General features: G+C 40.6%; 5 protein-coding genes across 5 annotated transcripts; 1 reads left to right on the plus strand and 4 right to left on the minus strand.

Annotated features, from left to right (window-relative positions):
* Window positions 1-17195: 17195 nt before the first annotated feature.
* On the plus strand, window positions 17196-19752 carry LOC121400082 (trophoblast glycoprotein-like). Its single transcript, XM_041582782.1, has one exon. It carries the CDS (start codon window positions 17481-17483, stop codon window positions 18543-18545), a length of 1065 nt encoding a protein of 354 aa, XP_041438716.1. The 5' UTR covers window positions 17196-17480; the 3' UTR covers window positions 18546-19752.
* A 12497-nt stretch (window positions 19753-32249) lies between these two features.
* LOC121399681 (olfactory receptor 52E8-like) lies at window positions 32250-33455 on the minus strand. Its single transcript, XM_041581213.1, has one exon. It carries the CDS (start codon window positions 33427-33429, stop codon window positions 32461-32463), a length of 969 nt encoding a protein of 322 aa, XP_041437147.1. The 5' UTR covers window positions 33430-33455; the 3' UTR covers window positions 32250-32460.
* A 9321-nt stretch (window positions 33456-42776) lies between these two features.
* LOC108705150 (olfactory receptor 10G3-like) lies at window positions 42777-43298 on the minus strand. Its single transcript, XM_041581214.1, has one exon. The coding sequence runs from the start codon at window positions 43296-43298 to the stop codon at window positions 42777-42779; it is 522 nt and encodes a 173-aa protein (XP_041437148.1).
* Window positions 43299-50535: 7237 nt separating this feature from the next.
* LOC121399774 (olfactory receptor 2M3-like) lies at window positions 50536-51704 on the minus strand. Its single transcript, XM_041581341.1, has one exon. The coding sequence runs from the start codon at window positions 51502-51504 to the stop codon at window positions 50536-50538; it is 969 nt and encodes a 322-aa protein (XP_041437275.1). The 5' UTR covers window positions 51505-51704.
* An 11451-nt stretch (window positions 51705-63155) lies between these two features.
* LOC121399775 (olfactory receptor 688-like) lies at window positions 63156-64133 on the minus strand. Its single transcript, XM_041581342.1, has one exon. The coding sequence runs from the start codon at window positions 64122-64124 to the stop codon at window positions 63156-63158; it is 969 nt and encodes a 322-aa protein (XP_041437276.1). The 5' UTR covers window positions 64125-64133.
* Window positions 64134-72089: the final 7956 nt, after the last annotated feature.

A 72089-nucleotide genomic window follows, 5' to 3' on the forward strand; every position in this document is an offset into this window, starting at 1 on the left:
TGTTGAAGGGCCAGTGCATTGTGGGACATGACTTGTGATATTTATATTAGGGAATATTTTCAGTGATTTAGTAAATGTCTCCCCGTTGGGAGTCTGTTTATCCTCCCGGGGGAGCTGTGCCTTCCAGTAATCCTCGTGTATCTCCTGTTTAAATATTTCCCCTGTCCCTGCAATAGGCTGAGAGATGACCCCACTGACTCCTTCTATTTGGTTTCGTATTGGAACAGCCTGTGAGTCACGTGATATGGAAAGAGCCAATATATTCAACATATTTCATGGTGATAAAGTCCAGCCATTCTCCCAACTGTGTTCATCTGCCATTAGATTGAGACAAAGATCAGTGGGGGTGTCAGTTGGTAAGGTGCCCCCACTCTTCTATAAATAATGCACCAGCCTGGGGTGCCCCCGGGAATATGAAGGTACAATATCCAGACCTCCCAAAATTTTAGAAATAAAAAGAGGGATGAAAAACGTTTTGGCCACACCCATTTTGTGGCCGCACCCCCTAATGACCATGTTCATTTTACAAATTTGGCAGGTTATGAAAGTTTGAACATATTTCTGTGTTACATTTTTGCTAATGAAAGTGAATTGCCCTTTAAGCTGTGAGTCTAACTTTTCCCAAGAGACCTGTTATCTTATATTGTTACAATTACTTATTTGCTTATCTCAAAATTGTTACAAAAGTATCTTAAACTGGCCATAGACGCAAAGATCCGATCGTACAAATCGTACAAAAATCGTACAAATCCTCGATTCGTACGATCGGATCTTTGCGTCTATGGCCAGTTTAAGTTGCGCCTGGTGGCTATTCTGGGCTCTCTGCCAAAAGCCAATTAAGTTAGACACTGTTTCTTTTTCTGGCTGCTCATTGCAGAGAAAGTTGGGACTTTTAAGTTCAAACGCAGGACTGCGGGTTGAGCTGTCAAAATCTGGACTGTATTGCTGAAAACGGGACAGTTGGGAGGTAGGCAATATCATTCTGCACTAAGATTATAAGTGTATCACCCAGTAATATTTCATTATTCCTTTTATTGCAAAAGGAAAAACTATTTCCTATTAATTGTTCCCTAGGAGAGGGCCGAGATCTCATCTATTAATCCTAATGAGCTGAGAAATAAATACATATTAGTATGATGTGAAAATTACATTTTTCTGACCCTGCATTTAATACTAGTCCTGCCCCCCACTCTGATCTGAATGTATAACACACTCATTGCAATAAAGTCCTTGAATAATGACTTCCCCTTTATTAGAATTTCATAGAATATCTTCCATATTGGTCCATAGCAGAGCAGGTTTTGGATTTAAAGGGGAAAGAAAGGCTAAAACTAAGTAAGCTTTATCAGAAAGGTCTATATAAATACACCAGTAAACCCTCAAAGTAATGCTGCTCTGAGTCCTCTGTGAAAGGAAACAATGTATTTCTTTCCTTCTATTGTGTACTCATGGGCTTCTGTATCAGACTTCCTGTTTTCAGCTTAAACCTCCAGGGCTAGGGCTTGAGCATGCTCAGTTTGCTCCTCTCTCCCTCCCTCTTCCCTGCTGTAATCTGAGCCCAGAGCTATGAGTGAGCAGGGAGAGAATCAGGCAGGAAGTGATGTCACACCAAACTAATATGGCAGCTGCTATCCTAAACAAACAGAGAGCTTCTAGAGCTGTTACTCAGATATGGTAAAGCTTTCTGCAGAATAAATATAGTGTTATAGCTTGTACTATAGTGGCTAATCTATTGCAATAAACTCCTTCTCCTTTAAGCATTTTATATGTTCAGTGGTTTTATTTCCTCTGCCTCTTCTTATCTCTCCCATCTCAAGGCAGCAATGCTGTAAATATCATGCCCGCCCCCTAAAGGTGAACCACCCCTTTAAATATGCAGCTTATGCCCCTTTTAATATGTTATAGAATGGCTAATTCTAAGCAACTTTTCAGTTGACCATCATTTTTTATTTTGTATAGTTTTGAATCATTTGCCTTCTCCTTCTAAATCTTTCCAGCTTTCAAATGGGGGTCACTGACCCTATCTAAAAAAAACAAATGCTCTGTAAGGCTACAAATATATTGTTATTGCTACTTTTTATTCCTCATCTTTCTATTCAGGCCTCTCCTATTCATATTCCAGTCTCTTATTCAAATCAATGCATGGTTGCTAGGGGAATTTGGACCCTAGCAACCAGATGGCTGAAATTACAAACTGGAGAGCTGCTGAATAAAAAGCTAAATAAGTCAAAAACCACAAATAATAAAAAATTAAAACCAAATGCAAATTGTCTCAGAATATCACTCTCTACATCATACTAACAGTTAATTTAAAGGGGAACAACCTCTTTAACCACAGCATATGGACAGTGGGGCAGCATAATGTCCCTTTGTATCTCCAACAGCCTAAATGAAATGAGACTTGTGTGGATCCCAGTGGCCCAGGCCTATAAATAACTTGGGCCCATAATATAGTGTATCTGCTGCTGTGTAATTATCCCTGTGATCTCATTCCCCTTCTCTTTCTCAATTATCTCCTGACCATTAAATGTGCAAAGGAAAATATATCAGCGCGGGGCTCACTTTCCCTTCAGCTCCATCTCCTCCTCCACCCAAATGGCTTGATATCGGCAGCATTTACCTTTATTACCCAATTACACGCCATTATGGCTGCTTTTATAATGCGCGGTCACTGGACCTCAGACAAGAGGCGGCTGAGTCGAACTGGCAGTTGGAAATGTTAAAAATATCTCATCATATCATGTGGCCTTTATATTGTGATCTACACGACCTCGGGGGGTCCTCTGTTTCAGGCGTTCTAGGGCCCTAAAGTCAGCCCTTTCCTCATTTTGCATATTAATGCTGAAAAGCTAAGAAAATGTTTTTTTGAGCTTTAAGCCTTGAGCTTTAAGAACTACAGCTCCCAGCATGCTTTAAACTGTCATCATCATCATTTATTTATATAGCGCCGACAAGATACGCAGTGCCTTTTCTTTCATTATATATCATGCTGGGATTTGTGGTTCATCAACAAGTGATGTATTTTTGGCACCTGCAGCTGATTTTGCCCAATCAGACAAAACATACGGCCTTGCCCAGGTGCCAATCAAACTCTCCAGTTGGGGCAGGCATCAGGGCTTTAAGATCCACAATAAGGAATAGGCTGGTCCCTACTGTAAGGTGGTTGTCAATATCAACCCCACGTTATTCCTCTTGGTGGAGCACAGAGGTCTTGTGGGCCAACTCCTGCCTAAATCTGGGGCATCGGAGGCCTGAAAGACTGATTGCTATTCGTTTAGCGACTGACCCGAAAGTGCCTGTGTGACAGTATTGTACAGGGGACATTTATAACTTCTGTTGTCCCCAATAAGAAAACCACAATACATACCTCCCAAAATTTTTATAACGTAAAGAGGAAAAAAAAACCTGTGCCGATTTTTTTTTGACCATGCCCAATTTATGGCCAAACCCCCGAATTACCATGCCCATTTTACTAAATTTGGCAGGTTATGAAAGTTTGAAGATGTTTATGGGAGTTTTAGTGCCATGTTTTATGTGTTATTACAGTTTTGCTAATGAAGGGGATTTGCCCTTTAAGCTGCTTCTCCCAAGAGACCTGCTTATCTTAAAGGGGAACTCCACAAAAACATAACGTAAGCTTTTTGAAAAGTAAACATAATTTCAAGCAACTTTGCAATATACATCAATTGAAGAATATGCAGACTTTTCATGATTTTTAATGGTTTCTGACAGTTTCCTAAGCCCAGCCCCCTGCTCTCCTGCTGATCTGTCTGACTACTTTGCTGAGCTGACTGACTACTTTTACTTTGTATCAACAGCCATCTGTCCTCAGCCTGCATCCTCCAAACCCCACAATTCCCTGTACATGTGATTTCAATAAGGAAAGGAACATCACAGTGCAATGCATTGTGGGTTATGTAGTTCCTGCATGCTGTCTGTAAGCTGTGGAGAAGTTGTTAACATTGTGTAACATCAGTGTTTAGTCCCTCCTTCCCTGCCAGGAGTTCAAATGATGCAGAAAGAGAAGAACTGTTAAACAGCTGGATTTCAGAATAGAAAAAGGCATTTATTCATAATGTTTAAAGGGATACTGTCATGGGAAAAAAAATTCAAAATGAATCAGTTAATAGTGCTGCTCCATCAGAATTCTGCACTGAAATCCATTTCTCAAAAGAGGAAACAGATTTTTTTATATATTCAATTTTGAAATCTGACATGGGGCTAGACATATTATCAGTTTCCCAGCTGCCCCATGTCATGTGACTTGTGCTCTGATAAACTTCAATCACTCTTTACTGCTGTACTGATAGTTGGAGTAATAACATCCCCTCCCTTTCCCCCCAGCAGCCAAACAAAAGAACAATGGGAAGGTAACCAGATAGCAGCTCCCTAACACAAGATAACAGCTGCCTGGTAGATCTAAGAACAACACTCAATAGTAAAAACCCATGTCCCACTGAGACACATTCAGTTACATTGAGAAGGAAAAACAGCAGCCTGCCAGAAAGCATTTCTCTCCTAAAGTGCAGGCACAAGTCACATGACCGGGGGCAGCTGGGAAACTGACAAAATGTCTAGCCCCATGTCAGATTTCAAAATTGAATATAAAAAAATCTGTTTGCTCTTTTGAGAAATGGATTTCAGTGCAGAATTCTGCTGGAGTATCACTATTAACTGATGCGTTTTGAAAAAAACATGTTTTCCGATGACAGTATCCCTTTAAGAAACAGGTAACTGTGATGGGGATATTAGGGGTTTCTGTGTTATGTGGGGCATCTTTATTAAATTTTGGTTTGGAAGCCGAGTTCCCCTTATCACAGTTACAATTGTTTCTTTGCTTATCCTAAATTTTAACAAAAGTATCTAAGTGAAGGTGCTGAGTGTTCTGGGCTCTCTGCCAAAAAGCTTCTTATTTTAGTTAAGTTTCAGAAACTGTGAGATTGGAAAAAAAACAGTTCGAAAAATCGGGACTGTCCCCCAGAAAACGTGACACTTGGGAGGTAAGACGTTGCTGGGCCATGACACAGTAGGTAAAGGAGAACTAACCATCTAGTATACCAATATGTCTCTATATATTAGACACCTATCTGAGCAGAGCAGACATTATCTTATTGCTGGAGAGATGGGTAGAATACGGGGGTCTTTACTAAATGTTTTGCCCCACTGCTCAGCCCCTTGCTTATTTTGCTTCTGTAGAGGGACTCAGAGGCACCTTCAAGACCAGAGATTTATTTATCCCAGAGGGTAGAAACACCATTCAGACCTGACAGAGTAATTCGGGTTTGGCTTAAAAGGAGAAGGAAAGGCTAAAATTAAGTAGGTTTTATATAAATATACCAGTAACCCTCAAAGTCCTCTGTCAAAAGAAACATCACATTTCTTTCCTTCTATTGTGTACTCATGGGCTTCTGTAGCAGACTTCCTGTTTTCATCTTAAACCTCCAGGGCTTGGGCTTGAGCATGCTCAGTTTGTTCCTCTCTCCTCCCCTCCCTGCTGTAATCTGAGCCCAGAGCTATGAGTGAGCAGGGAGAGACTCAGACAGGAAGTGATGTCACACCAAGCTAATATGGCAGCTGCTATCCTAAACAAACAGAGAGCTTCTAGAGCTAAAGCATTCTGCAGAATAAATATAGTGTTATAGCTTGTACTATTGTGGTTAATCTTCCAGCAATAAACTGATTCGGTAGCTTTCCTTCTCCTTTAACCCTCATTGCAAGAGGCATTATTGATCCATTTTCCCAGAGAGACTGTGAATGAGATCTGGGGGTTCGGGGTGCACATCAGGGCTTTAATCATTTCAGTTTTTTAATAACAGAAACACTATGAATGATGGGATTAAACATAACATAATGTTCCCTTTAGTGCAGCAGCGACTGGGGGAGATCCAAAGTCAATGAGAGGTGTCAGCCCAGTTCTGTATTACAGAGGAATATATTCATGTATCTGTAGCTGGCAGTCAGTTCCAGTCGCTAGAATGAAGGATGGAAACGAAAAATCTCATCTGTATGCAAATTGTGGGCTGTACAGAGTTGGATTAAAGGAGAAATAAACCTTTTAGCCATGGCTAAGAGCTGCAATACATTTGGTCTCACAAAACACAGCCACCCGGGCCCTAATAATGCCCCAGGGGTGGCAAATGGGGCCCCTCTCCCTATTGTAGAACAGGCGGAGCTGATGCCCAGGCTCGAGATTTTATTGTTCTGATGGTGCCCAGTTCAGAGCTGGTAGTCTGGTACCACTTGATAATCTTTTAATTCAGCTCAAGCCCAATTTAAATCACTTTCCCAAGCCCAGGGCTGATATTAAGAGGCGTATTTTCTACTGATGAACCCGTTGGCTCGTTTGCCAGGGAGAGGCGGTAATTAACGAGTCTCTTCTGCTCATTGGGATTCTTTGCCTCTCATGGACCGGTGAGATTTACCGTTCAGAACCTGCTCGTGTAACATAAATCTTCCCCCTGTGCCGACATTAATGTATTCCCCTCCACGGCTCTGCCTATAAATCCATGATGAGAACATTTGTTTTTCTTCCCGGTGCCGCTGATTAATTTCAATTGGTCCCCAACATATATTTCCTGCCTGAAAGATTTGTATTAGATATCGACCCCCAAAGTCCCTGTAGTTTAGGTAAGGGATCCATTATCCAGAAACCCCTTATCCAGAAAGCTACGAATAATGGAAAATCTGTCTCCTATAGACTTCATCAAATAATCCAAATGTTTAAGAACTTTTTTCTGTGTAATAATAAAACAGTAGCTTGTACTTGATCCCAATTAAGATATAATTAATCCTTATTGGAAGCAAAATCAGCGTATTGTTTTTTTTTAATGTTTATATGATTTTCTAATAGACTTATGGTATGAAGATCCAAATTACGGAAAGATCAATTATTCAGAAAACCCCAGGTCCCGACCATTCCGGATAACAGATCCCATACCTGTACTGCGTTTGGCACAAAGAGATGCAATAGGTATGGTGCCATGAGCGTTTTTTGTTTCCAGGTGTCCCCAGATGCCGCAAATTTATAATTGGCAAACAAACTTTAACCCCTAGCCATGCTTCCCAATCTCTGTCACTTTTGTGATGTCAGCAAGTGGATGACATCAGAAGAAGTAAACTAGGCAAGAAGCTATTCCGATCCTTTCCTGAACTAATTCATTATAGGGGTTGTTCTCCTTTAAATTAAAGGGGGTGTTCACCTTTAAATTAACTGTTAGTATGATGGCGAGAGAGATATTCTGTGACAATTTGCAACTGGTTTTAATTTTTTATTATTTGTGGTTTTTGACCTATTTGGCTTTTTATTCAACAGCTCTCGAGATTGCAATTTCAGCCATCTTGTTGCTCCAAATTCCCCTAGCAACCATGCACTGATTTGAATAAGAGACTGGAATATGAATTGGAGAGGCCTGAATAGAAAGTAAGAGTAATAAAAAGAAGCAATAACAATAAATGTGTAGCCTTACAGAGTATTTGTTTTTTTGTAGATGGGGTCAGTGACCCCCGTTTGAAAGATGGAAAGAGTCAAGGCAAATAACTCAAAAACACTAAAATATAACTCATGAAGACCAATAGCAAAGTTGCTAGGAATTGGACATTCTGTAACATACCTCAAAGGTGAAGCACCCCTTTAAATGGCAACACCAAAATACAAATGTGGTGAAATGTTATTTTTACCTGCAGTTCTTGGCTGGGCCCATTTACACCATTATCAGCAGCACCATGAGACGCCTGATGGGAAATTCCGAGGGCACAAAGTAGGTGGGTGAGCAGAGGTGGGTGAGATTCCTGGCCCTTCCCAAGCAGATGAATGTGGGTGGTGCCAGTATGAGGTCCTAGTGATGTTCCTCTGGTTCTTGCTGAACTAATACTATTGCATAATCATTCCCCGCTGTTTTTCAATATTGATCAAAGACAAGGCGAGTGCAATTCAATCTCATACATGTTATTAGTTAGGTTGTCAGGTCACTGAGTGCCACATTCACAAGTCACTTGCCTGTGGGGCTCCCAGAGAAAGGAGCGCAGCTGATTAATGACACAGGGACAGTTTGGCAGCAGCGGGGCAATACATCAGCAGAGAACACGAGTCATTAGATGTTATACAACTCTCTGTTTCTCTATTCAGCCAACACCCTGTACCAAGTACTCTGGAAGTACAACTCATAGCATGTTCTATTAGCCAAGCTGAGTTGGGGACTCCCTGTTCTTACACCATTTCTGCCTCTTTGTCTTACTATAGACTTACTATAGACTTTTATATACCTACCCCACATCTCTCTTTCTCTCTCTCTACCTCCTTCTCTTTTCCTCCTATTCTCTGTCTCTCAAACTCTCTCTTTCTTAGACAGACAGACAGATATGAATTATAATTATGGACAGACAGACAGATAGATAATGGATGGATGATAGATTGATATTTCAATAATAGATGGATAATAGATCGATAGATGATAGATAGATGATATATAGATAGGTAGATAGATAGAGATAGATAGATAGATAGAGAGAGAGAGAGAGAGAGAGAGAGAGAGAGAGAGAGAGAGAGAGAGAGAGAGAGAGAGAGAGAGAGAGATAGATAGATAGATAGATAGATAGATAGATAGATAGATAGATAGATAGATAGATTGATAGATAGAAGACTAATAGATAGAAGATTAATAGATAGATAGATAGATAGAGAGAGAGAGAGAGAGAGAGAGAGAGAGAGATAGATAGATAGATAGATAGATAGATAGATAGATAGATAGATAGATAGATGATAGATAGATAGATAGATAGATAGATAGATAGATAGATAGATAGATAGATAGATAGAAGACTAATAGATAGAAGATTAATAGATAGATAGATAGATAGATAGATAGATAGATAGATAGATAGATAGATAGATAGATAGATAGATAGATAGATAGATAAAGAGATAGATAGATAGATAGATAGATAGATAGATAGATAGATAGATAGATAGATAGATAGATAGATAGATAGATAGACAGACAGACAGACAGACAGACAGACAGACAGACAGACAGACAGACAGACAGACAGACAGACAGACAGACAGACAAGATAGATAGATAGATAGATAGATAGATAGAAGATTAATAGATAGAAGATTAATAGATAGATAGATAGATAGATAGATGATAGATAGATAGATAGATAGATAGATAGATAGATAGATAATAGATTATTGATACATAGATACATGTATGGAAAATACTGTAGATAGATAGACAGAGATATAGATCTATATAGTCTTTGTGTCCGTGTCAAGTCTTTGGTCTCTTAATTTGAACCCCGTGTGACACTGTAGATCACTATGTACATTCTAATTCAATAAAGACAATTTATTGCCGGATGAGAGGGACCATATGCACTGAAGTGATAAATCCTGGGTTTATATAGTAACAGCGATTCTATCTGACAGGGTAAGATCTTCTGCAATAAACACCCATTGATTTTATGTGCCATCCAATAAAACTATATTGAACAATTACTATAAAGCTAATCAGTCAGTGAATGGGACGTGGGTGGAATATATATAGCAGTGTGCTAAACTAATGCAAATAAATCTCCCTGATCTATGGTTCCATGCACAGCCTAGCTAATGGAACGGCCCAACTAATGGAACGGTCCAGTCTCACTTGTATTGTAATCACTGACTGTAATTTCCAAGATCAAAGCCCTTTCATGTGGTATAATAATGATGGGCAAGATGTACTTATTTGTTGCACACATTTAATTAATTGAATCTCTATTAATGGGACTTCAAGTCCCAGAATTCATTACCATGGAATAAGAAGTGGGAGGGGTCGGATTACTCTGTGAGCCTAAAGGGGCGTGGCATGGTAATGGTTCCAGAGAGCTATGCCAGACAACAATAACTTCCTTTCAAATGAGACCCCTAATTTATTATACGTTTCAATATTGGAAGTGAATTGACTCAAATCTGTAAATTGCGACATCGTAATGGTTGCAACATCAATCATATCCTAGAGCTGTCAGTCTGTCTGTTCAGCATTTCCTTTTCCAGTCCGGTGAATTCATCATTGTACTGAACTGTGTCCTGCGTCTGTCCAACTCGCTCCATTCTGCTGAGTGTCATTAGTCATAAATCTGTAAGTCTGGAGAAAACTGTCACATAACGACAGGGAAACTGCCTCTGATTGATGTTCTGCCTCCCTCACTGGAAACAGTTACACTAGTGAAATACTACAATATCTCAACTGTGCACCATATTGTATATATATATATATATATATATATATAAACCATAGAATTCTTAATGAATCAGATGAAAATTGAGCATAGGACTGGCCAGATATGGGATGACTGTGACGTAGTTGTTCAGCTTAAATATATTGCAATATATGGACAAACAATCCCTGTTTTGTTTAAAGGGTAAGGCATTTTTCAGTAGCAGTATGCACAAAATGTCTCTGTCTTAAATATATTGATAATGGGTTGAGTGCAGAGGAATCTTGTATTTGTCTATATGTATTTTGTGGTCACACCCTCATTGCACCCCCGCCTAATGTTTTTAAAACTAGTGGTGAGCACAACTTTCCCTTGTTTGTTATAGTTCTACAAGAGCAGTGACCAGCTCTATGTTGTAGCTCCCACCCCCTCCAACTATAGTCAGGTGATCCCACTGGTGTCTAATAAAAGGGCAGCCAAGTTTGGGAGTTTTACTTTGAAAGCAGCTAGTAAGTTGCAGGTAAAACGTATTCGTCCCTTTTATAAAATGTATAATTAAACCATAGAATTCTTAATGAATCAGATGAAAATTGAGCATAGGACTGGCCAGATATGGGATGACTTTGACGTAGTTGGCCAGCTTAAATATATTGCAATATATGGACAAACAATCCCTGTTTTGTTTTAAAGGGTAAGGCATTTTTCAGTAGCAGTATGCCACAAAATGTCTCTGTCTTAAATATATTGATAATGGGTTGAGTGCAGAGGAATCTTGTATTTGTCTATATATATATATATATATATACCCACCTCATTACCTCTGTTCTCTGTTATTTCCTTCCCTGTGTCCAGCTCTTGCTGAGCTGATCCCCATTGTAAGCAGCAGTCCTGTCCTGCTTTATGGCAGCTGAGATTCTAGCTATCTGTATAACAGAGCATTCTGTCCCAGTGGCTGCACAGATCCTATCTGATCCCCATTGTAAGCAGCAGTCCTGTCCTGCTTTATGGCAGCTGAGATTCTAGCTATCTGTATAACAGAGCATTCTGTCCCAGTGGCTGCACAGATCCTATCTGATCCCCATTGTAAGCAGCAGTCCTGTCCTGCTTTATGGCAGCTGAGATTCTAGCTATCTGTATAACAGAACATTCTGTCCCAGTGGCTGCACAGATCCTATCTGATCCCCATTACAAGCAGCAGTCCTGTCCTGCTTTATGGCAGCTGAGATTCTAGCTATCTGTATAACAGAACATTCTGTCCCAGTGGCTGCACAGATCTGATCTGATCCCCATTGTAAGCAGCAGTCCTGTCCTGCTTTATGGCAGCTAAGATTCTAGCAGCGGCGGAACTACCAGGGGAGCAGGGGGTGCCACTGGAATCCGCCATGTATGGAGGGGGCGGGGGCCCCGGCTGCGCGTCACGCACCAGGGCCCGCCCCCCTCTAGTTACGGCACTGGATTCTAGCTATCTGTATAACAGAGCATTCTGTCCCAGTGGCTGCACAGATCCTATCTGATCCCCAGTGTAAGCAGCAGTCCTGTCCTGCTTTATGGCAGCTGAGATTCTAGCTATCTGTATAACAGAACATTCTGTCCCAGTGGCTGCACAGATCCGATGTGATCCCCAGACCTTACAGAAAAAGAGTCAAAGTGATTTTTGAAGTAATGAAGCTTAGTAGGAAACAACTCCACCGCCTTCATATCTATATCATATTTACTACCATACTATATTTTTGTATCTGCAATTGTTGAATCTATATTGGTATACTGTATATAATATGTGAATGTATTTTCTCATTTATATTTGCAGAACTTTATGACTTGTGCCCGGATGCTGCTGGCCCCGCATACAGACTTCTGCACATTAATTATATCTTGTATAGGTTTTCAAATTCCTTTTATTTTCCTTTATATGACTTGGTCCCTTGACCTTTCCTGGAAACTGGCAGCCTGTTTATTCCCTTTAAAATCCCAGTCCGGGAAGTTTGAGCTTTGGATAGGAATGGAAAGGTCTATCCTGTCATACTGGGAATATTTACATTTGGTTTTATTTATGGGCCTCTAGCAGTATGCACTCAGTATAATAAACATTTAGATGGAGCCCACCCAGGTGCTTCAGTTTCATACACGCACAGTGGGAACCATTAGTTCCCTTTATTTATACTGGAATGGAACATAAGCAAATTCCTGGCTGCATTAAAATTAGCTCCTTGGAACACGCAAAGGACCTGTTGTGGTGGCAGGTTCCAGGGGTATTGGGGGTACCAGGCACTACTAGGCTTAATGCATGCATCTCTTTTTCAGCCTATTAGGGTGGAAATCAAAAACCTAAGGATGGGACCTAATGAGCACTCTGGCTAGAAATGATGCAGGAACTCCCACCCTTCCAAAGGGCCCCAGTGGGGGGTCATCAGTGGATGGCATCAGTGGGGACCATTATTTGAAAATATATGTGGTGGAAAACACCCTTATACCAAGTGTTAAGGCTTTCTATAGAGTTTTGGGTTCTTTTCACTTTTGAAGGAGATAAGGTGAGTTCAAGAACCTTAGGTCATGCAGTGATGGAATGGACCTCCTAGGACCCAACAAAGAACCTGACATCCAGGCCCCACTTTCACAGCAATGAGATGTAGACAGTGCTAACATATATATATATATATATAAATATGTTATCTAGGCCTGTGTGTGTGAACATAAGAAAGGGTTCATGGCTATTGTCCATTACTGAGGCCCACTAGGAGATCTTCTGATACACTCCCAGGCCAGTTCAGCACTGGGGTTGGTTGTACCATGATGTGGAGAGGAAGATGGTGGCAAGAGAGAGTGAATTAGGTTGGATGGATGGCTATTTCATGGATTCATCATTGAAGGAATTGTGGATACTTGCCCTGGGACTTCAGGTCAGGGAGGTGGGATAGGTTGCAGTCATGGTGGAGGTGGACACTTTCTTTCTTAGATTGTGCTGTGAAAGTTGACCAGCTCATGTTTGGTGATGCTTAATAATTCTTTGTGCTTAGGGCCAGGCGTGTCAGATAGGAGTTGGCATATTTTGGGGTTGATGTAGGGGGGGATGGAGGCATTTGCAGTGCCATTGCTGTAGGTGTAAGTAATGGGCCTGTTAATTGGCATGGTTTTGGTGGAATTGTACAGGGGAGTTAATGATTGCCAATAGATTAGTTAGGTTAGACTTAGGTTGGACACTTAGGTTGGACATTGAGAGTTCAGTAGAGAGAAAGATGGGAACTCTTAGTGAGCACCATTTCTAGGCTGCGGGGTCATTGCATGGAGGAAAATATTTTCTCCTGATTAAAGGATAGGAAAGTGTGAAGGGAGTTTTTTTTTTTTTATAAGCAAATAAAGTGTCTAACAAGAATTTACAGATGTGCTCCGGGGGTTGCAGCCTCAGAGTTGGACAAACAGGGGAGCAAAGATAGTGTTTTGAGTGGGTGGAAACTTTGCTCGATATAATTGTGTCCTTGTATATTTGGAGTCAGGTTACTCCTAGCATGCACTGAAGACCAAGAAACATGCTGACTGTATGTGCATCTTGCTATTAAGGGGGTTTCCCTTTAACAGCTCCTGCAGTGGGAATAAACTGCCATTATGGCTTCGTAGAAGCTGGGAATCCCTGCGTAGTGCGGACTCCCAGCAGCTCCAGACTCTTCCTAGTCCTGAATGGGGGAAAATACATTTTTATGTCTAAAAATGACAGGGAGACAGGCCAGTGAGTGGCAATATCATTCTGCCCACCGTGGAGAAAATGCGAAACGCGTCCAGGCAATTCAAGGTGCAGCGACGCCACCAGGGAAACATCATGGGGATGTTAAATGATCTGAATCCTTCCAGATTTAAGCTGCTCCCTCTGTTTAGTCTCACGCACAGGAGGCAGAGACAATCAATACTTCATTAAGGCTCAGAGAGAGTAATTAACCCTTGCCTGCCTGCTGAAGATGTTCCATGTACCATTAATCTCCCACTGCTTCAATAGAAAAGGAGGAGCAGTGATAGATAGATAGATAGATATATATAATACACAAAAGCCATGAATATCTTGCAAATTATATCCTTATAAATGAATTCTGATGTCATTTCTGTCACATGACTCACTGAAATTTGTGTATTATAATAAATAAAGTACCCCCAGTTGTAAAATATGAGGATATTAGAAGTATTCTCGGAGTTTAAATACAACGATCGAAGGAATATCCTTCGATCAAAAAAAGTTAGGCAAGCCTATGGGGACCTTCACCATGGGCTAACATTGACTTCGGTAGCTTTTAGGTGGCGAACTAGGGGGTCGAAGTTTTTTTTAAAGAGACAGTACTTCGACTATCGAATGGTCGAATAGTCTAACGATTTTTACTACGAATCCTTCGATTCGAAGTCATAGTCGTAGTCGAAGTAGCCCATTCGATGGTCGAAGTAGCCCAAAAAATACATTTCGAAATTCGAAGTTTTTTTACTTCGAATCCTTCACTCGAAGTTAGTGAATCGGGTGCCAGTACTTGAGACTCTGTATGTATATGTATGTATATATATATATATATATATATATATATATATATATATATATATATATATACACAACTGATATGAGACTGAAGCTACAGATTCTCTGTATGAAATTCTGGGAAAGGAGCTGGTAGGTGCTTAAGGTCTGGTAGGTGCTGATTAGATCATCTCTACAGACTGGCTGACCCAAAAATGTAATAACAGATGATATTGAATCATCCTTCCGAGTCCTACCCGAAGGCATGGGCTCCATGTCCTAGGCACCGCCCGTGGACAGCTTGAGTGGGTGGGTCCCCCTTCGCCGAAGCTAGGGAGGGCCCACCATCCTGGCCAAAGCTAGGGGGAGTCCCGTCTACCCTGGGTTCTGCCGAAGCTTCCCCCAGGGCTTGTCATGGCCTGGGGTCCAGCCAAAGGACTAGAACGCCCATCCAGGGTGCTCAAACCAAACACAAAAAATGTGCTGGAGTGTGCGGTGCAATGCCATTGATTGCCTTTGGTAAGGCTCCAGCTGGCGGCCAGAAAAATAAAAAAAACTTTCCACCCGCCTGGGATGGCTGGGGCAAAGAAAGTGAAGCATGATTAGGCAAAGGTGTATGTGCATTGCCCCTGACTCAAAAGCAAATCAAGTGCCTCTCTCTTGGGAGCAGAGCAACCCAGCTTTCATCAAGCTTCCACTTGTCAGCCTAGTCCAGAGGACCAAGTGTTTCTCCATTCTTCACATAGGATCATAAGAACAGATACTCCTCCTGGAACTTGCCAGCCAGAGGACCAAGTGTTTTTCCTTCTTCACAGATCCATCAGAAGGGTGGACAGACTGCTTTTTATTTATTTGTTCTGTGATGGACAAACTGACTTGAGCCCCTTCATTGCAGGAGCAAAGACGGAGCCAGAGTGGAACAGATCCACTGGGATTCTCATTGGAGGAATTATTTGCATGTTAATGGAGCCACTGGCCCTGGAGAGATGAGGAGATGGGTCAAGGGTGCGATATTGCTTTAAAAACATTAATGGTGCTGGCCTACAGCTCCCAACATGTTTAAACCCTAGAAATATGTTAAAGCATGCTGGGATTTGTAGTCCAGCAAGGGAAATACCAGTGATCATTTCCCCTTTGTGCATAAACTCAACAGGGATGGGGGCAGTAAGTTCTCTCTCCTGTCTGCCTAAACTTAGATCAGGGTCCTAAAAGTCATGGATCATCATCGAGCGGCATAAAGAGATGTAATGTCTGGGCTTCTCGTCACTCGACCCCCAGTGGGCGACTTCCCTGACTTCCACTAAGGTGCTCTGCATATCTTACAGTGTTGTCTTTTCCTGCCCCAGGCCCTCCAGCACATTAACCCCTTCATAGAGTTGAGCCCAAAGACATACAACTACATGATCCCCTTTTTTTTTTATAGATTAGGGAATACCCATAGCACCCCTGGGTCAATAAGGCTCCATCCGACCCATGGCTTCCCCGCTTAGGTCAGATTAACACCTTCCATCCCAGACAGCCATTTCAATCACAAACTGTAGAGTTGCAAAAGCACAAAAAAAAAATCAAAATTCAAACACGTCGAACCAACTGCAAGGAATAAAAAATGAATGAGCAACTGCCATTGTCTGAGAATCCCAACATATAACTCATAAATAAAAGATCGGTTAAAGGTAACGTTCCATTTAATGGTCTCCTGTTGGGTAAAAGAGAGAAATGCTGCCTGCCCTGTGGACTGTGCAACGACCCCACTAACAGACAATGCAGTAAATATATATACCAGTTATTTTTGCCTGTGTCCCCTTTCCATCTGGGTCATATCAGCCAATGTCAATCTTAATAATTCATAACAAACTCCCAAACCATTCTCATTCTCTGTGCTCCCTACTCAGCACCCAGACATAGAAACTGACAGTCAGTAAAAATTCATAGCTCTATAGAATGTAGAAAGGGCATCTGAGCAGCTTCAGAGTGGCCCCTTTAAGGAGGTGGGTGACAAATAAAACAATAAACAAATATACAGGACGTGGATTTTTATTATTAACATGTATTTTTAGAGCGCCAACATATTACACTGACTGTCAGTTGTGCAGCCTTCTAGCTATTTATGTACTAAAACTCTCAGCGTTTTGCCTTGTAACAAATAGCTGAAGGGCAGCAGTTAATTAAGGCAGGTACTTAATCCCCCCTCTTCAGATGGTGACTCCATCCCTGAATTCCCTGATTGAGAAATCCCTATGCTGCATGTCTGGCAGCAAAAAGGTTAATGTTAATGTGGGGGGGGGGAGTATTAGATCCTATATACTGTATGGCATATTCACTTTAGCCGTGTCCCCTGGGCACACGAGGGGCTTTCATTGTGCTAAAGGGTTAAGTGTATGAAATTGGAATATGTTTTGGTTCAGTTGGGAATACATCCCAGCAAATCATTCCTCCCTCCCTCTCTCAATAATAGCAAGAGCAGCAGCTGGGAGGTGGGATGGTAGGGGGGGGGGCTGTATTTCTGCATAGGGCGGGGGGGGCAGGCTTCTCTGTTATACACAGGTCCATCCATCTGACCTGCCAGAGATTGCAAAATGAAATGAAGAGTTTCAAGGAAAGGACGGTAGTGTGGCTCTGTATAAGGGATCCGTTCCGGGAAGCTCCGTGCCCAGGAATGAGAGGAGCCGAGGATGAGAGAGCAGGAGCCTGTCCTGGTGCTTCTCTTCTACACTGAAAACCAGGAGGGCAGGAAGGCACCACTTGCATTTTGGAGCTACGTTCTCATCCCTCTGTCAACTGCCAAACTAAAAAGATGCCAAAGGGGCACCGACATTTCCATGGCAACACCAAAGCTTTGCTGACCCGGAGCAGGCTCCTCTGGGTTCTCCTTTTTAAACTACTGATGTTGATAAATGTCTCTGTCCCCTGCCCGTCAAAGTGTCGCTGCTTGGTAGACATTGGACTTGTGCATTGTGACTTCTTATCTCTCCAGGGGATTCTGGAGGATGTCCCTCAGTGGGTCCGAAACCTGTCACTCGTAGGCAGTGATGTAAATGTTCTCCGTCCAGAGACTTTCCAGAGGAACGGGACCCAACTGAGCAATTTAACCACCCTTCTCTTAATAAACAGCAGCATCCAAGCCATAGAAGCCCTGGCATTCCAGGAGCTTCCAAGCCTCACCACCTTAGACTTGAGCTTTAATCGCTTGACTGCCATAGCCGATGATGCATTTGATGGAGCCAGTCAACTGAAAGTCTTAAAACTTAATCAAGCTTTCCAAGCTCCAGCCGTAAAACCTTTGCTTAACTCTCACTGGACAAAACCTTTGGGAAACCTTAACCAACTTGAACTGACCGGTAATGCTTTGCATTCTATACCCAACTTGGTCTTCCATCTGGAGAACTTGGAGACAGTGAACATTGGAAATAATGCCATAAAGAGGTTCGATGAGGACACAATCTTGAACTTATCCTTCAAAAAGCAACTTGGGCTTTATTTAAGCCCCAACTCTTTTGTGTGTGATTGTCGGATGACTAAGGGGTTTCTGTGGCTCAGGAATTCCTCCCAAGCATTGGACGCTCAAAGCCTCAAATGTTATGCCCCATCGAGCCTGAATGGCACTGAAGTCATGAGTTTGAAAATAGAGGATTTTAAGTGCATAAACGAAGACCTGGAAACAGCATCTTATGTCTTCTTTGGCATAGTGTTGGCTCTTATCGGGGTCATCTTCCTCATGGTCCTGTACCTCAACAGAAAGGGCATAAAGAGGTGGCTCAACAACATCAGGGAAGCCTGTAGAGACCAGATGGAAGGCTACCACTACCGATATGAACAAGACTCAGATCCCAGAAGGTCCAATGCTTCCATCGGCATTTAGAAAGTGTATTCCAGGAATACACTTTCGTATTGGCTTTATTTATTACATTGTTACCCTTGAGGGAATTGGGGGGAGGTAGATCAACCAGTTCTGGAGGTTCTTTAGGAGGATTTTGTTTTTAATGAGACATTTCTTGCAATAGGGACAATTTTACTCTCTCCTCCCCTCAATGATCTGCTGGTGAGTAAAGTTTTTCATGGAATGCATCCAATTTTGATGGTTTAGGATTTTGCCCAGTTCCAGCACTTGCTACTCTTGTATAAAGGATATGGGCCAACATTATAGCACAGCACTAACTCACTGTAGAATGTATCCGCTAAACGCAACACGTCTCATTTTTCTACATGATCCATTTTACCCACAGATATACCCATCCTATTAGCAATGGCACCAGGTAGGTGGCCACGATTGGTATCTAACCACATATTACTGGGCATTTTGTAAATATCCTTTATTCACCACCATAGAACAAGCTTTTAATGGGATCTAGTAGAAATAGTAACTTACGACACAGAGTTCATCAATTAGAGAAAATTAATTCATATTAATTATAATATTGCTTATTAACAGGTTACAGCTCGGAAACATCTCAGATCCAGCTAATGATACAGGATAGGAGGCTCCATCTATAGTTAATTTGCATAATATCACTGTATTGATGATATCAATGTACTTTTAGACCGTGTAACAAATATTCTAGAGGATATAGACAATGAACCCATACTTAATTACCCCCACTATAAAACATACAAATGCCCCTATGTCTCTTTATCTATGAACCTCTCAGTATTTGGGTTGCAACTTCCAACTTTTTGTGTTGGGATTCCAGGTGAAGGATCAAACCAAAGCACAAGACTTCACACAAATATCATTGTTCTTTTTTTGCTCACGTTACTAAAGCCGACATAGAAACGGAGACACAGCCATATCTGGTGCAAGTTGAGGGGCTGGGGGGTGACGATGAATAACAACATTGGGGGGGGTTCTGTATTCTAAGCCACTTTTACTGCACATATTTTCGGGATAGCGCAGCCAACCTCACGCATGTAGCCATTGATTTATATGCATTAAACTGAATGAATTTACTTGCACTTTAAAAAATAAACCTCGTTGTTAGGCTGGAAATGTAAATGCATTTGCTTCCAAAAATGAAGCTGATTCCAAGTAATAACTAATGATGATAATAAAATCGTTCATTGCTCAAAAAGTTTTCCTTCTTTTTAAAGGGCTGCGATAGCATTCCTGCTTAACTGCCTTATGGTATCTCTCTGTACAGGCTATGAGCAAACTTAGGGACTGTTCCTGCTGAATTGTGGATAGTACAGGGGATACCGATACCAATGCGCTACATCAGGTTAACTGGTTGAGCTACTGGGAGGCTATAATTTGAAAATAATAATGGCTTCTGTAGATTGGATCAAGCACTCATCCCAAATTTCCCTCTAATTGGCCTTCAGGCTCAGCCCACTTAGCTCATTCATACAGACATCCTGGAATAAGTAAATGTGGTACCCACAGAATTATGAAATGCTCCAGAGGTTGTAAACAGTACTAAGCTATGTCATGTGGGCTATATCAACTCCATTTTACAATATATATCTACCTCTTGGGAAGAATAAACAATATATTCTAATCTAGGGCACAAATAAGCACTCACCCTAAATTTTCCCCTAACTAGCCTTCAGACTAGGCCCCCATAGCTCATAACAAGGTTACAGATATATAGAAACATTGGGGTGTCACCCTGCTATAGTTCCAGGGGTACCCAGGGTACAAATAAACACTCACCCCAAATCTCCCTCTAACTGACCTTCAGACTGGGCCCCCTTAGCTCATAACAAGGTTACAGATATATAGAAACATTGGGGTAACAGTCACCCTGCTATAGTTCCAGGGGTACCCAGGGTACAAATAAACACTCACCCCAAATCTCCCCCTAACTGACCTTCAGACTGGGCCCCTTAGCTCATAACAAGGTTACAAATATATAGAAACATTGGGGTAACAGTCACCCTGCTATAGTTCCAGGGGTACCCAGGGTACAAATAAACACTCACCCCAAATCTCCCCCTAACTGACCTTCAGACTGGGCTCCTTAGCTCATAACAAGGTTACAAATATATAGAAACATTGGGGTAACAGTCACCCTGCTATAGTTCCAGGGGTACCCAGGGTACAAATAAGCACTCACCCCAAATCTCCCCCTAACTGGCCTTCAGACTGGGCCCCCTTAGCTCATAACAAGGTTACAGATATATAGAAACATTGGGGTAACAGTCACCCTGCTATAGTTCCAGGGGTACCCAAGGTACAAATAAGCCCTCACCCCAAATCTTCCCCTAACTGACCTTCAGACTGGGCCCCCTTAGCTCATAACAAGGTTACAGACATATAGAAACATTGGGGTAACAGTCACCCTGCTATAGTTCCAGGGGTACCCAGGGTACAAATAAGCACTCACCCCAAATCTTCCCCTAACTGGCCTTTAGACTGGGCCCCCTTAGCTCATAACAAGGTTACAGATATATAGAAACATTGGGGTAACAGTCACCCTGCTATAGTTCCAGGGGTACCCAGGGTACAAATAAGCACTCACCCCAAATCTCCCCCTAACTGGCCTTTAGACTGGGCCCCCTTAGCTCATAACAAGGTTACAGATATATAGAAACATTGGGGTGTCACCCTGCTATAGTTCCAGGGGTACCCAGGGCACAAATAAGCACTCACCCCAAACATTGGAGTAACATTTATTGTTCCAGGGGTATGAAATATTTGCAAGACTGAGATTACAATCCGTGGCATTATCCCAGTTAAACAAGATACAAATATCTAGGATCCCAGTGAGTATATTGGCGGTTGTCTCCCAAATCAAAGTACTTGAAACCATGGGCACCCTACTCTGGTGCATTCAATAGTAATTTAAAGCAAGCTGGGTAAACTGCTTAGTATTCTGGGATAGATAAATGCACACTGTGCCAATAAAATGGACGTTCTTTCAGTTTCATATAGAGATGGAGCAGACTCAACTGATGCATCTGGCACACGCATACATATCTGTTTACCCTATTGTGCTGCAGACACAAAGTACATTGGTGCAGTCTGTTCCATCTCTACCTGCTTTGTTACGTTATTCAACATACCAGGTACAAGTACACCTTCATACTCCCATATTCTGGAGAGATTCTCTAGCCTCAATATCCAGTTACAAGCCTCTATTTATTGTTTGCCACACACAGATTGCCTTTTTTAATAGTCCAAACCAAAGTGTGAATGTGTGACGAGGAATAAGATACAATAGGTGAGTAGATGGGTGGGTGCCTGGTGCCTTCTCACCATTGTGCCATAGAAAGAGAGGACAAAGTCATTACATATAGAATGGAGGCTCATGTTTCCATGATCTGCTCATACAGTGAAAGTAGGAGTTGTCCTGCTGGAGTAGCAGAGGATCTTCTGGTGTGACCAAGCCCTAGTTGAGCACAGCTAATGAACATTTACATCAGCCTATACTGTATATAATATCCAGTACTATTTACAGCTCATAATTATGAGAGTCAGCCTTGAATGTCAGGTAATCTGGTGGTACCTGATTTTTTTGGCTGACAACTTCTCAGACAATGTTGCTCCTTGTAGAGAGCCAGACGCCCAAGAACCTTTGTAAAGTTGCCTATTCAACCAAGCAGTCAAACTGATGCTCCCATGTTTCACCAGTAAGGACCCAGTTCTGATCTAATGTCCACATCACTCAGTAGACCAAATTGGAAATGATAATTAGAATTGCAGTTTTATATACATCTAATGCCAGGGAGTCTCAGTTTTGAACATTGACTTATGTTGGAACCAAAGTTGGCCAAGGTGGTCCACATTTTCCTGTGTGTGGCCAACACCAAACTTTGAATTGCATTTTGCTCAGAGAATAAGAATATAATCCAGGGCCGGGATCCACTGCAGGACTGGACTTGTGGAACCTAAGGGGTCGGGCACATGATGGATCATCACTTGGGTTCTTAATCACTACAATTATTCCACCATTAACTCACTGGTGTGATTAAAGCAGACAATTAGTTCCTGGCTCAGGGTTTGCACTGCTGCGTGGGGTTGAATCTAGTGGGGCACTGAGTGGAGTAGAATGGGGAGAAAATCCCATGATCTGGCCAATATATACAGTAACTGTCCAACCGTTGCACTTTATCATAGCCTACAGCCACTGTCCCACCAGATCTCATGTAGTCCTTGGGCTGATCCCGGTACCTTACAGGTGGCAATGTTTTTGCTTTCCCTATATGGGTACTGCCAGTTATTGGCACACGCATGTCTCTGATATAGATCCCATATGTGGGATGAAACATGTCGGGCTATGCCATTGGTTTTGGGGTGCTATATGGGCTATCCCCCAGTGTTTGCACCTTAGTTTTGCTTATATTAATATGTAACCTAGGCTTATTTATATAGGACCCTGTTATGCACATAGTACAGCTACCATGTTCCGGGGGTTGGTTCACCTTTTTTTACTATGTTATAGAATGGCCAATTTTAAGCAACTTTTCAATTGGTCTTCATTATTTCTTTTTATAATTTTTGAATTGTTTGTCTTCTTTTTCTGACTCTTTGCAGCTTTCAAATGGTGGTCACCATCTAAAAACAAATGCTCTGTAAGGCTTCCAATGTATTGTTATTCCTACTTTTTATTACTTGTCTTTCTTTTCAGGCCTCTCCTATTCATATTACAGTCTCTTATTCAAATCCGTGCATGGTTGCTAGGGGAATGTGGACCCTAGTGACCAGACTGCTGAAATTGCAAACTGGAGAGCTGCTGAATAAATAAGTCAAAAAACCACAAATTATAGATAATGAAAACCAATTGCAAATTGTCTCAGAATATCACTCTTGTGCTGTCCAACTTTTGTTATCCCGAGGGCCAGAATTTTTCTGGCCTACGTGGTAGAGGACCGATGAATGATGGAAGTCAGTGTTGAACTCTCCTGGTTTTTAAACCACACCCACGTTACCAAAGCCCATGTCAAAATTAATAGTGGTAGCAGACCAAAGAACCAAATGGATGAATGGTTGGTGCTCACTACAGGGATATCACATCACTTACAGTATATGTAAAAAATGTTGTCATATTAAGACATACCCTTAAATCCATATGCCTCCACCTCCCCTGTAGAAAACACAGCACCCCCAGCACATTATTAAACACCTTAGGGCCCCCTAACAACAATTTCCAAATGCTTACACACCCCCAGAACAAACCAATCACTATACACACACAATAACAAATGAAAAAACAAACAAATACAAAAAGTATTGTAGAAGTGATACCTATATCACACACACAGGGAGCATAGAGCAGGCAGAGTATGACACACACAGGGAGTATAGGGCAGGCAGAGTATGACACACACAGGGAGTATAGGGCAGGCAGAGTATGACACACACAGGGAGTATAGGGCAGGCAGAGTATGACACACACAGGGAGCATAGGGCAGGCAGAGCATGACACACACAGGGAACACAGGGCAGGCAGAGTATGACACAAACAGGGAACATAGGGGAGGCAAAGTATGGAACACACAGGAAGCATAGGACAGACAGAGTATGACACACACATGGAGCATAGGGCAGGCAGAGTATGACACACACAGGGAGCATAGGGCAGGCAAAATATGGCACACACAGGGAGCATAGGGCAGACAGAGTATGGCACACACAGGGAGCATAGGGCAGACAGAGTATGGCACACACAGGGAGCATTGGGCAGGCAGAGTATGACACACACCGGGAGCATAGGGCAGGCAGAGTATGACACACACAGGGAGCATAGGGCAGGCAGAATATGACACACACAGGGAGCATAGGGCAGGCAGAGTATGGCTTACACAGGGAGCATTGGGCAGGCAGAGTATGGCACACACAGGGAGCATAGGGCAGACAGTATGACACACACAGGGAGCATAGGACAGGCAGAGTATGGCACACACAGGGAGCATAGGGCAGACAGTATGACACGCACAGGGAGCATTGGGCAGGCAGAGTATGACACACACACAGAGAGCATTGGGCAGACAGTATGACACACACAGGGAGCATAGGACAGGCAGAGTATGGTACAAACAGGGAGCATTGGGGCAGGCAGAGTATGAAACACACACTGGGAGCATTGGGCAGACAGAGTATGACACACAGGGAGCATTGGCAGGCAGAGTATGACACACACAGGGAGCATAGGGCAGGCAGAGTATGACACACAGGGAGCATAGGGCAGGCAGAGTATGACACAAACAGGGAACATAGGGCAGGCAGAGTATGGCACACACATGGAGCATAGGGCAGGCAGAGTATGACACACACAGGGAGCATAGGGCAGGCAGAGTATGACACACACAGGGAGCATAGGGCAGGCAGAATATGACACACACAGGGAGCATAGGGCAGGCAGAGTATGGCTGACACAGGGAGCATTGGACAGGCAGAGTATGACACACACACTGGGAGCATAGGGCAGGCAGAAAATAGCAGGAGAGAGGGAAACCTATCAGGGCCACTCTAAAATGTACTACAGACAGTGAGACAATGATGGTGCCCCTTCATATGAGTTGTGAACAGGTGAACAATGTGGGCACTTTCAGTCTGGGTCTCAGATGTGAACATAACGCGACTTTAGGGGTGTGAACAACAGAGGTGTCATAGGTGTCAACAATGCAGGATTTTATAGTCTGAATTTGACTATACAATAAAGGGGCCAGTTAATCTCAGTACTGATACCATTTAAATCTTACACAAGGTAAACAATCACAGCAGACAGACTTTCATGTGAGGGACATGGGCCGCCAGTTGGACAGCATTGCTCTACATCATACTAAAACTTAATTTAAAGGTGAAGAACCCTTTTAATACAGTCACTACATACTACCTGCCCCACCCCCCTGTAAACTGCCAACAGAATGTATCTAGCACCTCCCATAGCTGCCATCAGAGTTCATTAGACCCACCCACTGGGTAAATTACAGTCTCCCTGCCCCTCCCCTTGTAAGATGCCATCAGTAGTCTATAGTGCCACCTACTGCTTTCATTACAGACTCCCTACTCCTCCCACAATTTTAACCAAGCATTGATGCTCCACTAGAGTTGCCACCTGTCTGGTATTTTACCGGCCTGGCCAGTAAAAATGATGGTTGATCCCAATGTTATTAATAGGAAAAAAAGATAAATATATAGGAAGGCCGGTATTTTTTTCCTGAAAAGGTGGCAACTCTATGCTCCACCCACTGCTTGAGTCACAGACTTGTCATTGCTTATTACAAGCATTTTTTCGCTAGAATTGCTGCAAAGATATCATGGATGCCAGCAAAGCAGCCTGTATTGCTTGTGTTTTCATTGTCAAGAGTCAAGTCAAGAGTCAAGAGTAATTTCATCCATATACGTTTGTGCAGTACACAGTGAAACGAAACAACGTTCCTCTAGGACCTTGGTGCTACACAACACAACATAGATGTAACGGACAACAGACAAAAAGTGCAAGTGCAAAAATATGCAACTCCTGCAAGACAGGACAGTGCATGGACATGACAATACATCGCACACTCAGTTGATGTAATATGTTAAATAAATAATGCTAAATGTCAGACATGATGGGTATCATTGTGATATGACAGTAGCAAGAACATGATAAAGAATATGATAAAGTGCAGATGTGCTCATAGAGAACAATTGTATCCTATGGCTATTTATTTATACAATGGAGTACAGTGGCTGTGTAACGTTGTGGTATATAGTAAGGTCAGATGGAGTGTGAGTGTGAGAGAGATCTAACCGGTCCCTGAGTATTCAGGAGCCTTATGGCTTGGGGGAAGAAACTGTTACACAGTCTGGTAGTGAGGGCCCTAATGCTTCGGTACCTTTTCCCAGATGGCAGGAGTGTGAACAGTGAGTGTGAGGGGTGTGTTGGATCAGACACAATGCTGGTGCCTTACGGATGCAGCGAGTGGTGTAAATGTCCGTGATGGAAGGAAGAGAGACACCTGGGTGCAAATTATGTGATTTCCTTCATAGTGTCACAGTAGCAGAAATGGAATTGCTTAGGGGCAACACAAAGGGATCCCTAAAAGTGTCACCTTTTTCCAGGCAGTTATTAATTCCAGAGCCCATGTATGAATCTATGAATAGAATTTGGGTAGATTCTATTTTACCAATTTTTGCAGCCCTCAGATGCGGATAAAGGGAAAATAAAGACATCTGTATTAAAGTTCAGCCAAAGAAATGTATTAAACAAGAATCCAATTTTATAAGGGAGCAGAGGCTGCCTCCTGGTGGTGGAATCTGCAACTGCAATTCTAGTAAAGATGTTACAGACTGAACGATGTTGAGAGTTAAAATTATAATTATTATTATATATTATAATATATAGTTATTTACAGTGCATGTTCATCATTTGCACAGTCCTTGTCCAGAGAAGCTTGCAATCTATTGTTACAACTCCCCTTCCCCTGCTGATACACACACGTAACACACACACATGAAGTGGCCATTGGATGGATCCTGCCAGGTTTGAGGTTACAAACTGAATTTTTTCCAGATAAATATCTAAAAATCCCATTCACACAGATTTTTCTATTTGAGACAATTTCATAGCTTTTGATGATGTGATTCCTGCAGCAACTGAGCAGTTGTTTCCCTCTCAGAAAATCCATTAAACTCAAAATATTACTTATTAGTGATATGGGAGCAGGGGAAGCACATGAAAGAGATACAGAGAGCTATATAGAGAAAAATATATAGAGATATAGATAGAGAGATATAGAGAGAGGGATACATTATACAGAGAACATGCAGAAATCCATCTAGAAATCAATGGTGTGAAGTCACAGTTGCTGTGCCCAAGGGTAACAAGACCTTGAAATTGCAGCCCGGTGGCCACTCATTGAAGATGCATGGTACAGACAGACAGACAGACAAGCTCTCTAAATGAACACCAAGGGATGGGCATCTTTCGGGGGTCACCGTATGTGACCCTTGTTTTCTCTAGAGAGGATTAGATGGCTGACAGAGGCAGTGGCTAGGAGTAGTGTTAGACTGGGCCAGCGGGACATCCGGGAAAAAAACAGTTGTGCCGCAGACCCACCCCCCCTAGGTGCATGCAGAGTGGCAGCCCAGGTGGGCCCAGATCCCCCCATTCCGATGTTGGCTAGGCGTCCCATTATTTAGTAGTAGCAATAGCTGGGCTGCAGGTTGATCACCCACAATGAGAATACGAAAGGTGTCCCACAGTTGTACCTTTTTAACATTGATTTTTTTATTTGAGGCCCCTCTGATGTTGGAGCCCAGGATTATTCCTACCCTAAAACTCGGAGCCACCATTTCTTCCAATTCACAATTAAGTGCAACATCTCTTAGTGACATCTGTCCATTTAATGGATAATAAAGTTTTGTTTTCATTCTGTATTTTATTAATCAGAGATAAAATATGCTGGACTACAATTCCCAGAATGCTCCACTGACTGTAAAACCCATTTCTGAAGCGATCAATGCCAAGAGTTAATTCCCCATCCCTTTGTTCAACTTGTCAGTATAATGACTCCCCCTGGGACTTTATTAACAAATATCTTAATATCTTCATTTACAAAAGTATCTTAATATAATGGGGTCCCTGCTGGGTGAATCAATCCAACGTGAGTCTTAATGATGTTGTGCTAAACCCAAAGGCCCAGCTCCTGGGATTTCCCTGGCAGACAAATGCTCACATCTAAACAGCAATCAGTTGGGCTCAGAGGAGCCTTTATGTGTATAGCGAGGATAATGTGTATAATGAGCCTCCTGGCAGAATAGAAAGTCTCAGGTCCCCAAGGCCCCACTGCAGCAGCTGAATAAAGATAATATTTCCTTCTAATGTAACAGAGAAATACTGTCAGGAAATCTTCCCATATACAGTGTTGTGATGCAACCCAGATACTGTAACATTGGATCAAAGATCTAACAAGTGCCAACCAAATTGTCTAGCAAGTGCCACTCATATTGTCTAGCAAGGACCACCCTCTGCCCAAAGGGTGGCAGATATTATTTCCTTTTGTTACTCCAAAATGCTGTCCATCTGCCAGCCTTCATCTTCAGCCTTGCATGCCTTTCATTGTCCTTTACCAGTAACTGTGAGCAGGCTTGGCCATGATTAGGGCAATAGCACACAAGAAGATTTCAGGTATTAAACTAGCAAAGGATCATGGGATAGAGAGGTACGGATACTTGTAGCCATCACCTCCTGAGAAAAAACGTGCAGCCCAATAGAATCAACAGTGGGTCTTCCACTGCCTCTAGAAAGTTTTATTCAAATAAAAGTGAGGGGTGTGGAATGGTAGACACCAAGGACAGTTTGGAGAAAGGGTGGATCAAGCACAGAATAAAGGGAAAGAATGAATGGAGAGAAGGAAAGAATGATGGTAGAGTAGTAGAGAAAGAAAATAGTAAGGGCTGAAGTGGAAGTCAAAGGGGGAGCAGAAATGAAGTAAGGAGGAGTACGATGGTGACAAACATCAAGAATAGTGATGAGCATCAAGGACAGTAAAGAACAACAAGGATAGTGAAGAGCATCAAGGACAATGAAGAACATAAAGGACAGTAAAGAACGTCAATGATAGTGAAGGCCATCAAGGACAGTGAAGAACATCAAGGATTGTGAAGAGCATCAAGGACAGTAAAGAACATCAAGGATAGTAAAGAACATCAAGCACAGTTAAAAACATCAAGTTTAGTGAAGAGCATCAAGTATAGTGAAGAGCGTCAAGGACAGTGAAGAACATCAATAACAGTAAAGAGCATCAAGTATAGTGAAGAGCATCAAGGACAGTGAAGAACATCAAGGACAGTGAAGAACATCAAAGACAGTAAAGACCATCAAAGACAGTGAAGAACATCTAGGACAGTGAAGAACATCAAAGACAGTAAAGACCATCAAAGACAGTGAAGAACGTCAAGGACAGTGAAGAACATCAAGAATAACAAAGAGCATCAAGGACAATGAATAACATCAAGGACAGTAAAGAACATTAAGAAAAGTGAAGAAAGTCAATGTGCACTTACTGTACTTATAGACCATTGAGTCTAGTGAAGGCAGAGAGAAAGCTATTAGTGAGAGCTGACTCACATACCCTGCCTAGGTTTGGGAAGGTCCAGGCACCTGTTGGTGTCACAGAATCAGCCACATTGGGATAAACATGAATGAAGAAACACGGATGCTACACAGTGATCTGGATGACATTTATTTAGATAAAAAACATTTATATGTGAAACAGATTCACCCCTAGATCTATTGTCGGGTCATTGTCTGTACAAGTATTTAACCCTGTCACTTCAAACTGTCTGTAGTATCACTGAAGGGCAAACTCTTATGGGTGGCACATAGTGATGGGCGAATTTGCGCCGTTTCGCTTCTCCGAAAAATTCGCGAAACAGCGCCGGCGTCTCGTTTTTGACGCCTGCCCCCAATTTTTGCCGCAAATTTTCGCGGGCGTTTCGCAAATTTATTCGCTGGCGGCGAAACGCGCAAATTCGCCGCGAATTCGCGCCTGGCGAATAGATTCGCCCATCACTAGTGGCACATGCCAGTCTTCTGTATTACCTCAGGAGGAGGGGTGTGATGCAGGGAAATCAGTTACTATGACATGTTGCGATGAAAAGAACTATGGAGTGTCTGATTTTAAAATGGATTGTACCCTGAAAAAGTGGGAGAGGCCATTGTCTTTTCCCCCTGTCTCTTACCCACCCAAATCTTCCTTCTGCCCATCAAAAACTTCAGTACTTCTAACCCCATATATTATTTATAAGGTGCTACATATGCTCTTGTTACTACTCAGTCCTGGGTCCCCAAATGCAGTTTATACTTACTCCAACCAACCAGGAACTGTACAGAGTCTACTGAGTAGCCCTGGAACTATAAGAGGTTGACTGTTACCCCAATGTTTCTATATATCTGTAACCTTGTTATGAGCTAAGGGGGCCCAGCCTGAAGGTCAGTTAAGGGGAGATTTGGGGTGAGTGTTTATTTGTACCCTGGGTACCCCTGGAACTATAGCAGGGTGACTGTTACCCCAATGTTTCTATATATCTGTAACCTTGTTATGAGCTAAGGGGGCCCAGTCTGAAGGTCAGTTAAGGGAGAATTTGGGGTGAGTGTTTATTTGTACCCTGGGTACCCCTGGAACTATAGCAGGGTGACTGTTACCCCAATGTTTCTATATATCTGTAACCTTGTTATGAGCTAAGGATCCCAGTCTGAAAACCACTTAGGGGGAGATTTAGGGTAAGTGCTTATTTGTGCCCTGGGTACCCCTGGAACTATAGCAGGGTGACTGTTACCCCAATGTTTCTATATATCTGTAACCTTGTTATGAGCTAAGGGGCCCAGCCTGAAGGCCAGTTAGGAGGAGATGTTGGGTGAGTGCTTATGTGTAACCTGGGTACCCCTGGAACTATAGCAGGGTGATTGTTACCCCAATATTTCTATATATATGTAACCTTGTTATGAACTAAGGGGGGCCAGCCTATAGGCCAGTTAGTGGGAGATTTGGGGTGAGTGATTATTTGTACCCTGGGTACCCCTGGAACTATAGCAGGGTGACTGTTACCCAAATGTTTCTATATATCTGTAGCCTTCTTATAAACTTAGGGGGCCCAGCCTGAAGACCAGTTAGGGGAGATTTGGGGTGAGTGCTTATTTGTGCCCTGAGAACCCCTGAACTATAGCAGGCTGACTGTTACCAAAATGTTTCTATATATCTGTAACCTTGTTATGAGCTAAGGGGGCCCAGTCTGAAGGTCAGTTAGGGGGGGATATGGGGTGAGTGTTTATTTGTACCCTGGGTACCCCTGGGACTATAGCAGAGTGACTGTTACCCCAATGTTTCTATACATCTGTAACCTTGTTATGAGCTAAGGGGGCCCAGTCTGAAGGTCAGTTAGGGGAGATTTGGGGTGAGTGTTTATTTGTGGCTTGGGTACCCCTGGAACTATAGCAGAGTGGCTGTTACCCCAATGTTTCTATATATCTGTAACCTTGTTATGAGCTAAGGGGGCCCAGTCTGAAGGTCAGTTAGGGGGAGATCTTGGGTGAGTGCTTATTTGTACCCTGGGTACCCCTGGAACTATAGCAGGGTGACTGTTACCCCAATGTTTCTATATATCTGTAACCTTGTTATGAGCTAAGGGGGCCCAGCCTGAAGGCCAGTTAGGGGGAGATGTTGGGTGAGTGCTTATTTGTACCCTGGGTACCCCTGGAACTATAGCAGGGTGACTGTTACCCCAATGTTTCTATATATCTGTAACCTTGTTATGAGCTATGGGGGCCTAATCTGAAGACTAGTTAGGGGAAGATTTAGGGTGAGTGCTTATTTGTGCACTGGATTAGAATTTATTGTTTACTCTTCCCAAGAGGTAGATATATATTGTAAAATGGAGTTGATATAGCCCACATGACATAGCTTAGTACCGTTTACAACCTCTGGAGCATTTCATAATTCTGTGGGTACCACATTTACTTATTCCAGGATGTCTGTATGAATGACAACCCTTGGCTAGGTTGGGTATATATATATGAGGGGCTATGCCATGAATCAACCAGCTTGTGAGGCTGATTCTAGCTATACACGTTTAACCCCCTGTTCACAAAATAATCTGAGGACAGTCAGTCCTTTGTTGAACCAATGTAGGTCACTTACAGCTTTTATTAATTCAATACATTTTTAACAGACAGTGAGTGATTGTAGCAATTACAAGACATATATGTTACTTCTCATTGATATACTGTATATGCCAGGTATTAGTTAACTAAATGGAAGGAATCCCATGCCCCAAAGATCTTACAGTCTAAGTTGGTATCAACTGTTCATTACAAAGAAAGCGTAACTTTGGTTTGTAGAAATATGTGAAATCATTGCAGCCCTGGGGACTTCTGCTTAATTGTAATGCAGAATCTAATCTGAAATGTACGCTTAAGGATATCTTTAATTTCATTGGTTCTAAGGCAGTATATTATGGGGTTGGCAGCATGGGGAATGAAGGTGTAGAGACAGAGGAGTAGGACATTGATATCAGGATTAAGGATTAGTCGGAGCTGAGCAGAAGTATATACAAACACCCTAGGAATGTAGAACAAGGCAATAACAAACAAATGAGTAGTACATGTGTAGAATGCCTTCTGCCAGTTCTCTTCCCTGGATAATGAATGCACGGCCCAAATAATGAGAATATAGGAGAGTATTATAATGGCCAATGGTAGCAGGAGAACCAGCATGGCTGCAATATAACCTAGCTGTACTGCAAATGAGTTATCAGCACAGGCCAAAGCTGTGAGGGATATGTTGGAGCAAAAACAGTTCCTGATGGTCTTTGGGCCACAGTAAGGAAGCTGCGCTGTGGTAACAGCAATTGGGGACACAATGAAGATGGTGATGATCCAGAAGAGATTGCACAAAATAACCACCAACCTATTGGTTATAATGGAGTGATACCTGAGAGGTTTGCAGATAGCCGCATAACGATCAATAGCCATCAGCATAATGATGAAGGAGTCAATGGTGCCAAGGTAATGGACACAGAAGAGCTGGAAGATGCACGCATAATAAGAGATAGACCCGGCATCAAACCAATATTTGGCTATGATTTTAGGCAATGTCATTGTGTCGAAGAGCAGGTCAGAGAAAGCCAAGTTTCCAATGATGATGTACATGGGGTGGTGCAACGTTCTCTTCAGGATAATCAGAATTAGCACGATGCTGTTTGCAATCAGGGAAATGCTGTAGACCATGAACATCGTGATGGAGACAGGAATATGGAAGCTCTGCTGGAGACCTGGGAAACCAATGAGGACGAACTCGGAGACAGCGGATTGGTTAGCCATTGAGTTCGCTGGAAACTTCTACATTGATTAATGCTGATGTGTGAATCAAAAGGGACAGAGATGAACCAGCAGCACAGACTCAATATTTCTATAGAGTAGATGATTGGCCTCAAAGGCTTTTTACATTGCATTAAAGAGCAAATGTGTATGTATAGGTACAAAAACAGTCTGGGAATTGCAAGTCATGCATAGGGCACCTTCATTATGTTAGATACATTAAGTGCTCCAGGCATAGCTGGGGGCATTAGAGACAATGGGGCAAATTCACTAAACGCCGAAGCGTGTAACGCTAGCGTGAATTTGCCAGCATTGGCCATTTTTGTTATTTTGCAGATTCACTAACGGACGCTGGCGTAAATTCGCTAGTGTTACTTCGCACCCTTACGCCTGGCGAATTTGCGCAACGGACGTAACTACGCAAATTCACTAACGCGCGCATTGTTCTGAACGCTACCTTTTACGCTAGACTTCCTTCGCCACCTCAGACCAGGCGAAGCGCAATAGAGTAGATAGGGATTGCTTCACAAAAAGTGAAAAAAATTTCTAAGTCCCAAAAAACACTGGCGTTTTTTCTTTATTATGGGTGATAGGCTGAAAAAGATTGAAATTTTTTTTGGGGCTCCCCTCCTTCCCCCCAACATTTCCTAACTCATGGCAACTTAACTATGCAGTGGGCACATGTGTAGGGCAAAATAAAAATTTTATTTGATGTTTTGAAGGTTTCCCTGGCTTGTGTAGTGATGCTAAGAATACTTCCATTGGAAATTGAATTTGGCGCCGTATGCAAATTAAGCATCGCTAGCGTAATAGGCGAATTAACGCTAGCGCAACTTCGCAACCTTACGCTACCCCTGAGCGCAACTTCGGATTTTAGTGAATTTGCGGAGCGCTGACGAAAATACGCCTGGCGAAGTGCGGCGAAGCGCGGCGAAGCGTTGGGAAGCGGACGCCAGCGCAACTACGAATCTTAGTGAATGTCCCACAATGACAACTTCCAAATAGACCTGGGGAAAACATAGTGGTCTATAATGAGCAAGAATCATCTCATGCACCTACTAGAGCCAGGGAGTTAATCATAACTATAATAATAATACAAAGAAAGCTTCTTGTGCACTGATAATGCACAGATTCTCAAAGACTATAAATAACCTGACTTTTAATAATGCATCAATCACTTCAGTACTTCATTTGGCAGGTTAATGATATCCAGAGCCATTATGTACTAAATAAAAGCTGGAGGTTGAATATCTCATGTACTTCATATTTGCAGCTGTTTCATTATGTACAGATCCCACTGCATGTGCTGAATACACCCTGGGGGTCAAGACTGCACAAAACAACTGTATCCTGGCTGGTTCATATACTGTATAACTAGGTACTACATTTTGTGTGTATGTATTATATTGCACAGAGCCTCACCTTATATATTATATTCATTGCTATGGGTTCGTTTTATAAAGCGCGGATCCTATATTATTCTAGCTGGGTTAAGGGACAAAAGGGACTTATTAATTATATATAATAACCTAATAACTAAGCACTGGTTATAGGTTTATAGCATTATTATGCACATCTGATAAAAGTGCAAAGGGAGGATTGGGTATTTATTGTCTAGAGCAGTGATCCCCAACCAGTAGCTCGCGAGCAACATGTTGCTCTCCAGCCCCTTGGATGTTGCTCTCTGTGTCCTCAAAGCAGAAGCTTATTTTTGAATTCCAGGCTTGGAAGCAAGTTTTAATTACATAAAAACTAAGTGTAGTACCAAGTAGAGCCTCTTGTAGGCTGCCAGTCCACATAGTGGCAACCAAAGAGCCAATCACAGCCCTTATTTGGCACCCCAAGGGACTATTTTATGCTTGTGTTGCTCTCCAACTCTTTTTACATTTGAATGTGGCTCCCGGGTAAAAAAAGGTTGGGGACCCCTGGTCTAGTGGAAGGCACAATTATAGGGGATCTCATTCCCACAATGAAATAAAAATATACCTTTATTGCATATTGTCAGTGGGTTTTAAAGTTATTTCTAAATGTAATTGCTATTGAAAGCCGTATCTCTCTGGTTGTCTATGTCTTCTGCACTCCTGGTTCTGACTCTTGAAACAATGCAGCTGATTAACAGACCTGTTATTTATTTTCAGTCAAAGAGTAAGTTCTGCCTGGTCTCCTAAAACTGCAATAAACAAATCTACAACCTGCAATTTTCTAATGCTGAACTGCATCCCCCAATGTTTCTTAAAGTAGTTAATAGTGGTCACTCTATTGTGCTCCTGTGGAAAAGACCAAGTTCTTTCCATAGACCTGAGGCCTTTGCACCAGGAAAAACAGCTAATAACTCAAATTAAATAATTTTTCATAGTTGCTGGAAGCACTCTATAGCTTCCGATGCCAAGAAGTTCATGCTGTGCATTTAATGCATGTCCCATTAACCTTACTGAGGAAAAATACAAAGTAAATCAGGCAGTAAATACAATAAAATAAGGAGTCAAGGTGAGCAGAAATACTTACAAGATAATAAAGAATCACTGTTTGAAAAATCTCCCATAGTCTTTTTCTGGGTGGCATCTGGGCTTTCTCTTCTTTGGGGTATTTATATAGAAGGCAAATCTGTGCCACGTCCCTAATGGGAGACACGTGTCACTGTTAATAAAAAACAAAGCATTTTTTTTTAACCAGCTGATAATTGCTCATTATTTTTTCGTCCACCTGGTTGGCCTGCCAGTTTTAGTAAAGATGTTAAATGATTCTCCAGGGTTTCACTTATGGTTTTGGTTTACTAGGCATATTTATGTAAGGGTAAACATGGCCTTTATTTATCAAGCTACAGAGGGACATTTTTCCTAAATATGTTCTATACTAAACCTTAGTGATTAACGGGTTCATTGGGAACTTGCTCTTTGGCACAAGAAAAATTCTACTGATTTGGATTTGCCATCTACAGTATACAGTAAGTCCATTGATTTCAACAGGAGAAAAAAGAGCCCTCATCACAATGCAACCCATTGTTTGAAAACAAGAAAGGGAAACAAAAAAGGGATACAATTGTTTCCCAATGTAGGAGTGTTCCTGCAATATGCCCTTCCTTGTAGTTTGGGGTTGGTTTTTATTTTTTGATTAGGGTCAATTTCATGAGGAACCAATGAGCCAGGCTCTACTGTATATTTTTGGAATGAAGGAGACAACCCATGCAGACACGGAGAGAGCATACACCATGCTATTTGTCATTTTTGTAGAAGTTCAAATGGTGGATGGTTTGATTTTAACTTTTTGACTAGGTTCAATTTTATCAGGAGCCGATTGGCCTGCCTACTTTTAGATTGTAGGAAGAAACACATGCAAACACACAGAGAACCCTTTCTTACAGATTAATAGATAACCACTCTTACAGAAGGCACTTTACCACCCCTATCCCCCATCCCCAGCTTTGGATTTGGAGTGGAAAGGTATTATAAATGAATCATGACCATCATGGAGGTTTGTGAGATATAGGGAGAGATTCAGAAAGGGTACAGTGGTCACCCCTACCTTGTACAATAGGTTAGTTTAAAACATTGATGAGGATCTCTGCAGGAACCTTCTTCAACAATGGGCAAGGTGGCGGGGGAATAAGAAACCAGATGAGGTAACTTTACTGCATTTGTTCTCACAAATTCTGTGGTTGAGACAAATTAAAGCTGGGGTCCCCAACCTTCATTAGCCGTGAGCCACATTCAGATGTAACAAAAAGTCGGGGAGCAATGCAAGCAAAATGGTGCAAAATAAGTGCTCTGATTGGCTATTTGGTAGCCTCTATAGGGGCGTCAGGCGTAACTTCACTGCACTTCGCCACACTTTGCCAGGCGTAGTTTCGCCAGCGCTCCGCAAATTCACTAAAATCCGAAGTTGCGCTCAGGGGTAGTGTAAGGTTGCGAAGTTGCGCTAGCGTTGATTCGCTAAGCGAAGCGAAGTTATGCTAGCGATGGTTAATTTGCATACGGCTCCAAATTCAAATTTCAATGGAGGAATACGTACAATCACTACAAATGCCTGGGAAACCTTCAAAACATCAAATAAAATATTTATTTTGCCCTACACATGTGCCCACTGTATAGTTAAGTTGCCATGAGTCAGGAAATGTAGGAGGGAAGGAGGGGAGCCCCAAAAAAAATTTCGATCTATTTCAGTCTATTACCCATAATATAGAAAAAACGCCAGCGTTTTTTGGGACTTATAAAAAATGTGAACTTTTTTTGAAGCAATCCTTATCTACTCTATTGCGCTTCGCCTGGTCTGAGGTGGCGAAGGAAGTCTAGCGTAAAAGGTAGCGTTCAGTACAATGCCCGCGTTAGTGAATTTGCGTAGTTACATCCGTTGCGCAAATTGGCAAGGCGTAAGGGTGCGAAATAACACTAGTGAATTTACGCCAGCGTTCGTTAGTGAATTTGCGAAGTAACGAAAATGACCAACGCTAGCGAATTGACGCTAGCGTTAGGCGCTTCGGCGCTTAGTGAATTTGCCCCACTGGCAGCCCACAGAAGGTTTTGTTTCTTAGGTACAACTGGTTTTTATTCAACTAAAACTTCCAAACTAAGAATTCAAAAATAAGCTCCTGCTTTGAGGTCACTAGGAACAAAAGGCAAGGGGTTGGAGAGCAACATGTTACTCACGAGCCACAGGTTGGGGAGTTAAATCAAGACTTTCAGTTTGTCACAAGTTGACTGAACTATGAGGAATGATGAGCCTTCAGATGAAAAAAGGGTATTAAGCAAAATTATATGCATGTTCCAAAAAAGTTTTGATGTGGCTGCTATATTTGAAAAAAGTCAGCCAATGCTTGTAGTCGCCTCTGCCAAGGGTGCAAGTCAGCAAGTACAAGAATAGAATTATAAGACAGGGTTATCTGCTCAAAAAGTGTTTTTATACATACTACTGTACATGTCAAGTATATTATCAGGCCCGAATTTGTGGAAAGGCCACCAACACATTGGTTCAAATACACTGGGAAAATGCTGGAGATACAATCATTTTTTAAATTTCCCCATTGATGATGAACATTTGCATGAATAAAGGGGAGTGGACAGGGGTGATGAACGGCAGTGGGCCTAGGGGTGCCCTCTATGTAAATCCAGCCCTGCATATTATCTGTTCAGTAGTTGTTCCTATAGAGATTTATGGGAATATAATCACTGAATCTCAACACAGCCACTTGTTTGTTCCTACAAATCACAAGTCAGTTGCATATTAGCCTGAATAAGAAAAGATCAGTACCTTGTGGCAGTGTTACTCTAAGGGTTTGGAGCCCACAATAATAACCCCAAAAATCCCACGCCCTCCAACGCCCCATTGCATACCTTGTCTCTCCTCTTGGGCCCTGTAGATTTCAGTAAGCGGGGATGGGGGATGGCACAGTGGCAGTTTAATGAATAATACCCCAGGGACTGCTGTAGATTTTGGAGTTGAACCAGGGTAGCCAAGACTTTTCCTTACTGCAGGGCCTGACCTGGCAAGCTTATCTACAACAAGCATAAATCTCACTTCTGCCTGCTCAGCGTTGCTTCTGCAAACCAGCTGCTTTCCCTTCCTCCGTTTCATGCAGGTGGTGGAGGAATGAATTACAGGAGGGACACAGGAGTGACAAGTGCACAGGACTCCCTACAGAAGGACTGAAGAAGCACACAAGACATCAGAGCCAGGCCAAGGTAGTTTGGCACCCTAGGCAAGGACTTCAATCAGCGCCCCCCCATTCTGTAGAACCATTTCCCCCATATCACTTACAGTTTTTTTTAATAAAGAAACCTGTAGCAGTGCCAGTCAGCAGCACCCAAAATATTGCCCCCAATCTGTACTTGTACCAGCCAGCAGCACCATACGTGGTCCTAGTATATGAGCCTACACTGAGAGCTTTGTACGTATTTGCCCCCCTCAGATGAAGGCTCTTTGTGCCTACTTTTGAATTTTGCTTCCTACACCTTGTTTTGTAAATTAATCCAATAATCTGAATCTGAGGGATAGAGGAACACTTATATAATATACATACCCACCAACAAAAGAGCAGTAGACCCACTATCTCCATCAGCAGAAACAAACGTACTTTCTATTACATCTTTTTTCAGGACACCTTAAATCATTCAATAGGGTTCACTCTTTATTCTCAAGGGTTACATCCTTAAACACTCAGAGGAACACCCCCAACTTCTTGTCTTCAGTGTTTATTTTATTATAATGGCCTAAACCATCTTTTGGGTCACCAGTACCCTTTTTTAAGAAAAACGTTGCCAAGGTAGTATAGTACCCTCTCCATAGTTTCTTAACTACATGTGCCCTCAAATCCTTTACCCCAGCATCACACTAAGGGCACTGGACTCTGTTTGAAAGTAAAATCTTATTAACCAAATAGTACAAAGAAACTTGAACTGTTTTAACACCAGCCCAGAATGTGCCAGGGCATAGTGCTAGAGCTGGTATTATTTCAGCCAGGCCAGAATACAGCAAGAGATAGCTCTTTTACTTTTACAACCCCATTCAGTACAGGCTGCTGCAGGATATGCGACTTGAAACATTTGAAACCCCAGATTCCCCATAATAAAGCAGAATCCAGAGAGAGAACAGCCAGTGAGAGGGGCACCATATTCATTTTGCCAGGGGTGCCCAGACTTTGGTGGCAATCTACTCCTGCCACCTGAAGCCATCATGAGATCTACCTTAAAGGAGAAACAAGCCCCTTATAAAAAAAAACCCTACCCCCCACCCAACATAGGCCAACCTCCCTTCTCCCCCAGCCTAGCTGCCACCGAGGGCAAATGCCCCTAACTTTTTACTTACCCCTCGGTGCAGATTCAGGGATCAAAGCTCACGGCAGCCATCTTCCGGGTCTTCGGTAATCTGAGAATGAGACTGGTGTAGCGGTGCATGCGCAGTTTGGAGCAATTTCCCAGTTTGGGACAACTGTGCATTAGCCGAAATGGGCAGAAGTTGCTGAAGCGCCGGAAGAAGACATGAAGACCTGGAAGATGGCTGCCGTGAACTCTGATCCCTGAATCTGCACCAAGGGGTAAGTAAAAGGTTAGGGGCATTTGCCCGGGGTAGTAGCTAGGATGTGGGTGAGGAGAGAGGTGGGTCTATGTGGGATAGGGGAGTAGGGTTTTTTTTTAATAAGGGGTTTGTTTCTTCTTTAAGAACTCATAGCAAGATGGCATAGAGGCAATGCCATGTATAAATGTCCCCAATACCACAATTCGCCAAAATACATTGAAGTCTACGGGCGACTTTTATGAGTGACATTTTTTTTACGCGCAATATTGTTTTCCACGGGCTATCAGGAACTTTAAAGTGATTGATTGGTAGACCACGATCAATGTTTTGGGCACCCCTGCATTATGCAAAACCCTTTGCTCCATTGACAGACCTGGAGCAGATACTGGTGCAAAAATGCATACTTTAGCATTTCTGTGTCAATATCTACTCCATGGAGAAAATCGGACGATGCACTTCATGTGCCCTTGCTCATACAGCACCATTGGCATTAATCATTATTACGTCAACCAAAAAAATACAGTAGATTTTATGTTATATAAAAAAAAAAGTATTAAAATTCAAGATCCCATTTACATTTTTTAAATTTACTGACCCAAATCTTCAAGATTTATGAATGGAATATCTTGAAAAATTTGAACAAAAAAAAACGGTATGATAAAACTTGCCAATCTTTTATAGACATGGATAGGAGATGCACTTTCAACTTTCATCTAATTTAATTTTAGAGATTTTATTGAACTGTTTTCAGATTTTTACATGCAGACTCATTGGGTACATTTATAAACACTGAGCAAATTTGCACCTGGGCAATAACCCATAGCAACCAATCAGTGATTAGCTTTTTTTCAGCCAGCTGCAGGTTGAGCACTGAAAGCAATCATCTGATTGGTTGCCATGGGTTACTGCCCAGGTGCAAATTTGCCTAATGTTTATAAATGAGCTCCAATAAATTGAAATGTAAGCACAATTTACATACGTTGTTTTCCTTATTTTTTGTGAAATCATTTTCCAATTTGAGTTTTTTGTTAATACATTTTTAGAGCTGAGCATTGAGGTCTAGTGATCAGAGATGATTATATGTGCATTATAGCAATATTAATGTCTGTGATTAAATGGCTGCTTGCTATGATAAGCAAATTTAGCCTCATGATAAACACCTGACAACGAGAAAGTAATTTAAATAGGAAACAACAAAGAACAATAAAAAAGTGAAGTTGACAAAAACACAAGAAAAGTTGTGATAGAAGTTACCTAGAGACTGATGATTATAACATACTTATTTGTATAACATTGGCTATTAATGCAAAGATATAACAAATCATAGTCATAAAGCAATTTATAGCCAATCAAATGATAGATACGATAATGATATGATAATGTTGTTTACATTATAAAAAGTCATGTAACAGTAAGCTAGTAAGAGATCTCTCGTGGCTACTGAATGCTTCTGGGTTCTGCGCTTGAAATAATATTAAACTACCTTCTCTGATGAAATAATTTGTCATGGGTCCAGTACTTCGACTATCGAATGGTCGAATAGTCGAACGATTTATTCTTCGAATCCTTCGATTCGAAGTCGTAGTCATAGTCGAAGGTCGAAGTAGCCCATTCAATGGTCGAAGTAGTCCAAAAAAAACTTCGAAATTCGAAGTTTTTTACCTTCGAATCCTTCACTCGAAGTTAGTGAATCGGCCCCTTAGTGTTTTCAGATGGAACCGGAAGATTCATTTTTCAATGTGAGTTTTTTGTAAATAAACTTTATTAATAATAATAATTTAATAAGCCTACAGTCAAGGTTACAAGTATGAATAATGTTTTGTTAAGAGTTGCCAAAGACTATTAGTGTTTTTAGATGGGACCAGAAGATAGTCTTTGAAGGTCTTCATTCATCCAGGTCATGGTATATCTAGTAGCAGTAAATCTAGAGCACCTTCAGTTGAACTGAAGAAGTTGCTCAGATAAGTAGTGAAACATCTTCAATGATTAATCAGCAAGTCCGGTGGCTCTAGATTTACTTCTACAAGATAAACGAGAAGATACATTTCTAGGGTCTATCTTTATCTTCCTATGAACTTTTTGACCATATGTCAGTCTGCACAGAGATCCTTATTTGCATATTTTTTCTGCTTATTTACATCAGTATTGAGTGTTGTGAAACTATGGAATGATATTACTACAATGCCATTTCACTCAAGTGTTCTAGGTTCCACATGGAATATAGTGTTCATCATTTGCCCCAAAATATTTCAAATTTTTTTGGTTCTGAGGCAAAAAGTAATGGGCTGGCTAAATGGGGGATAAATGTGTAGAGGCATAGAATTAAAACATTTATAACAAAGTCAAGTACCAAAGGTACAATACACAAACAACCTGAGGATAAAGTACAAGCCAATGACAATTAAATGAGTGGTACAGGTATTAAATGCCTTCTGCAAGTTTCCATTGTTGGCTGATAAGTACACAACCCTGATTATGAGAATATATGAGAGAATAATAACAGATAATGGGAAGAGATGCACACACATAGCAATTGAAAATCCTTTTCTTCTTTCCAAGGTAACGACAACACATGCCAATACTATTACAGCTTGGCTGGCACAGAAACAGTTCTTGACACGGTTGGGTCCACAGTAAGGAAGAATTCCAGCAATTAAAGTCATAGCTAATCCAATTACGGCAGCAAAGAGCCAGAAAATGTAGCAGAGGAGAGTCACCAATTTATTGTTGATAATGGAGTGATACCTAAGAGGTTTACAGATAGCAACATAACGATCAATAGCCATCAGCATAATGATGAAGGAGTCAAGGCTTCCAAGGTAATGGACACAGAAGAGCTGGAAGAAGCAGCCATAGAATGTCATAGACCCTGCTCCGAACCAATATTTGCCAGTGATTTTAGGTAATGTAATTGTGTCAAAGAGAAGGTCAGAGAGAGCGAGGTTAGCAATAATAATTGGGATGGGATGGAATGGTGGAGTTGTTCTCTCAGGATAATTAATATGATGACTGTGCTATTTGCAATCAGTGAAACAATGTAGGCAAGAAACATTATAAGTGAGACTGGAAGAAAGAAATTTGGCTGTAGACCTGGAAAACCAAGGAGGATAAACTCAGTGACAGCAGTCTGATTAGACATTGAGATGGTCATGGTCTTCTCTACTGAGCTTCAACATAGATAGACAAGATGAAGACTGATGCTGATAACAAAATAAACCATCTTCAAAGAAAGCCCAAAAAAAATTAAAATTAATGTCAAATTAGCTGATGAAACTATAGAGAGAGACTATTTCTGAAAGCATTTGGTTGTATAGCAGAGGTACTTTTGTAGATACAATAGGGCATAATTTCTGATTAGACATTGAGATGTTCATAATCGTTTTAAGTGAGCTTAAACATGGAGAAGAAAGGAACCTTCTATAAAGAAAGGCCAAGAAAAGTAATTACAGTTGTAATGCCAATGTTCTAAAAAATATTTAGATATTGTATAGTGTTTACTCCCTAACAATGGATGCAAGTGCCTAGTAGACATAGAGATACTGTATATGTCTTACAAATCAAGCCCATCATTAATTAAAATAAGGCTGCTCAGAAGATATTTTCAATTCAATTCAACAAATAAATAATTCAATTGTCTCCAGTCTGCACTAGATTTCTTAGTTTCCTTATAGACTTGGCTTGGAGAAAATTATCAGGTTTTTTTCAAGAAACATCTATTTTATAGATGTTTTCTTTTCAGAATTCACTTGGAGAGAATCCCCAGCCTTCACTGGAGAGTATTTATATGTTGCTGTTCTTGGTCATTGCCAAGAGGGTTTGTTAATGACTTCCAACTCAGAAGCGAGAGGTTTTCCTTTGCATGTAATTCTGATTTTGAAAACAAAATAGAAAAACAAATAAAATAATTTAACAATTAGACTAGAAATAGTTGACTTTTACTAAATAAACCCTGTTGTATTAGGACTACCATTAATGCTTTCACCTATGTCTAAACACTTACAGGTTGCCAATAAACTGGAATCTCCATGTGGGTGAAATCTCTAGGTTCTGCTCTTCTATAGGGAAGACTGTGACACATTCCCAGCTCAGAAGAGTTAATATAGAGGTAGGTTTGGACATGACTAAATACAATGCTTGACATGGGAAATGTGTCCATTAATTAGTAAAGAAAAGAATTCCATGTGGGGTTGGGTTAATTAGATATAGCTTTTGATCAGAAAAATCTTTAATATTTAAGGATGCATATGGCATAGCATTTACAGCTTTGGGATGTATTGCCCAGAAGGCTTGGGACCTGGTCTTTCTACATAAAGGATCTTCCCATAATGGGGAACACCAGGAATTCAGGCCACTACAATCATTAAAACCAATTAGAATTGTAATGCGATTCATGTGGGTTCATGCAGTTTATTTACCCTCAGATACAAAGTACTTTCTTATTATTACAGACACATGCAAATCAGTTAAGAGGGAAGTGTTTCTTTAATAAGAACTCCATGGGAAATGGTATTGTTGCAGTTTGGAGCTTTCTGGATACCAGGTTTGTATACAGCCCATAACTGTATTTAATAGGGGGGGGGTTACAATACAAAATGCAACATTTGCTACAGGTCTACTCACCTATATGATTACATACCCAGAATTCCTAGAGCTATGTAATCTTCCTTGTCAGTGTCACCCATTGGTTATTGATGGTATTACCCCAGGATACCACCATATAATCTTTAAGTGTAACATGTCCAGATATGTAACCACTGGAAAATGTAATGACACCAATCTGGAACCATTGTTGAAAAATGTTCTAGGTCTCAAAAAAACGCTGGCGTCTTTTCCTTTTTTCTCAATGATAGTCTGCAAAAGACCGTAAATTTTCTTTTTGGGTAACCGGGTTCCCCTCTACATTTCCTAACATATGGCACATAAACTATACACTGGGCTCATGTGTAGGGCAATATAACACCTCTATTTTATTTTATTAATGTTCCCTGGGCTTGTGTAGTGTAATGTATTTGCTGCAACATATAGGTCCATTCAACTTTCGTATGCAAATTAGCCAACACTAGCGCAACTTCGATTTGCTTGCAGAAGTAACGCTAGCGCAACTTCGTCAGCGTTCATAAAGTTGAAAAGCCATCATACCACGTCAAGGTAAACCCCATATGGCGGTCCCTAACTTGTTTACCTTCAGTCATAGTATTGAGGATCCTGTGTCTCTCTGCATAATAGCATTAGTAAAGTAAAAAGTAAAAGTCTGCTGAACCTTGGAGGGCTAGATCCTCCCCCACTGCTCACTTGCAGCTTTTAAGAGAGAGTGATTGCCCAAACCAACGGCCATTTTTCAAATAAAAATATATTATGAAAATGGTAAAGACGTGGTATGGTGGCTTTTCAACTTTATGATCATAACTTTGTAACTAAAAACCCCTGTCTTTGTGAACACATGCACTTGCATTTATACTGAATTACTTAGACAGGGGCCCAGGGAATGTGCACTGACCCATGCAATGTGAGTGCTCCCACAACCCCCTTTTGTATTTGCTATTGTAGCCTGAAGCTTTGGCTAAGCTTCATGTGGTTTATAGCACCCTCCATACCCACCTCGATCAACTAATGGTGGCCCTATGTTTTTAACAGCACCAAATCACACTTCTAACACCCATTTACATTCACTAGATCCACTACTACATTTATTTAATTTGTCCTTTACTTATTTTAGATCACATTTTTTCTTATTTATACCTGTACTAACACATATACACATATCATTTTCATAATATACTTTTTTTTGGAAAAATGGGCGTTGGTTTGGGCAATCACTCTCTCTTAAAAGCTGAAAGTGAGCAGCGGGGGAGGATTTTAGCCCTCAGACAGAAACCAAGGTTCAGCAGATTTCTACTTCAACTAATGCTATTATTCAGAGAGACACAGGATCCTCAATACTATAACTGAAGGTAAACAAGTTAGGGACCGCCATATGGGGTTTACCTTGAAGTGGTATGGTGGCTTTTCAACTTTATGATCATAACTTTGTAACTAAAAACCCCTGTCTTTGTGAACACATGCATTTGCATATCTACTGAATTACTTAGACAGGGGCCCAGGGAATTTGGTTATGTCAGTAGCACTTTCCTTATACTAATATACATTTCTACTTAGCAATGTGAGTGCTCCCACAACCGCCTTTTGTAAATGACCAATAATTACCATTGAAGACCCTTTATGAATCTAAATTTCTTAGCAGTCATAAACCTTAGAGAATTTTCAATCAAAGTACAAAATAAATACATATACATGCTTTAATAATTGATTGAAAGTCTCTGGGACTGTACTACTAATAGCAATCCCTATTAATATATATTCAACCTAGTTTCATGGATATTATATACCATGTTAATAGCCCTGTCATTGTAGCTCTATGCACAATAGAACTTTGTTTAATGTTGTGATTCAATAAAGCCAATAATTCATAAATAACAGGATCCTTTCCCAACGTTGGGACATGCAATGTTTATATTGGGCCTCTTGTTGTAACTTGCTGAGCATGAGAGTTGGGTGGGATAGAAGGGGACAAACAGTAGAGGTTTTATTATGATAATGTAGATCAATTAATGGGGAGGTTGGACTATAAATGAGCAAGTCTGGTGCTAAGATCCAATATACTGAAAAGCAGACTTAGGAGGTTTCACACCCAGAGGCCAAAGAATGGATAGTGACAGCAAGACTAAGGTAAAATATACGTTTTTCAATAGCTGCATTTTTCATGATATCTAGCATATTTATAAAAGATTCAATAGCAAAAATGTGTTCTTGTTCAGTCTCAAAGAAACCTCCATTTATTTTCAACGTGTCTGTAAAAATTCAGTTTAAAAAGACTCAAAATGACACCTGCAGTTGACTTCTGTAAAAGCTCAGCATATTATTTTATTCAAATGATTGAGATTGTTTATTTTGAATATTCAAATTTGAAAGTGCATTTCAATAAATATCCCCCAAGGGTTAAATGATGGTTATTGGGCCTTCAGAGTTGAATTAGTCTTTCATTTTAGCTCTTTTTATAAAGAACTGATTTGTGTAGGTGCAGTACTAAGACTGTCTATTACTGTCAGTGATACCATAAATATAATATTATATATTATAAAAAAATTCTATATTAAAGTTATGATTTGGACCATGTCCTACATTGTCTATTTGTCTTTATCCAACATTCTCTAATCCTAACCTGGTGCTTTTTAACCCCCACCCAATCCAACATGACGCCCCATCTTCTACTTTGTGACCCAGCTGCCTTCTGATGATTTACACTGTACATAGGCAGGATCATCCATGAAATGGGAAGGGTTAGTACTATTAGTGTAGGGTGTAAACTAAGAATTACAGTAAATCACAAATTTTTTAAATTTCTATCTTGAGCAGGATCAAACTGGTCAGATGTTGAATAAAATCAGGGGAGGGCAGATCTATGGATCGGGGCTGGAAAGTAAGTGCTTTACTAAACATCTACTGTATGAATTTTCTATAGGAATTGTGTTTTATATGTAATGCACTGAGTGAATAAGTGTAAATAAATGCCCAGTATAACCAGCAGAATCCATATTATTGAAAGTGATGCATTATTACTGATACATACCACAATGTATATGCCACAGAACTAATATTATTAATATTTTTTCCATTTAATTAAGTTGAGTGCATGTGTTTTTGATTATTTGTACAGCTTCCATGTTGCCTTTAAAAGGAAACCCATTGAGCACAACATAGAACCACTTATATGGAGGGGATCAACCTTTACATGAAGAGCTACAGATTTCCAGTGTCAGGAGTGTTGCCGCATGGTTTTGGGGTGCCGGTGCGCTGATGTCAGCACACAAATGTGTGACATCACAATTTTGTGTTTTGGTGCCAAGTTCAAAATAAAAGGACGCCAATGATGCTGGTTCAATGCCTAAGTATATGAATTGCTATATTGTGTTCCTAAGATTCCTTAATTCCTAAATTCTTGTTTTCTGGTTTCCTGACCCTCGGCCTGACCCTGATCCTGTTTCCTGCTGCCTGCCTTTTGAACATTTGCCTGAACTTGACTACAATTAAACCTGACCCCTTTCTGGATACCACAAACTTGAACCTTTACCCTAAGCTTCCTCCTTGGTCCGAACATCTCCTGCTGAGAGCCGATAGGCCCCCTGACATCCAGACCCTGTCATCAACTCACGTGATTCTGAATAATGGGCAGACAGGGTGTGATGATGAAAATGTTGAATGCAGTGAGTTAGTACATGCAATACAAACCCATAAACACAAAAATGACAACTTATATGGTTGTTTAGGCCACAGTGTAAAGCGACCTTTGGGGAATATATGTAATACATTAGGGGCAATGAGTAAAAAACCTTGCCCCTTATAATACCCAAAAGCTGTCTTAATCCCACCAACTGTACTCTCTAACCATATTCACCATGTAGCACTCAATACCCCTACTGAGTAGCTATTGTGACTTTGTGAGAATTACTCACATACTCATAGACATGGCTTTGTTGGGGGAGTAATTCCAACATGCCCAGACAAGAACATCTTCATTAACCAGAACCAACATGAGCATGAGGAGGTGCCATCATAAGATTTCTTAGATGATCACACAGCAATGGCAAAGATGAAGTATTCTAAAAAAATATCTCTTGAACTGGACAATAGTTTGAATAAATGAAGACTGTTCCCTTTACCACACTTAATAAAGATGGTGGCTGGACCCAACCATTGGGGGACTAGGGAATATGACTGAAGATTTATCAGCAGGTCCACATTACTTATAATTTAGTGACTCTTAAGACATCATTAAAGGTCAAAGGTATACCACTTAGTGGTGCAAACTTCCAGCTATCAATGTATCAGCCTAAAGGATCTGGTACTGGACTAATGTATTTGGAAGAAGGCGATGACAATGTCAAATTTGGGTTCAGTCATCATTGATGGTCAATGGTCATTCTCCTGTACACCATGTTATCTGGTAAATGTTGTTGTTATACAGCCCTAATAATATTGTTTGGTTTTATGCTCACTGATGATGGATTACCTAATGAATACCTAATAATATTAATGATGATAAATGTTTTTCTACTTAATAAAGTTAATTTTGTTGCTGACTCTCTCATTCAGTTGGTTAGAAAAGGCTTTGAAAGCATTCACTAAGTAATCAGTATCATGGATCTTGTACAAATTAATATATATCAAGGGATAATTCTAACCCCCCAAAAACTTGCCATTCTTCTCTATAGTAAATCAAAACAATTCACATCAAGGCCCCTAATGTTAAATGACCCCCTGTAAATTTGACTTATAAAGTATAGAAAGACAATTGCATTGTTTTGCAGAAAAAAAAGGCAATGTTGAATTTTAGAAAATTTGAGCTTCAAAATTTTCAAGACTTATCAAAGAAAAAAAGGGCCAGATTCAGTTCAGTGAGAAAAAGGGTTTATCTCCTGAAAACTCATGGACGAGATTAAATTTGAGATGTAATTCAATTCAGAAAAACTTATTTCACGGTTTATCACCTGAAAACTGTATTGACGTCTATGGGAAGAAGTTGGAAGTGATCACGTGATAAACCATGAGATTACTTTTTCTCACTGAATTGAATCTGGCCCAAAGTCTTTAAAGTTCACCTGAAAAAAATCAGCAACTAGAAATGTATAAGCTTTTATACTGGGAAGTTTACATTCAAGTATTTCACGTTTCTTTAAACAATTGATTTTACAAAAGTAATTGGAACAATTCAAATTTCCTTTGTTCAGATTGAAGTTTTTTCATGAATAACTCCATGAAAATTGCATTGTTGTATTGATTTTTACTAATTTTCTATTTTGAAGAAATAATATACTTATACATCCAGTTAACTTATAACGACACTTGACAACCTTTAGCTGACAATTTTTTTTTTTTTACTTTTCAGGATTATTTTGATTGACAGATCTCGGTAAACTCAAATTCCAAAAAATTAGAGATATACATTTTTTTTTGCACCGATTTTCAATACAATGGGGACAATCTTGAATTATCACAAATAGGCCGCTAAATTTACAATCTACATCAGTATACAATCTACCATATTCACTGCAGGTTTTTTGATGTCTGCATACTTTTCAAAAGAACTATATTGTTGAAACTTAGTTCAAAAATATGTGTAATTTCTTTGGTTCTAAGACAATATATAATGGGGTTGGCTAAATGGGGAACAAATGTGTAGAGACAAAGGAGGAAGACATTGATATCAGCATCAAGGATCAAAGGGATTTGACTTGTACTATATACAAACACCCTGGGGATATAATACAAGCCAATGACTATTAAATGAGTGGTACAGGTGTAAAATGCCTTCCATGAATTTTTATTGTTAGTTGATGAGTGTATAACTCTGATTATTAAAATATATGAGAGTATAATAAAGGCCAGTGGCAGGAGGAGCACGCACATCGCAAGAGTAAAAAATGTCCATCTTGCCAATGTAACATCTACACACGCCAACACTGTGACTGCTGAATAGACACAGCAAAAGTTCTTGACACGATTGGGCCCACAGTAAGGCAGTTGTCCAGCTATGACTGCAACAGTAGAGCCAATTAGGGCAGCAAGGACCCAGAAAAAGAAGCAGAGCAGAGACACCAGTTTATTGCTGATTATGGAATGATACCTGAGAGGTTTGCAGATAGCAACATAACGATCAATAGCCATCAACATAATGACCAAGGAGTCAAGACTTGCAAGGGAATGGATACAGAAGAGCTGGAAGATGCAACCATAGAAGGATATAGAACCTGCTCCAAACCAATATTTGGCAATGATTTTCGGTAATGTTATTGTGTCAAAGAGAAGGTCAGAGAGAGCGAGGTTTCTGATTATAATGTACATTGGTTGGTGGAGTTGGTCTTTCTGAAGGATTAATATGATAACAGAGCTATTGGCCAACAGTGAAACACAGTAGACAAGAAACATTGTAATGGAGACCGGAATGTGGAATTTCTGTTGGAGACCTGGAAATCCAATGATGATGAACTCAGAGTTGGCAGATCGATTAGACATGGCGATAGGGAAGATATTCTACACAGAGCTCTGATATGGGATATGGGAATCTACAGAAAAAAGTTGAAGCTTGTTATGAAGTGGACCAACCTGCAAAGAGATTACAGTAATAATAATGAGATTACATTGATAATAATGAATGCAAATCAAGATACTCAAAGAACTCTTGAAACTATTAAGAGAGAGAATGTTGCTTAAAGTACTTGTTATTGATAGAGCTACAGTAGGTGTGTATTTGTAGCTTGTAGGGATACACCAAATCCACTATTTTAGTATTTGGCTGAATCCTGAATCCTTTGTGAAAGATTCAGTCACATACTAAACCAAATCCAAACCTTCAATTGCATATGTAAATTAGGTAAAGAAGGAGAAAGGAGACATTTTTTCTGACTTTCTAGTTTGTGGGAAGAAAAGTCACGTGATTTCTTGGATTTGGATTTGGTTCAGCCAGGCACTTGGATTTGGCCAAATTCGAATCCTGCTGAAAAAGGCCAAATCTTGGCTGAATCCCAAACCAAATGCTGTATTCGGTGCATTCCTAGTAGCTTGGGTTGCCCAAGACCTAACCTATAGAAAATCCTAGTCAGTAAGTTTTTAATTCCCCTGTTTATCTCCAGGTATTGTTTTAGTCTAAACCCTCATAGCAACCATTCAAGACAAATTATAATCAAGCAAACTCTTCTTATATGTTCTGTAACAACTATTTCTGCTCAGGTATTAGGGTTAGTGACCCCAACATCTAAATACCTGACTGCTGAGATCACTGAAAGGCTGAAACACTTTAACAACAGAGCAATTATCAAATCTTTGAAAGTTTTAAAACTTTAATGGAAAGAACATCCAAAGGGCACCAACAATAGAAAATGTTTCTTGATTCCAACAGAACACTCTCACTCTCACAGATCACTCTCTGGATCAGCAGGTGCTTGAAAATGACTAAGAGAGAGATGGGGGTGGGTCCCCTGGAATGTTCCTAGTTTACATTTCACTCAAAATGTGCAAGCTCAGGAGCGCTCAATGTCGGCTTATGATAAGGGTTAAGCATAGGCTTTGTTTATGGACCCTAAATGGTGTATTTTGTTACCCAGCACTTACATGTATAGCAGTGGTTACTGCTGAGCTGGGTCATGTGAAGTGGAAGCTGATCTGGTCCTGACTTCTACTCTGCATATTCCTGGTCAGCAATAACTGAGACAGGGAAACTGAAACAGGAGATATAACAGTGAAAGATGGCCGCTGCCAAACCCTGTGCGCTTTTTCCTACTTACAGTGCTGGTATAAAGGTCCTGGGATTTTTATCTGCAGGTACCGATGTGGTTGGGAATGAGGCTGGAGAGACTCTGCAGAGGGCTATCAGTTAAATGGGGAGTTCTCCTTTAAGTCTTTTAGGGTAAGTAGTACTAACCTTGGACACTTTTTGGAAGGGTTTTTGACCTATTCTTCTAGGATTTTCTTCAGGTTATTTAAGCTAACTGATTGACTCTGATGGTCCATTTTAGCATATTCACCCATTCTTCCTTGAGCCTTCACTGTTTCTTTGTGTTTGGGATCATTGTGCTACTGAGAGATCCACTTTTCATCTAGATTCCATGTTTAGGAGCCTGAAACAGATTCCCTTGCAGGATTCACCTGGATTTTTCGCGAAGATGCCAAGACACTGTTGATACAAAGCAGATCAACAGCAGAATATAGAACACACTCATATTATACTATAGCTCTAGCATTGGGCATTTTTTTTATTTGCACCATACATACTGCTTTAAACTTTGATCAAAAAGCCTTATCTCATACCCAACTAACCACAAAACCCTTCCCCATATTGCATTTGAAGCACTCTTGGGCTTCAGTAATACTTATCTATACTGTATATTATACGACCCATACCAACAGTAAAATACAGTAATGGCAGCATCATGCTGTTGGGCTGCTTTTCCATAGCAGGATCTGGGCATCTTTCTTTCAGGGCAATGATATCATATGAACCCAGACTAGTGATGGGCAAATAAATTTGCCAGACATGTATCCGCAGCAAATTTCTGCAAATAAATTCGCAAAACTGCAGCAAAAATGAAAAAAATTTGTTGCGAGTCAAATTTTCGTGCACATAAAAATTGACGTGAGTCAAAATTATTCGGACTCCCTTGACTCTCCCTGTGCTCATCTTTTGGATACTAAATCTAAACACTTACAGTTACAGGTATCAGCTGCATCTGGGTGAAATGTTCAATGATCTGCTCTGATCTGTAGAGGTTTATGGCACATTCCTATCTCTGGTGAGTTTATATAGAAGTGAAATGTCACGTGCCAAAAATAAATTACTGACTATGGAAAATATGCTCATTAATTGGATGAGTACACAATTCTAGGCTGGATGATTTATTTTGCCTGTGTAACTATAATAATACTTTACACAAAGACTTCATAAGCTCCGGTTATGCCCTGTACCCCCCAAATAAGGCACAATAAGATATACCCTTTGCTGAGCCTTACAACAGCTTTAATATGCCCAAGGGTTCAAGAATCCTAAGTCTTCACTTTAAGGATAGGAATATGCAGTAGAGCACCTGCTGTTCCAGTGAGTAAGTCAACTGTTCTTTTGGACTCAGTATAGTAGCCAATTCCATGTATAATACCCCAGAACATACAGCAGATAAATACAGTGCCAATTCCATGTATAATACCCCAGAACACACAGCAGATAAATACAGGGCCAATTCCATGTATAATATCCCTAGAACACACAACAGATAAATACAGGGCCAATTCCATGTATAATACCCCAGAACACACAGCAAATAAATACAGTGCCAATTCCATGTATAATACCCCAGAACACACAGCAGATAAATACAGTGCCAATTCCATGTATAATACCCCAGAACACACAGCAAATAAATACAGTGCCAATTCCATGTATAATATCCCAGAATACACAGCAGGATAAATACAGTGCCAATTCGCGCAACGGCATGAAAATTCAAGTAGTTAAATTCTGTATTTTGATCCTGATTCCTGTTGTGAACCCTACCTGTTTTTTTGACTATTCTGACATCTGTATCCTGACCCTTGCCTGATATCCGACTTCTCTTATTCTATATCCCCTCTGATTGATCTCCTGGTTTGCACTCTGCCTGCCCCGACCCAGCCTGATCTGACTACTCTTCTGCCGCGACCTTCTGCCCAAAGACTTCGCATTTACCATTGTGCCCCTGTGCTTGTTCAGAACCCCTCGCTTTGCACCTCTCTTATTAAGACCTGGCGTCATCCGATTAGCCGAGGGCTCCTCCCGAGGTGAAAGGCGGCTGCTAAATGCTGAAGCAAGAGTTGAGACCAAGGTGCTTAGCATCGGTTCTGAAATAGGGTGCCAACCGTGACATTATAATGGGCCCTATGGACGAAGAAGGTCACGCCTCTGCTGCCGCTGCTCCTTCCTCCACTGAAGCGCTCCTCATTACTCTGCTACAGTGCTTGGAGGATCATGAATGGAAGCAAGACTACCTGATGCAAGGCTTCCATAACCTGACTCGCAGACTGGAGACCACGCAACTGTCACCAAGTCAAGTAGTCTCTCTTCCTATGGCCGTCCAAGTGGGTTCTTCTGTGGTGATGGGTAATGTGCACAAATCCCATGAACCCAAAATTTCTTTCCCCGATACTTTTAGTGGGAATAGAACCAAATTTTTTGTCTTTCAGGAGGCATGCAAATTATACCTTAGCTTTTTTCCTCAATCCTTCACAATTGAAGAGGAAAAAGTGAGGTTTGTAATGACCCTGTTACAGGGTCATCCCCAAATTTGGGTCCTAAGATTATCCTCCTCTGACCCTGCCCATTTTTCCCTTGAAACCTTTTTTAACACCATGGAGATACTTTATGATGTCCCGGATCGTGCTTCTACGGCCGACTCCGTGATTCGTAAGTTCCGCCGGTGGGCTGTAGAATCTGGCTGGAACGACATGGCTCTTCGTAGCTAATTTTGGTTTGGGCTCTGTGATGCTGTAAAAGGCAGCCTAGTAAACTACCCTCTATCTACTAATCTGGATGATCTCATGTCTCTAGCCATCCAAGTAGATATTTTCTCAACCAATGTTCTAAGAGGCCGGGAAACTTCAAAGCCTAAATGAAGAAGGGGAGCTCCATTTGGGTCGAGAAGTTTCCTCTCCCCAATTTTCCTCTAAGATCATGGTTCCTGTTATGTTAACCTGACCTACGGGCTCCGTTAAGGTTTCTGATTTTGTGGATTCAAGGGCAGCGGGGAATTTCTTGGATGCTGCCTTCGCAGTGAGGTTTAATATTCTGCTAATACCCCTTATTCCTCCTATGACAATCTTAGCTGTTGACAAAAGCCCTTTGGGGTCAGGTTTGGTAACATAAAAGTCTGTTGCCTTGTCCTTGTGCATTAACAACTTGCACTCCGAGGAGTTATCCTTCTACCTTATCAAGGGTTCTTCTTCTCCTCTAATTTTATGGTTACCTTGGTTACAGGTACATAACCCATATATTGACTGGGTAACTGGGGAGATTCTTCAATGGGGTCAAACATGTAAGGGCTCTTGCATAAGTGTTCCTCAATTGGTGGCAGTCACATCCCTAGAGGGTTTACCCGTGGCTTATGCTGATTTCGCTGATGTATTCTCTAAAAAAGCCGTGGAAACATTACCCCCACATAGTCATTATGATTGCCCAATTGATCTCATTCCTGGGTCTACTCCCCCTAGAGAGAGCACTTATCCTCTTTCATTGCCCGAAGCCCAAGCAATGAAGGAGTACATCAGTGAAAATCATGAAAGAGGTTTTATTAGACCCTCTAGTTCCCCTGCTGATGCTGGGTTCTTTTTCGTGGTCAAGAAGGATGGAGGTCTTCGCCCATGTATTGATTATAGGGGCCTAAATAAAATTACCATCAAAAACCGCTATCCCATTCCGCTGATTTCTGATTTCTCCATGTGGGTGAAATCTCTAGGTTCTGCTCTTCTATAGGGAAGACTGTGACACATTCCCAGCTCAGAAGAGTTAATATAGAGGTAGGTTTGGACATGAATAAATACAATGCTTGACATGGGAAATGTGTCCATTAATTAGTAAAGAAAAGAATTCCATGTGGGGTTGGGTTAATTAGATATAGCTTTTGATCAGACAAATCTTTAATGCATATGGCATAGCATTTACAGCTTTGGGATGTATTGCCCAGAAGGCTTGGGACCTGGTCTTTCTACATAAAGGATCTTCCCATATTGGGGAACACCAGGAATTCAGGCCACTACAATTATTAAAACCAATTAGAATTGTAATGCTATTCATGTGGGTTCATGCAGTTTATTTACCCTCAGATACAAAATACTTTCTTATTATTACAGAGACATGCAAATCAGTTAAAAGGGAAATGTTTATTTAATAAGAACTACATGGGAAATGGTATTGTTGCAGTTTGGAGCTTTCTGGATACCAGGTTTGTATACAGCCCATAACCCATGTATTTAATAGGGGGGGTTGCAATAAAAAATGCATCATTTGCTACTCACCTTATGATCACATATGATTACATACCCAGAATTCCTAGAGCTATGTAATCCTCATTGTGAGTGCCACCCATTGGTTATGGATGGTATTACCCCAGGATACCACCATATAATCTTTAAGTGTAACATGTCCAGATATGTAACCACTGGAAAACGTAATGACACCAATCTGGAACCATAAGTGTGGAATCCACGAGCCAAAAGTTTAATTTTACATTATAATTAAAAGACAACAGCATTTTGTGTCACCAGAGGACACATGTCCAGACGTGTTTTTTTTAGGAAAATCTACCCAAACATGACCATGTCCCTTTATAAACAAGACTCAACATGCACCGGCTGAAGGACATGATTGTGTTGTGAATATGCAAAGTACAGATGTAAATAGATGTATAAGATTTGATCTGTGTTTTCTATATACTGTGCTACTGTTTGAATGGTTGGTTATTTTTTTTCAAGAGGAAAGATGGTGGAATGATGCCTTGGGTTGGCTGCTCTTCGTTTCAGGAGCTGTATGAACTACTGACTACTGCTCATGTGTAGGGCATTATAACACCTCTATTTTATTTTATTAAGGTTCCCTGGGCTTGTGTAATGTAATGTATTTGCTGCAACATATACGTCCATTAGACTTTCACTTCCCATCATATGCAAATTAGCCAATACTAGCGCAACTTCGCTTTGCTTGCCAAAGTAGCGCAACTTCGCCAGCATTCGGCGCCCTGGACTCAGTGGACGAATCGGTCTCTAGATAATGCGCCGCTTGGGGAATTTGCCCCTTAGCCTTAAGGTCTCCCCACCTGAACCCACTTTTACCTACTATGATGCTGCCCTACTATTGTTATTAGGGAGGTTTTGATGAGATTAACAAATTCCAAAGCTGTGTGGTTCCTGAGAAAACAAAGCTATCTGAATTTTGTCTGCTGAATCTTAACTCAATCATTTTCTCAAATAAAAGACCATAGAGGTTATCATTATTAATAACCCTAATGCAGCAGGACCGGAATTCTGTATCTTAGTGCCCAACAAGCACTTGCATCTGAGCATATCTGTACTCTGCATCTTGCATAAAAAGCTGGCATGAGATTCAGAGTGCTGCACTGGTGGGCATAAGTCAGTCCTTACCATCTACCATTGGGCAGGGGGTAAATAAAGGGCTCCTCTACATCCTTAGTCCACTGGTGCTCCATAATTGGGGTTCTTTACCCAAGGTTCAAAATGTGAGACAATAGCAATGTGTAGGTTGGCAATATGTGAGCCAGTGCCCAAACCTAACCACTTTCAACTCGGACCAAACCCAGCCTGGCAGGAGGAATCCTGTGTGTTGGCATTGTGGATCTGGTGGATCATTAGCATAGGCTGCCCCAAGACCGGCAAAACTAAGGGCAGGGTGCCAAAAAGCAAAAATCTGGCCTTGTGCACTTTTATGGCTCATTGCACCCTGTCCTGCACTTGGTAAATGACCAATAATTACCATTGAAGACCCCTTTGAAACTAAATTTCTTAGCAGTCATAAATCTTATAGAATTTTCAATCAAAAGTACAAAATATATACATATACATGCTTTAATAATTGATTGAAAGTCTCTGGGACTGTACTGCTAATTGCAATCCCTATTAATATATATTCAACCTAGTTTTATGGATATTATATTCCATGTTAATAGCCCTGTCATTGTTGTTCTAAGCACAATAGAACTTTGTTTAATGTTATGATTCAATAAAGCCAATAATTCATAAATAACAGGATCCTTTCCCAACGTTGGGACATGCAATGTTTATATTGGGCCTCTTGTTGTAACTTGCTAAGCATGAGAGTTGGGTGGGATAGAAGGGGACAAACAGTAGAAGTTTTGTTGTGATAATGTAGATCAGTTAATGGGGAGGTTGGACTATAAATGAGCAAGTCTGGTGCTAAGATCCAATATACTGAAAAGCAGACTTAGGAGGTTTCACACCCAGAGGCCAAAGAATGGATAGTGACAGCAAGACTAAGGTAAAATATACATTTTTCAATAGCTGCATTTTCATGATCTCCAGCATATTTATAAATGATTCAATAGCAAAAATGTGTTCTTGTTCAGTCTCAAAGAAACCTCCATTTATTTTCAACGTGTCTGTAAAAATTCAGTTTAAAAAGACTCAAACAGACACCTGCAGTTGACTTCTGTAAAAGCTCAGCATATTATTTTATTCAAATGATTGAGATTGTTTATTTTGAATATTCAAATTTGAAAGTGCATTTCAATAAATATCCTCCCAAGGGTTAAATGATGGTTATGGGGCCTTCAGAGTTGAGGTATTCTTCTTCTTTCTTTTTAGCTCTTTTTATAAAGAACTGGTTTGTGTAGGTGCAGTACTAAGACTGTCTATTACTGTCAGTGATACCATAAATATAATATTATATAAAAAAATAATCTATATTAAAGTTATGATTTGGACCATGTCCTACATTGTCTATTTGTCTTTATCCAACATTCTCTAATCCTAACCTGGTGCTTTTCAACCAACACCCAATCCAACATGATGCCCCATCTTCTACTTTGTGACCCAGCTGCCTTCTGATGATTTACACTGTACATAGGCAGGATCATCCATGAAAAGGGAAGGGTTAGTACTATTACATCACCAAAGGGAGGAGCTCTGCTGGAAATTTAACCCACCACCCACCTGAACCAAAATCTGGGAGTCACTTTCTTCAACTGTATGTAAATCTGTGGGTTCCTTGGGTTTTGGGTAAACTCACTCATCACCAAATTGTAACCATGTATGGTTGTGTTTATACAGTATCAGTGTTTATATTCCTAATTCCATTTATTAGACCTAAATGCCATGGGTAGGGTGTAAACTAAGAATTACAGTAAATAACTCATTTTTTAAAATTCTATCTTGAGCAGGATCAAACTGGTCAGATGCTGAATAAAACCAGGGGAGGGCAGATCTGTGGATCGGGGCTGGAAAGTAAGTGCTTTACTGAACATCTACTGTATGAATTTTCTATAGGAATTGTGTTTCATATGTAATGCACTGAGCGAATAAGTGTGAATAAGTGCCCAGTATAACCAGCAGCATCCATATTAATGAAAGTGATGACTATGCATTGTTACCAATACATTATATTATTACAATACCACAATTTATTTGCCACAGAACTAATGTTATTTATATGTTTTCCATTTAATGAATGTAGACATCCCAGAATCTACTCATAGAAAATCAATTCAATTGTTTGATGACCTGCACAGATCCGTTGACTCTACAAACCACGGAAATTTTAATTTAGATGTTAATACGTACAAAACCCCGGTATTTGGTAAGCAGAAAATGAAAATTTGGAGCGAACAGAATGCATAATTTTAATTTGATTGTAATGTTATGTTGTTGCTTTAGCTCTGCAGTCTCCAAACTCTCCTTGACAAAAAGACGAGCAGCCAAATTACTGAGAGCAAAAAATAAAGGTGATGAGACCACTATTCATCAACCTACACAAAAGTCAGATGTCTTCACCAGTCAATCACTATTCTCAGTAGACACCAGGACTCAACCTGATTCATTGGCCTTTGGTGAGCAGAATAAATGATACATTTAAAAAAAAAACTTGAAGAAAACAGTATGTATAATTTACAATGTATTAGAAAATTGCAAAGTTTTTTATCCCTGCAGTCTCTAAGCTTTCCCTAACCAGAAGACGAGCTGTCAAGTTATTGAGCGTAAAAAATAACCACAATGGTGATGCTATTCAGCTGACTGCACATCCATCAGATGTCTTCTCTAGTCAACCACCATCTTCAGTAGACATCAGGGCCTGATACATTGAGTTTGGGTGAGCAGAATACATGATACAATTAAAACTAGAAGATGCATAGAATAATTGCATTGAGTGCATGTGTTTTTGTTTATTTGTACAGCTTCCACGTTGCCTTAAAAAGGAAACCCATTGAACACAACACAGATCCACTTATATGGAGGGGATCAACCTTTACATGAAGAGCTACAGATATCCAGTGTCAGGAGTGTTGCCACATGGTTTTGGGGCGCCGGTGCGCTGATGTCAGCACACAAACGCTTGACATCACAACGTTGTGTTTTGGTGCCAAATTCAAAATAAAAGGACGCCAAAGACGCCGGTTCAATGCCCGAGTATAGGAATTGCTATATTGTGTTCCTGGGATTCCTTAATTCCTAAATTGTTGTTTTCTGGTTTCCTGAACCTCGGCCTGACCCTGATCCTGTTTCCTGCTGCCTGCCTTTTGAACATTTGCCTGAACTTGACTACAATTACGCCTGACCCCTTTCTGGATACCGCAAACTTGAACCTTTACCCTAAGCTTCCTCCTTGGTTCGAACATCTCCTGCTGAGAGCCGATAGGCCCCCTGACATCCAGACCCTGTCATCAACTCATGTGATTCTGAATAATGGGTAGACAGGGTGCGATGATGAAAATGTTGAATGCAGTGAGTTAGTACATGCAATACAAACCCATAAACACAAAAATGATAACTTATATCGTTGTTTAGGCCACAGTGTAAAGCGACCTTTTGGCAATGTATGTAATACATTAGGGGCAATGAGTAAAAGACCTTGCCCCTTATAATACCCAAAAGCTGTCTTAATCCCACCAACTGTACTCTCTAACCATATTCACCATGTAGCACTCAATACCCCTACTGAGTAGCTATTGTGAATTTGTGAGAATTACTCACATACCCCTAGACATGGCTTTTTTGGGGGAGTAATTCCAACATGCCCAGACAAGAACATCTTCATTAACAAATACCAACATGAGCATGAGGAGGTGCCATCATAAGATTTCTTAGATGATCACACAGCAATGGCAAAGATGAAGTATTCTAAAAACAATATCTCTTGAACTGGACAATAGTTTGAATAAGTGAAGACTGTTCCCTTTACCACACTTAATAAAGATGGTGGCTGGACCCAACCATTGGCGGACTAGGGAATACGACTGAAGATTTATCAGCAGGTCCACATTACTTATAGTTTAGTGACTCTTAAGACATCATTAATTGTCAAAGGTATACCACTTAGTGGTGCAAACTTCCAGCAATCAATGTATCAGCCTAAAGGATCTGGTACTGGACTAATGTATTTGGAAGAAGGCGATAACAATGTCAAATTTGGGTTCAGTCATCATTGATGGTCAATGGTCATTCTCCTGTACACCATGTTATCTGGTAAATATTGTTGTTATACAGCCCTAATAATATTGTTTGGTTTTATGCTCACTGATGATGGACTCTTGCAAAAATGATATAGTGTTATTACCTAATAATATTAATGATGATAAATGTTTTTCTACTTAATAAAGTTAATTTTGTTGCTGACTCTCTCATTCAGTTGGTTAGAAAAGGCTTTTAAAGCATTCACTAAGTAATCAGTATCATGGATCTTGTACAATAATGATATTCTAACTCCCCATTCTTCTCTATAGTAAGTCAAAACAATTCACATCAAGGCCCCTAAGGTTAAATGACCCCTTGTAAATTTGATTTATAAAGGATAGAAAGACAAAATGCATTGTTTTGCAGGAAAAAAAAGGGCAATGTTGAATTTTCAAAAATTTGAGCTTCAAAGTTTTCAAGTCTTATTAAAGAAAAAAAGGGCCAGATTCAGTTCAGTGAGAAAAAGGTTTATTTCCTGAAAACTCATGGACGAGATTAAATTTGAGATGTAATTCAATTTAGAAAAAAGTATTTCACGGTTTATCACCTGAAAACTGTATTGAAGTCTATGGGAAGAAATTGGAAGTGAAGTAGGAGAAAGAGTTTTCACGTGATAAACCATGAGATTACTTTTTCTAACTGAATTGAATCTGCCCCAAAGTCTTTAAAGTTCACCTTAAAATAATCAGCAACTAGAAATGTATAAGCTTTTATACTGGGAAGTGTACATTCAAGTATTTCACGTTTCTTTAACCAATCGATTTTACAAAAGTAATTAAAACAATGCAAATTTCCTTTGTTCAGATTCAAATTTTTTCATGAATAACTCCATGAAAATTGAATTGTTGTATTGATTTTTACTAATTTTCTATTTTGACAAAAATAATATACTTATACATCCAGTTAACTTATAAAGATGCTTGATAAACTTTAGCTGACAATTTTTTTTTTTACTTTTCAAGATTTTTTTGATTGACAGATCTCGGTAAACTCAAATTCCAAAAAATTAGTCCAAAAATATGTAAAATTTCTTTGTTTCTAAGACAATATATAATGGGGTTGGCTAAATGGGGAACAAATGTGTAGAGACAAAGGAGTAAGACATTGATATCAACATCAAGAATCAAAGGGATCTGACTTGTACTATATACAAACACCCTGGGGATATAATACAAGCCAATGACCATTAAATGAGTGGTACAGGTGTAAAATGCCTTCCATGAATTTTCATTGTTAGTTGATGAGTGTATAACTTTGATTATTAAAATATATGAGAGTATAATAAAGGCCAGTGGCAGGAGGAGCACGCACATCGCAAGAGTAAAAAATGCCCGTCTTGCCAATGTAACATCTACACACGCCAACACTGTGACTGCTGAATTGACACAGAAACAGTTCCTGACACGATTGGGCCCACAGTAAGGCAGTTGTCCAACTATGACTGCAACAATAGAGCCAATTAGGGCAGCAAGGACCCAGAAAAAGTAGCAGAGCAGAGTCACCAGTTTATTGCTGATAATGGAATGATACCTGAGTGGTTTGCAGATAGCAACATAACGATCAATAGCCATCAGCATAATGATGAAGGAGTCAAGACTTCCAAGGGAATGGACACAGAAGAGCTGGAAGATGCAACTATAGAAGGATATAGAACCTGCTCCAAACCAATATTTGGCAATGATTTTCGGTAATGTTATTGTGTCAAAGAGAAGGTCAGAGAGAGCGAGGTTTCTGATTATAATGTACATTGGTTGGTGGAGTTGTTCTTTCTGAAGGATTAATATGATAACAGAGCTATTGGCCAACAGCGAAACACAGTAGACAAGAAACATTGTAATGGAGACCGGAATGTGGAATTTCTGTTGGAGACCTGGAAATCCAATAATGATGAACTCAGAGATGGCAGATTGATTAGACATGGCGATAGGGAAGATATTCTACACAGAGCTCTGATATGGGATATGGGAATCTACAGAAAAAGTTGAAGCTTGTTATGAACTGGACCAACCTGCAAAGAGATTACAGTAATAATAATGAGATTACAGTAATAATACTGAATGCAAATAAAGATACTCAAAGAACTCTTGAAACTATTGAGAGAGAGAATGTTGCTTAAAGTACTTATTATTGATAGAGCTAGGTGTGTATTTGTAGCTTGTAGGGATGCACCAAATCCACTATTTTAGTATTTGGCCGAATCCTGAATCCTTTGTTTAAGATTCAGTCACATACTAAACCAAATCCAAACCCTCAATTGCATATGTAAATTAGGGAAAGAAGGAGAAAAGAGACATTTTTTCTGACTTTCTAGTTTGTGGGAAGAAAAGTCACGTGATTTTTTTGGATTTGGATTAGGTTCAGCCAGGCACTTGGATTTGGCCAAATTCGAATCCTGCTGAAAAAGGACAAATCTTGGCCGAATCCCAAACCAAATGCTGTATTTGGTGCATTACTAGAAGCTTGGGTTGCCCAAGACCATATCCTATAGAAAATCCTAGTCAGTTAGTTTTTAATTCCCCTGTTTATCTCCAGGTATTGTTTTAGTCTAAACCCTCATAGCAACCATTCAAGACAAATTATAATCAACAAACTCTTCTTATATGTTCTGTAACAACTATTTCTGTTCAGGTTTTGAGGTTAGTGACCCCAACATCTAAATACCTGACTGCTGAGATTACTGAAAAAGCTGAAACACTTTAACAACAAATCAATTAGCAAATCTTTTAAAGTTTTGATAGTTTAAGGGAAAGAATGTCCAATGGGCACTTTTCAATATGGCTCCAACAATAGAAAGTGGCATCAAAATGTTTCTTGATTCCAACAGAACACTCTCACTCTCACAGATCACTCTCTGGATCAGCAGGTGCTTGAAAATGACTAAGAGACAGATGGGGGTGGATCCCCTGGAATGTTCCTAGTTTACATTTCACTCAGCTCAGGAGTGCTCAATGTCTGCTTATGGTAAGGGTTAAGCATAGGCTTTGTTTATGGACCCTAAATGGTGTATTTTGTTACCCAGCACTTACATGTATAGCAGTGGTTACTGCTGAGCTGGGTCATGTGAAGTGGAAGCTGATCTGGTCCTGACTTCTACTCTGCATATTCCTGGTCAGCAATAGCTGAGACCGGGAAACTGAAACAGGAGATATAACAGTGAAAGATGGCCGCTGCCAAACCCTGTGTGCTTTTTCCTACTTACAGTGCTGGTATAAAGGTCCTGGGATTTTTATCTGCAGGTACCGATGTGGTTGGGAATGAGGCTGGAGAGACTCTGCAGAGGGCTATCAGTTAAATGGGGAGTTCTCCTTTAAGTCTTTTAGGGTAAGTAGTACTAACCTTGAACACTTTTTGGAAGGGTTTTTTACCTATTCTTCTAGGATTTTCTTCAGGTTATTTAAGCTAACTGAATGACTCTGATGGTCCATTTTAGCATATTCACCCATTCTTCCTTGAGCCTTCACTGTTCCTTTGTGTTTGGGATCATTGTGCTACTGAGAGATCGACTTTTTTCATCTAGATTCCATATTTAGGAGCCTGAAACAGATTCCCTTGCAGGATTCACCTGGATTTTTTGCAAAGATGCCAAGACACTGTTGATACAAAGCAGATCAACAGCAGAATATAGAACACACTCATATTATATCTCTAGCGTTGGGCATTTTTATATTTGCACCATACATACTGCTTTAAACTTTGATCAAAAAGCCTTATCTCATACCCAACTAACCACAAAACTCTTCCCCATATTGCATTTCAAGCACTTTTGGGCTTCAGTAATACTTATTTATACTGTATATTATACGACCCATACCAACAGTAAAATACAGTAATGGCAGCATCATGCTGTTGGGCTGCTTTTCCATAGCAGGATCTGGGCATCTTTCTTTCAGGGCAATGATATCATATGAACCCAGACTAGTGATGGGCAAATAAATTTGCCAGGCATGGATCCACACCAAATTTCCGCAAATAAATTTGCGAAACTGCAGCAAAAATGAAAAAAATTTGTTGCGCATCAAATTTTCGTGCACATAAAAATTGGTGTGAGTCAAAATTATTCGGACGCCCATTGACTCTCCCTGTGCTCATCTTTTGGATACTAAATCTAAACACTTACAGTTACAGGTATCAGCTGCATCTGGGTGAAATGTTCAATGATCTGCTCTGATCTGTAGAGGTTTATGGCACATTCCTATCTCTGGTGAGTTTATATAGAAGTGAAATGTCACGTGCCAAAAATAAATTGCTGACTATGGAAAATATGCTTATTAATTGGATGAGTACACAATTCTAGGCTGGATGATTTATTTTGCCTGTGTAAAATACAAAGACTTCATAAGCTCCAGGTTATGCCTTGTACCCCCCAAATAAGGCACAATAAGATATACCCTTTGCTGAGCCTTACAACAGCTTTAATATGCCCAAGGGTTCAAGAATCCTAAGTCTTCACTTTAAGGATAGGAATATGCAGTAGTGCACCTGCTGTACAGTGCCAATTCCATGTATAATACTCAGAACACACAGCTAATAAATACAGTGCCAATTCCATGTATAATACCCCAGAACACACAGCAGGATAAATACAGTGCCAATTCCATATATAATACCCCAGAACACACAGCAGGATAAATACAGTGCCAATTCGCGCAACGGCATGAAAATTATTTAAATTCTGTATTTTGATCCTGATTCCTGTTGTGACCCCTACCTGGCTTTTTGACTATTCTGACATCTGTATCCTGACCCTTGCCTGATATCCGACTTCTCTTATTCTATATCCCCTCTGATTGATCTCCTGGTTTGACCCCTGCCTGCCTGACTCCGTTTGCACTCTGCCTGCCCCGACCCAGCCTGATCTGACTACTCTTCTGCCTAAGACTTGTACTGCAAACTTCTGCCCAAAGACTTTGCATTTACCGTTGTGCCCCTGTGCTTGTTCAGAACCCCTCGCTTCATCCGGTTAGACGAGGGATCCTCCCGAGGTGAAAGGCGGCTGCTAAATGCTGAAGCAAGAGCTGAGACCAAGGTGCTTTGCATCGGTTCTGAATTAGGGTGCCAACCGTGACATTTTAATGGACCCTATGGACAAAGAAGGTCACACCGCTGCTGCCACTGCTCCTTCCTCTACTGAAGCGCTCCTCGTTACTCTGCTACAGTGCTTGGAGGATCATGAATGGAAGCAAGACTACCTGATGCAAGGTTTCCATAACCTGACTCGCAGACTGGAGACCATGCAACTGTCACCAAGTCCAAAAGTCTCTCTTCCTATGGCCGTCCAAGTGGGTTCTTCTGTGGTGATGGGTAAAGTGCACAAATCCCATGAACCCAAAATTTCTTTCCCCGATAAATTTAGTGCGAATAGAACCAATTTTTTTGTCTTTCCGGAGGCATGCAAATTATACCTTAGCCTTTTCCCTCAATCCTTCACAACTGGCGAGGAAAAAGTGAGGTTTGTAATGACCCTGTTACAGGGTGATCCCCAAATTTGGGACCTAAGATTATCCTCCTCTGACCCTCCCGTTTTTCCCTTGAAACCTTTTTTAACACCATGGAGATACTTTATGATGACCCAGATCGTGCTTCTACGGCCGACTCCGTGATTCGTAAATTACCTCAGGGAAAACGGGATGTAGAGGTGTATTGTACTGAGTTCCGCCGGTGGGCTGTAGAAACTGGCTGGAACGACATGGCTCTTCGTAGTTAATTTCGGTTAGGGCTCTCTGATGCTGTAAAAGACAGCCTAGTAAACTACCCTCTATCTACTAATCTGGATGATCTCATGTCTCTAGCCATCCAAGTAGATAGAAGACAGAGGGAGAGAAGGGGTGAGAAGGGTACCTCCATTCCTACTGTGTTTACTAAATTTATACTGTGATACTAAAGTCTTTTTACTCCTCAGTGCTTCTACCTCAGGAGGAACCTATGCAATTGGGTATCACTCAATTCATTCCTGAGGAAAAGGCCCGCAGGCGGTCTTTGGGGCTGTGTATTTACTTTGGGGAAAAGGGTCATTTTCTCAACCAATGTTCTAAGAGGCCGGGAAACTTCAAAGCCTAAATGGAGAAGGGGAGCTCCATTTGGGTCAAGAAGTTTCCTCTCCCCAATTTTCCTCTAAGATCATGGTTCCTGTTAAGTTAACCTGACCTACGGGCTCCGTTAAGGTTTCTCCTTTTGTGGATTCAGGGGCAGCGGGGAATTTCGTGGATGCTGCCTTCGCAGTGAAGTTTAACATTCCTCTGATACCCCTTATTCCTCCTATGAAAATCTTAGATGTTGACAAAAGCCCTTTGGGGTCAGGTTTGGTAACACAAAAGTCTGTGGGCTTGTCCTTGTGCATTAGCAACTTGCACTCCGAGGAGTTATCCTTCTACGTTATCAAGGGTTCTTCTTCTCCTCTAATTTTAGGGTTACCTTGGTTACAGGTACATAACCCACATATTGACTGGGTAACTGGGGAGATTGTTCAATGGGGTCAAACATGTAAGGGCTCTTGTATAAGTTTTCCTCAATTAGTGGCAGTCACATCCCTAGAGGGTTTGGAGCTTTCTTGATACCAGGTTTGTATACAGCCCACAACTGTATTTAATAGGGGGGGTTGCAATAAAAAATGAAACATTTGCTACAGGTCTACTCACTATACCCATACATTACATACCCAGAATTCCTAGAGCTAGGTAATCTTCCTTGTGAGTGTCATTAAGAAGTGGGTTTTACTGAACGTAAAGACTTGACTTTGCCATCTCAGTCCAGGTGAAGTGCAATGGAGTGCATAAGACTTCCTCAATTTTTTGTTGAAAAATTTTCTAGGTCTCAAAAAAACGCTGGCGTCTTTTCCTTTTTTCTGAATGACAGGCTGAAAAAGACCGTAAAATTTTTTTTTGGGTAACCGGGTTCCCCCCTACATTTCACAACATACAGTATGGCACATAAACTATACACTGGGCTCATGTGTTGGGTATTACACAACTCTATTTTATTTTATTAATGTTCCCTGGGCTTGTGTAATGTAATGTATTTGCTGCAACATATATGTCCATTAGACTTTCGATTCCCGTCGTATGCAAATTAGCCAATACTAGCGCAACTTCGCTTTGCTTGCCAAAGTAACGCTAGCGCAACTTCGCCAGCGTTCGGCGCCCTGGACGAATCGGTCTCTAGATAATGTGCCGCTTGGGGAACTTGCCCCTTAACCTTAAGGTCTTCCCACCTGAACCCACTTTTACCTACTATAATGCTGCCCTACTATTGTTATTAGGGAGGTTTTGAAGAGATTAACAAGTTCCAAAGCTGTGTGGTTCCTGAGAAAACAAAGCTATCTGAATGTTGACTGCTGAATCTTAACTCAATCATTTTCTCAAATAAAAGACCATAGAGGTCATCATTATTAATAACCCTAATGCAGCAGGACCGGAATTCTGTATCTTAGTGCCCAACAAGCACTTGCATCTGAGCATATCTGTACTCTGCATCTTGCATAAAAAGCTGGCATGAGATTCAGAGTGCTGCACTGGTGGCATAAGTCAGTCCTTACCATCTACCATTGGGCAGGGGGTAAATACAGGGCTCCTTTACACCCTTAGTCCACTGGTGCTCCATAATTGGGGTTCTTTACCCAAGGTTCAAAATGTGAGACAATAGCTATGTGTAGGTTGGCAATATGTGAGCCAGTGCCCAAACCTAACCACCTTCAACTTGGACCAAACCCAGCCTGGCAGGAGGAATCGTGTGTGTTGGCATTGTGGATCTGGTGGATCATTAGCATAGAATGCCCCAAGACTGGCAAAACTAATGGCAGGGTGCCAAAAAATCTGGGCTTGTGCACTTTTATGGCTCATTGCACCCTGTCCTGCACTTGGTAAATGACCAATAATAAAAATTGAAGACCCTTTTGAAACTAAATTTCTTAGCAGTCATAATCCTTAGAGAATTTTCAATCAAAAGTACAAAATATATAAATATACATGCTTTAATAATTGATTGAAAGTCTCTGGGACTGTACTGCTATTTGCAATCCCTATCAATATATATTCAACCTAGTTTTATGGATATTATATTCCATGTTAATAGCCCTGTCATTGTAGCTCTATGCACAATAGAACTTTGTTTAATGTTATGATTCAATAAAGCCAATAATTCATAAATAACAGGATCCTTTCCCAACGTTGGGACATACAATGTTTATATTGGGCCTCTTGTTGTAATTAGCTGAGCATGAGAGTTGGGTGGGATAGAAGGGGACAAACAGTAGAAGTTTTGTTGTGATAATGTAGATCAGTTAATGGGGAGGTTGGACTATAAATGAGCAAGTCTGGTGCTAAGATCCAATATACTGAAAAGCAGACTTAGGAGGTTTCACGCCCGGAGGCCAAAGAATGGATAGTGACAGCAAGACTAAGGTAAAATATACGTTTTTCAATAGCTGCATTTTCATGATCTCCAGCATAAAAGATTCAATAGCAAAAATGTGTTGTTGTTCAGTCTCAAAGAAACCTCCATTTATTTTCAACGTGTCTGTAAAAATTCAGTTTAAAAAGACTCAAACAGACACCTGCAGTTGACTTCTGTAAAAGCTCAGCATATTATTTTATTCAAATGATTGAGATTGTTTATTTTGAATATTCAAATTTGAAAGTGCATTGCAATAAATATCCTCACAGGGGTTAAATGATGGTTATGGGGCCTTCAGAGTTGAATTACATAGTAACATAGTAACATAGTAAGTAAGGTTGAAAAAAGACACATGTCCATCGAGTTCAACCATCTGCCAGTTGATCCAGAGGAAGGCAAAAAAACGATCTGAAGCCTCTCCAATTTGCCTTAGAGGGGGAAAAATTCTTCCTGACTCCAAAATCAGACTAGTCCCTGGATCAACTTGTACTATGAGCTATCTCCCATAACCCTGTATTCCCTCACTTGCTAAACACCATCCAACCCCTTCTTATACCTATCTAATGTATCAGCCTGTACCACTGATTCAGGGAGACAATTCCACATCTTCACAGCTCTCACTGTAACAAACCCCTTCCCAATATTTAGGCGGAACCTCTCTTTCTTCTAATCGGAATGGGTGACCTTGTGTCAACTGGAAAGACCTACTGATAAATAAATCATTAGAGAGATTATTATATGATCCCCTTATATATTTATACATAGTTATCATATCACCCCTTCTCCAGTGTGAACATCCCCAATTTGGCCAGTCTTTCCTCATAGAAATTATTCTTCGTCTTGCTTTTTAGCTCTTTTTATAAAGAACTGATTTGTGTAGGTGCAGTACTAAGACTGTCTATTACTGTCAGTGACACCATAAATATAATATTATATATAAAAAAAATAATCTATATTAAAGTTATGATTTGGACCATGTCGTACATTGTCTATTTGTCTTTATCCAACTTTCTCTTATCCTAACCTGGTGCTTTTCAACCCACACCCAATCCAACATGACGCCCCATCGTCTACTTTGTGACCCAGCTGCCTTCTGATGATTCACACTGTACATAGGCAGGATCATCCATGAAAAGGGAAGGGTTAGTACTATTACATCACCAAAGGGAGGAGCTCTGCTGGAAATTTAACCCACCACCCACCTGAACCAAAATCTGGGAGTCACTTTCTTCAACTGTATGTAAATCTGTGGGTTCCTTGGGTTTTGGGTAAACTCACTCATCACCAAGTTGAAACCATCTATGGTTGTGTTTATACAGTATCAGTGCTTATATTCCTAATTCTATTTATTAGACCTAAATGCCATGTGTAGGGTGTAAACTAAGAATTACAGTAAATCACTACTTTTTTTAAATTCTATCTTAAGCAGGATCAAACTGGTCAGATGCTGAATAAAACCAGGGGAGGGCAGATCTGTGGATCGGGGCTGGAAAGTA

Source organism: Xenopus laevis, chromosome 2L, assembly GCF_017654675.1.
Source record: "Xenopus laevis strain J_2021 chromosome 2L, Xenopus_laevis_v10.1, whole genome shotgun sequence".
Lineage (NCBI taxonomy): Eukaryota > Metazoa > Chordata > Amphibia > Anura > Pipidae > Xenopus > Xenopus laevis.

Excerpts from the sequence above, each read along its gene's own strand:
- LOC121400082 (XM_041582782.1), top strand. The coding sequence starts at position 17,481 with ATGCCAAAGGGGCACCGACATTTCCATGGCAACACCAAAGCTTTGCTG.
- LOC121399681 (XM_041581213.1), bottom strand. The coding sequence starts at position 33,429 with ATGGCTAACCAATCCGCTGTCTCCGAGTTCGTCCTCATTGGTTTCCCA.
- LOC108705150 (XM_041581214.1), bottom strand. The coding sequence starts at position 43,298 with ATGACATTCTATGGCTGCTTCTTCCAGCTCTTCTGTGTCCATTACCTT.
- LOC121399774 (XM_041581341.1), bottom strand. The coding sequence starts at position 51,504 with ATGTCTAATCGATCTGCCAACTCTGAGTTCATCATCATTGGATTTCCA.
- LOC121399775 (XM_041581342.1), bottom strand. The coding sequence starts at position 64,124 with ATGTCTAATCAATCTGCCATCTCTGAGTTCATCATTATTGGATTTCCA.